The sequence below is a fragment of the Beta vulgaris genome, chromosome 8, assembly GCF_026745355.1.
Source record: "Beta vulgaris subsp. vulgaris cultivar EL10 chromosome 8, EL10.2, whole genome shotgun sequence".
Taxonomy (NCBI): Eukaryota; Viridiplantae; Streptophyta; class Magnoliopsida; order Caryophyllales; family Amaranthaceae; genus Beta; species Beta vulgaris.
The window spans coordinates 21,893,634-21,965,722 of record NC_079209.1 but is presented as its reverse complement, the minus strand read 5'-3'; the positions used below and the strand labels follow the sequence as shown (position 1 = coordinate 21,965,722).

The window sequence follows — 72,089 nt, the reverse complement described above, 5'->3', positions numbered from 1 at the left end:
TATGCACTTACCCAATCCACGACACATGTCTTTTAAGAAATGTATTGGCTCCTGCGATTTTATACGGATGATGGCTCCCAAGGATCGAAACTGACTAATTTTATAGGTACCCTTTGGGCAATTTGGAAATTACGTAATGCGCAAGTGTTTTGCCAGAAACGACCAACGACTGATTCGATCACTTTTCAGTTGCAAGATAGCATGCGCTATCATGCCATATTTGTGCAAGACTTGCATGATCCAACTAGAAACCCTCTGGATCCCTCCACCCCCCCCGGTTTCGAAATTGCTAACATCGGCCAACAGACTGGACACCTTCCTTCCATAACCATCCTTATTGCAGGCACACGCCCTATTATAAAGGGTTTGGGAGGATTAGCCTGGATAACGAGGTCTGCGAACTGTCTACCTAGTATCAAGCAGGGTTCGTTTTGCTATTCACCATCTGCTGTTTTCACGGAAGTTATGGCATGCTTACATGCAATCACATGGGCAGCATCTCACCAGTATATGCGGATACATATTTACACCAACTCGCGTGGTTTAATCAAACTTTTGCAACTAGGATAATACAGGGATATCACTCTCGACTGGACTATTCAGAAGATACTTGCACAAGCTAGTACTTTTCTAACATGTCAGATAATGCTGGTTTCCAAATAACAAGTTGAAGAGGCTACCAGGCTTGCTAATTGGTGGCAACAATTCAGTATGGGTCGTATATAGTTCGTTGTGTGTCTCTTTATTTTAGTCTTGCTCAAATTTAATCTTTGTCTCTCACTATTGTACGTTACTTTGATGTCCAAAAAAAAATAATAAGTCAAGCATTGTTCTTGTACCCAAGTATATTATCGTACATATAATAAGTACTAGCTTTTTATTTTTTACAAAAAGTACAACTGTACAAGTAATAGTTGTAACCATGTTAGAGATATAATAGTTCTAGATCAATCGAATGAACTGGAACTTACTCTCATTGAAGTCGATACACCAATCTGGTGTTGTCGTCTTCAATATTTTTGTTTCTCTTGAGGAAATCGGGAAACGTCATTCTTTTCGAATCCTCCAATTTGCAGTATAATCGGTACAAAACAAAACATCTTAATTTATTACTCTTTGTTGGCTTTTTCAACGAAACTTCCTCATATTAAACAGGGCAATAGTTAGGGACGTTCGATGTACTTGTATAGTAGTATATATACATTAGCATATTTAGTGGTGTCAGAAACATATCTGACGCTAGGTCAACCTGATTTTGACCTTAGTTGAACCTGGTTCGATCTGTGCGAGTCAGTCCCCAGATCTGACTGAAATAAACCTGACCTGGGGTTTTCCCAAACCTAACTGGCACCTGGCAATATTATATGTTGACCTGACCAGATAGACCTTCATTCAAACTCGAACCCGACCGTACTCAACCAATTATTAAAATCCATTTATTTTTTTAATATCTACAAAATCATTTAAATATATTAACTTATAAAATTTCTTACATTTAATAAATAAATAAACAAATTACATTTAATTTAAGGATTAAACTATGAATATCATGTACATGTTTATATTTTACTTTAACTACCCAATGTTCCCATTTTCAAATAATATTTAAAAATATCTGGTTAAACTATACTCCAAATTTATAATCTTATTTTAATATTCTACCAAATTTTCCCATTTTTTATACCATTTTTTCTACCAAATATTCTACCAAATTATCCTAGTTTAATATTCCACCAATTTTTCTACCAAATAATACCTCAAATTCTCGTAACATTATACTACCTCCGTTTCCTAAAGATCTTCCTTGTTACTGTTCCTACAGATACCAAGGAGGATCCATTTGTGTGGGGTATGGGGTGAGTAAAGTATGAGACGGGTAAAGATAAATAAACAAATAAAAGGGGTTAAGTATGAGAGAGAAAGGGAATAAAATTGAATTAATAATGTGATGATGAACCATATGATAGGGACATGAGAGGGTAAAAAGGGAATTTTTTTCCAAATAAGGAATAAAGTAAAGAGGGAAGATCTTTTGGAAACGCACTTAAACGAAAATAGGGAAGATCTTTAGGAAACGGAGGGAGTACTAAACAACAACATATGAGATCATAATTATATATGAAATTCATTCTCCTCGAAATAATCGAAAACATATTGAAGAAGAAATCGGTGGAATAAAAAATCTGCAATTATAATAAATTACACAAAAAAGACAAGATTTAGTGATATTACATAAAAATTACTCAAAAAGAAATAAATATGGAATTATATGAAACTACACAAATATCAATAAAACTAGAGGACGAAATTGAACGATATTACACAAAAATAAAATTAATAACACAAAAATTAACAAATTAAACTAAAAAATGGAAATAAAATCTTGAACGAACTCTAGATCTGGCCGGAATCGAGGGACATCGTCTGAGAAGAGAATCAAAAAGAAATTGTTGTTGATGTTCGTGAGTGAGAATCCCAAGCGAGTGAGAAGCGAACGACCACTACTACAAAAAAGGGCAAAGATAACTGTTAAATAAGGCTTTACATAACAGTTTGGAGGTGTTATCCAAGTCAATGTAATGTAAAGTAAACATAACACCTGACAACAGTGTTATGTTTGCCAGAGAAAACATAATAGTCATTTATAATACACGTTATACCGCTAGATAACGTATTTTGTAAATAAATGTTATGTTTACTATTTATATGAAAAATTGAAAGAAGAAAAATTTAACACTTATCTTGAATAACTGTTATGTTTTCCTATAATATATATAACATATATTACTTATAGCTGTTATCTATGACATTTTTTTTTTAATTACCATATTCTCACCTGTGAGCATGCGTTAATTACAGTTGCTCAACAATTTCGTACTGTACCTGTTGTATAATACTCAACCCATAGGATCTTACAACCAACAAATTGAATCTCAAGAATTTTTATTTCACAAAATAATTCAACCAATATTCATAATTTTAGACTTCCAATAACTACTATATATACATATCAATATTAAACAATCATAAACAATCAAATCTAGAATAGCCACACCCACATGATATTAATATCCAAATAAAAAAAATATAATCTACGTCCAAAGATGGATTAAGGTAAAAAAAAAATAGGCAGGAAGTTACTATTTATTCATCATTTGTGCTTCTTGTTGATCTCCGACATATGTGATCCACTTGAGTTCATCAATTTTCTCTTGAGAATAGGTTCGACCAATACCGTGATAGTACTGCAATAAAGATAATTACATAATAAGTATTCATAAAACAATTATGCATTGTATGCATCTGCCACAAATTGTCAAATATCTGCAACAAAATCTTTAAAACTCAAACATACGTAATTTAGCTTCAATATATTTATGCATTTAGGTTCAACTCAATCCAACCATAAATTTGTAAATTACCACAACTCATAAACATTTAAATATGATCAATACCAACAACATCAACAATTGACTTCTCAGTTAGAGTAAAGTAATGAATGCTAGTTATGCACAATTCATACTCTTTCATCCAAATAGTTACACCATTAGCTAAATTCTAGTCATAGGTTGACATATAAAACTCACATAACTCAATGTACTAGATTTAGAGTGCGAGTTTACAATAACATCATACATCGTAAATGTAAGTTTTCTAAACTAACTCAATTGACATTCCCTAAATAAATATACTCAAATCAGAGACCAAATTATTTATCATAGTCAAACACTAGTGTAAAAAACAGCTTTTGCTACTTATCAAATGCTTTGGTTGATTAATCAACCCGAGCATTTGTATCACAAATGCTTGGGTTGATTAGTCAACCGGATCATTTGATGACAAATGCTCCGGTTGACTAATCAACCCAAGCATTTGTGATACAAATGCTCGGGTTGATCAACGGAGCACTATTGAATTGTTAGGCGCGAGTTTTTTTTTTTTTATCCGAATATATGCAAATATTATATTTTGATAAGCCATTTGCGTATATTCTGATCAATAAATCTAAGGAGACTGATTTTTTGATCACTAATAACCCCGTTATTTTTAGGGCACATTTCAAAATCAAAGAATATATGCAAATATTGTATTTCGTGATTAGGGTATAAGAAAAAGACTCAAATTTTAAGCTCTTTTTATATTGAGCTAGTGTTTTTAAATTAAAGTGTGACTTTTATTTAACTGTAAAAGAAGAAGAAATCAAAAGAAGGGAGAAAAATAACGAAATTAGAGGGTCTTACAACGATAGAGATTAGATAGTTTTGTCGTACAACATTGAAAAAAAAATCCTACCTCTCTAAAAATCAAATCTAATTCTAAAAAATAAGGGAACAAAATAACTTAAAAGTGTACTTTATATAAGAAAATAAAGAAGTGAGATAAAAGAAGAGTGTTGTAAAAAAAAAAACGTTGTCAAAAAGATAAAAGAAGAGAGATCATAGTAATTAATAATAACCGCAAGAACAATATTGCAGAAGTTGCAAGGGAACAGCTTGACATCTCTCTTATTATCAGTTATCACCTCTCCCTCCCAAGTCCTTGCGCATCCTCCATCGTCCCTCCCACACTCAGTCGTCCCTGGCCATCGTTTGATTGGAATTGCCGCAATATTGCCGGATTTTGATTGGAATTGCGCATCCTACCTCCCACACTTGCCGGAATATTGCCGGAGTTCAATTGGAATTCGCTTCGCATCCTCCCACACTCAATCGTCCTTAGCCGTCGTTTGAAGTGTTCGAAGTCCCTGGTTGTAGTTCAATCGAGTTTAGACAATTCCGATGAAAAATTGTTTGATCAGGTTCATAATCGGTGCTACTTCCGCCGTTCACCGCAGCTCAATCCAACATTTGATCCCTCAGGTTTCTTTCTTTCTCTCTCCAAAAATTTATTTTCAGTGTGCTTCTAATTATTCAAATTGCGCCTAGACACTACTCAAGATTAAACCAAGACATTAACGACATCAACACGTACAGTATTCAATAACAAAAAGAGCTTGAACAATCAGGTTCTACCCTAATTTAGGCCCCCTCAAAAAAGAAAATAATGCAATTAGACTATTACATCACAAAGAACTTAAACCTTCCAAAACGTTATAATTAATTTTCCATCACATAGGAAGTTCATTCGGCAGAACAGTTGTGGCACTCAAATGATAACTTGATATAGATGTTATGTTACAGAAAGTAATAGTTGATAAGTCAATGAGAAGCACAAACCAGAGATGGTGTTATGAACTTTTTTTCTGAATGTAATGACATCTCCCATCTAAATGTCGACAGTCACTTTACCAGTTCATTAACTAACTCATACGACATTTATCAAGGTTGTCCGGATTAGGATCCTAATTTAGATTGGTGAACTACTCATGATTCGATTTCAAGGTCAGAGTCACCAGTTCAATCCTAAAAGTACCTTTTAAGACACAGATTTGAACATAATTAAACCAAAATCTCTGAAAACAAATATGTTATAAAAAATCTCAGAGATGAAATTTCAAAAAGAAAAATGGAATTTTATTAGTAGGGGATGAATGCCTACTTCTTTTGTTTGCTAAAGTCGTTGCTAATATCAATCCTCTCCTTTTGGTTATAATGCTCAGAGTGCCTACATATCTTACACCACGTCTGTGTCTACTTGCTTCTGTGCGCTCTCTCTCTCGGTCTCCCATAGGTTAGTTGTGCTCCCCCTTACTCTTATGTAAAATTAGTTAGCATCCTTGTTTAAGTGATTTACTTGTATGTTAATTTTGAATCATTAAGAATGCTTTAAGAATCAAGGACTGGACTTTATTCAAAAGTTTGTTTTTATTATGCACAATTAAAGTATCATCATAATCATATGCCTAGATACCCATCCAAGATTACTCATTAGGAGTAAGTCTTGGATAGTCCCCGTTTGGGACTTTCTGGACGTTTGATCTCACATAGGTGGTAGATGTATGTTTTCTTTTCGTTTCTGTGGAAAATCACGGCTACTCATTTCCCTAATTTGTTCTCTAGATGCATGTGTAGATAAGTAATTACCTACATTGTGTACTTGGAGAACTGTAGGGAAATGCTGCCAGATTTTCCATAGAATCAAGAAGATGACGTACATTTACTAGTGGGATTAGACGTCAAAGGATGGGTTAGGTTGGAGTGATAAGGATCTTTGAAAGACATGCATATATTCATGCTATAAATCTTCTTTTGAATTTGCATCTTCATATTGTTTAAAGCTTAGATGATTGACAATGTGTTATTATATGTGTTTAATTAGTCGTTAAAGGTCTGTTTGAATGGCGAAAGATCGTTCATGGATGTATGGTAACATTGATTCGTCGAAATTTGTGGATGGGGTACAGGAATTTTGTGATTCCACCTTAAAACATCAAGCTAGGACGGGGGCTTTGGAATTTTATTGTCCTTGTGTTAAGTGTAGTAATGTGTTCAAAGTCAATGGTATCGAGGTTCTTAGGGAGCATGTACTTCGTAATGGGTTTAGGCCTGAATACCATGCGTTGATTTAGCATGGTGAGGAGGGAGTGTATGAAGGGAATTCTTGTGCAAATCATGTCCATGAGCAAGAAACACGTCTGAGGAAATGGATATGATACTGAGGACAAGATTGATGATGATGACAATGATCATGTGGATGAGATGATGGATGGTGTCGAGGATGATTTAGGACAACATTCTCGTGTTTTTTAGTCTTTGACACAAGCAGCACAAAAGCCACTTTATCCTGGTTGTAAAAAATTTACCAAACTTTCTGCCGTGTTGACACTTTTTCAACATTAAGTCAAAGGGGAATTGGACCGATATTAGTTTCACTTCCCTGTTGGAAGTGCTAAGTGAGATGTTTCCCGATGGCAATGAACTTCCAAAGTCGACTTATTATGCTAGAAAGCTATGTGTCCCTTTGGCTTAGAGTACAAGAAGATACATGCTTGTCCAAATGACTGCGTGTTATATAGGAATGAATATGACAATTTCGATGAGTGTCCACGGTGCGGGAAGTCACGTTACAAGCGTAAAGGGGCTGGAGGTTCGAAAGGACCCCCAGCTAAGGTGTTGTGGTATCTTCCAATAATACCTAGATTCAAGCGGTTGTTTTCCATAAAAAAAGATGCAAAAAATCTGAGGTGGCATGCAGACGGAAGGAAGAAAGATAGTTTGTTGAAGCATCCAGCAGATTCTCCTGAGTGGAAGAGTATTAATAGATTGCATAAGCCATTTGGGAATGAAGATCGTAATTTGAGGCTTGGACTATGTACAGATGGGATGAATCCATTCGGAAGTATGAGCTCTTTGCATAGTACATGGCCTGTGCTTTTAGTTATATATAACTTGCCTCCTTGGTTGTGTATGAAACGCAAGTACATGATGTTGTCGCTACTAATCTCGGGTCCTAAACAGCCCGGAAATGACATAGATGTCTATCTTGCACCACTTATCGATGATCTCAAAAACCTATGGGATGAAGGGGTTTCTGTGTTTGATGCTCATGCTAATGAGATGTTCACCTTGCGTGCAATGCTTTTCTGCACCATTAACGATTTCCCGGCGTACGGTAACTTATCTGGGTATAAGAATAAAGGTAAGAAAGCATGTCCGATATGTATGGATGACATGGAATCCACATTCATTCCTAATTGCAAACATGTCTACATGCCCCACGAAAGTTCTTACGACCGACCACCCTTTTCGTAAGAAGAAGAAGGCATTTTATGGGTCTGTTGAAGAGGGTGTAGCTCGTAGACCATTGACTGGTAAAGAGGTTTATGAGCAACTAAAGGGTGTTGAAACGATCTTTGGTAAAACAATGAAAGAGAAGAAAGGATTATGGAAAAAGGAGTCTATCTTTTGGACACTCCCTACTGGAAAGACCTAAAGGTTAGACATTGTCTCGACGTCATGCATATAGAAAAAAATGTATGCGATGCTATTCTTGCGACGCTTATGAATATTCCCAATAAGACAAAGGATAACAAGGCCTCACGATTGTACTTGGAAGAAAAACGTTCGGCCAGAATTGTGGCCCAGGACAAGAAAGGTAAGAAGAGGAAGAAATCTGAAAAAGAAACAAATATTGAGGAAGACAAGAAGGGGAAAGAATCAGAAGAAAACAGAAATCTCGAGAAAGTTAAGGTTAAAAAGAACAAAAAAAAGTCGACAATAGAAATTATTTGCCTCCAGCTTGTTATACGTTGTCCAAGGAAGAGAAGCGGATTTTTTGTGAGTCTTTGTATGGCATTAAGGTTCCTTCGGGGTACTCATCTAATATGAAAAGATTTGTATCTTTGAATGGCGAGTTAAAATTAGGGTTTATGAAATCTCATGATTGCCATGTTATGATGCAAGTATTTTTACCGATTGCTATTCGTGGGATACTACCAAAACATGTGAGGTATGCTATTACTGAACTATGCTCATTTTTCAACACGATATGTAGCAAAGTGCTTGATCCGACAAGACTTGATGCTCTTCAAGCTGATGTGGTAGAGACTCTTTGCAAGTTTGAAATGTATTTCCCATGCATTCTTTGACATAATGTTTCATCTTATCGTCCATCTAGTTCGTGAAATAAAGCTTTGTGGTCCAGTGTTTTTGAGGTGGTGTTATCCTTTTGAAAGACGAATGGGTACTTTACAAGATAAAGTGAGGAATCCTGCACAACCTGAAGCTAGTATCATTCAAGGCACCGTGGGCGATGAAGTTGGTAATTTTGTAGCCGAGTATTTGGCTAGTGCTGAACCTATCGGACTTCCTACATCTCGACATGATGGAAGACTTGGAGGCCACGGTACGATTGGCTCAAAATTAGTCACACCTCCAAGGGATAGGCGCCTACAAGCACACTTATATGTGTTGCATCACGTTGCAGCAGTGCATCCGTATTTGGCTGAGCATATGGAGGTGCTACGGGCTGAAAATCCTTCCAAAGGGGATAGGCATTGATGCAGTTGCACAATAAGACGTTTATTGATTGGTTTCATGATCGAGTAATATGTCAACAACAAGATGATGTATCTGAAACTATTAAGTGGTTAGCATTTGGTCCTCGTGAAGCTGTCAACAAATATGAGGGGTATGATATCAACGGATTTACATTTTGGAGTGAAGGTCAAGATGAAAAGTCATCATCACTACAAAATAGTGGTGTTTTTTTTTGGCGTCATCTACATTTTATGCGAGCGCTAAGGATCGGAATCCGTGGATGCCAAATGTTATACTATGGGCGAATTCAAGAAATAAGGGAGCTTAACTACTCTAGTTTCAAGGTTGGTCTGTTCTGTTGCAAATGGATAGGTAATAATCGGCGTTTTGTAAGAAAGGATGACCCTTGTGGATTCACTCTTGTAGACTTGGGTCATTTGCGTGAAAGTGACGAGCCATTTATACTTGCAACACATGCTAAGCAAGTATTCTATGTAAGAGACCCTGCTGATCATAAGTGGTGTATTGTTGTACCGGGAAAAAGAAGTATCCTTGGCATTGGCGATGTTGATGATGAGGAAGAATATGATGCTTTTGAGGATAGCCCGCCTTTCATCAATCCCAAAATCGATGTAACACGCGATGCAGATGTCGACACAAATTATATGCGTGTAGATCACACGGAAGGGATACTTGTCGACTTCTGAGAATGATATATTCACGAGGTATTATATGTACAAGTTTATGAATGTCTTTTATTATTTGGGAGATATGAAACATATTTTTGTGGTTCCTATTCTCATATTCTATATTTTCTATCTTTGAATCTCTGTACGTTACTTTGAAGTTTTCATATGATACTTTATATGATGAGTTTGTTTGAGTTTTTGACGTTGACACCTTTGATCCTTTAAAGAACCTCTTCTGTTTCCTAGTAAAGCATATGTACATCATGTATAAACAAGTGATAACAAGCTATCTAATGACTGCAGGTCATGTGTAGCTGCTTGGCGTTTTTTGTTTGATGCCCTACCATATTTGGTCTTCTAGCTGTCACAAATCTAATTAGCTTACAATCACTCTAGCGTTCTAGCATCCAATTCGCATGTTACACATTATTACTCATTGAAACTGCTTTTTTTTATTATTGTTGATTTATAATGATATTTTGGTTTTCCTGATTTAAACCATTATTGTTATTATTAATTAAAGTTGAACATAATTGGCCTAAGAGATATAGCCTTCAGCTAAAGAAATTTGTTAACCTTTTATTCTAGAAGGATTCCTATCCATTCAAAACTGAGGCTCTGACAGAATTGTGAAGATACGGAGCCATATACTTCATTCGTCTTCTTTTGTTACTCTTTCCACAGTTTGTAGTACAGGTTCATGCAAGTTCCTTAAGCTGGGTGAATTTTTCTTGTTCAATGGCCTTGGATAACATCAATAGTATATTGCCAGTGTAATATTTCGGTAGTGATGAACCGGGTGGTGATGGGGTACACTTTTGACTGTGAAATTTACTTGTATGTTTTCGCAAGGTTAAGTACATACTTGCTGACGTACATAGCTGAGTTTGAGGCCATATAATCCAGGTTTTGGAGGATCTAGGAGCAAATGGTATCCTTAAGTAGTACAATATGGTTTTGGATATTTTGTGGGTCCTCCGGTTTAAGAGATGATGACATCTTTCTAAATAGAGGGACTGATTAAGCTCCTTTGTGAGACATGCTTGTCTTCTTAACTGCTCTAAAGGCGCATACTTTAGGAGCCATATCAGATTTTGCTCTAAATGATATTAGATTCCTGTTAGCCACTCTTCTATGCCTCTAGCGTCTGCTATATTGACTTCTGATCTGCTTACACACTTTCCGCTTATAGTTTCTGGTTGAGAACTTGTTCTTATTGAAAAGAATGAACATCTTATTAGGTATATCAAGATAGACTTCGCACAACTGGACAAGTGGTTGCGGTGAAGGTCCAGAGACGACCTGGCGTCAAAGCTGCTATTGCCTTGGACATATTTATCTTGCGTTTTGTTGCAGGCATAGTACGGAGAGCAAGAAAAATTAATACATACCTTCAGGTAATGCTGCAATATGCTGTTTTACAAAAATTATAGACTTGTAAATGTTGTAGCTGATGCTGGATGATAATTGTCATGACACACCATGTGTTACCTTGTACGTGACTAAAATATAATAGACCATGCTAAATTAACAATGAGAACAACTTAGAGATATAGCCTTCAGCTAAAGAAATTTGAGATGCCAAGTGAGGGCATTTTTTCTCATATGTCAGCATTAGTAAACATAATGGCCTATGATCAATATAGGCGAATATAGGAGATGCAGATGATAAGTAATGGATACAGTGACCATGTTCAATAAGATAGAGGGTGCAATCGCCCCATTCTGCTACAAGTGAAAGAGGTGTATATGAAGCCCCATTATTGTAATTTCTAGTTTTATAAACTTGCCAATGTATGAATTATAGTGATCTTTGCTTAAAGCTTAGAGACTAAAATTTTCTGCTATTAAAACCATTTACTTTTCCAGTCATGTATACAAAACAAAAATGGGGTGGTCAATTCTTTTGTTCTACGTGCCCAAAAAAACATAAGGCCACCTTTCCTTTCTCTTCCTATACTAAACATTTTCCCATATTATCAGCATCACATATCACTGTACTTTTGTGCATGCTAATTTGCTAAATGTAAACTCCAAAAACCTGCATATCATTTTTCACCACCACCAGCAGCACCCATGAGCACGGTTTATGTCGTGACGCCCGATTCTGAGACAAAATTAGGTATCTCCACTTCCTCCCAGATCAACTTAGACGACAATTCATCGATCTCGGGGACATATTCCTACAGAATTATTTGAAGTAATTAGCAAGATTGATAACTTCGATAATTCTACGGACAGACGAATTAATTAATTAATCATAGCCTTAAGTAAAATATAATCCAAAATACTAGTATATGTTTGATACAATTCTTCCCTCATAGTATTTTATATGTAGCATACTTTCCTGCATCCCCACTACCAGACAGTTGCAAGTTTATATCAGTTTCTAAATAATCATTCCTATGTTTTAGGTCTGAAAGGGAAAGAAAATCATCGACACGGATGATACACGCTGTTCAGGTTTGCCAGCATCAGACTCAATCGCATCAAGCTCTAAATTCAATAATCACGGTATGATTCCTGAAGGCTCAGCAACAGCTCACTCATGCCACTCCCTACACTTACTCACTGATTCCCCCTCCCTCAAACACCCTCACTCACCCACTGCCCAGCACAGTAATCCCCTCACTGCCCCACTGCCCCACTGCCACTCCCTGCACTCACTGCCTCCCCCTCCCTCAAACACCCTCACTCACCCATCTGCACTCCTTCCCATTGCCCACTGCCACTCCCTGCACTCACTGCCTCCTTCTCCCTCAAACACCCTCACTCACCCAACTGCACTCCCTGCATTCCCTCCCACTGCCTGCACTCACTGCCTCCCCACCCTCACACACCCTCACTCACCCACCTGCACTCACTCCCACAGCCCCACTGCCCTGCACAGTCCCCCCCACCCCTATGCACAAATCCCCCACCAAGTATCATTTAAGGCACTGTTTCTTCTCAATCAAACGAAGTCGCTAAATAGTTTAATGAGCAACAATGAATTAGTCATGTATTTTATGTCTTAGTTAAAATTGACATGAACAATAAATTGACATAATTTTTTTACTTGTATTTTTAATAGTCTATTGTTGTATGTAGTATACTGGAACCATAACTCTCTGTCTTTTTTAAAAAACTGAATGTCTATGACCTCTTTGTGCAGAAGCTAATCTCACATTAGACATTCAAGATGACAGATTATGAGAAATATAGAGAAAAGAGGATATCGGAAAATAAATTGAAAATGCAAGAAATGGGGATTTATTCTGCCGTATATGAAACTCAATCAAAAAAGGGCACAAAACGCAAATTAAATGCAGGAGTAAGGAGGATGATATTGAGAATGATGACATGGAGCGTGATGATGATGTCGAGTATGATCCAGAGATGGAGGAGGATAAAGGTGAGATGGAAGAGGATAAAGGTGAGGAGGAGACCGATACTACAACCCTTATACAAGAGGAGGATGAGACGGTGTCAGCTCCTCAAGCTCAAGGCTGCTCACAAGTGCGTACAGCAAGTGAAATTGTGAGTCACAATCCAAAAAAGAAAAGAGGGCGAGGTCCCACAAAAGGACTTAAAAACAAGGAACCCATGCTCCTTGAATACGATAAATTTGGTCAACCATGTGGTAAGTGGCGTCATATGTATGGGCAACAAGTTCGCCTTTGCATGCGCAAACTTCCCATTTTGACAACATGGAAAGAGGTGTCAGAGGGTATGAAGAAGGCATTGTGGAAAGATACAGTGGTAAGTGTATAAGACTTCACAATTATTTGGCTGCATTTTGTAACATACTTTTTATGCAACTTTATTGTTTTTCTTTTTGTAGAATTTATTTCATATTGAACCTAATGAAGCCAAGAAGGAAGTATTTTTATCAGCTGTTGCAGAGAGATTTAGAGATTTCAAGACAAAGCTAGTGAGTGGATGGATCACTTTAAGAAGAAAAAGAACCAAGTCTAAGAAGTTGACAGAAGGAAAGGAAAAGGGGAATAAGGAAGGAGAGGAAAAGGACAAGGAGAATGAGGAAGGAGAGGAAAAGGAAAATGAGGAGGGAGGGGAAAATAAAAAGGCACTGGAAAAGAAGCAAGGACCGGTGGAGTTGCCTTATGAGATATGGGATCACATCACAAAAGAGGATTGGGAAGCATTTGTTGCCCAAAAAACTACTCCGAAAGCAGTTGTAAGTTTTTATCTCATATTTTCCTCCAAACCAACTGCATACCTTCCTCCTAGTTTATGATGTTGTTGGACTTGTTGCTACTGTGCTTATTATCTAAAAGTTTTCATTTTATTTATTTTTCTGTTTTCTTAATTTAGACCTTACATAATAGTCATCTCAATTTATATTTCTGCTATTTGGTAATTACTTTCCATTTATTCTATCCTATTTTAGATTCAGATTTGTTTTAGGTTTGTGAACTTTTTAGCAACTCTATGCTGTTATCTGCATTTAATCCCCTCTAGAAACTAGTATATGATGATGGTATGCTGATATAAGCATTAGTAGTTTCTAGTGAACTTCATTAGGACATATTCAATAACGCAAGTCAAGGCACCTGATTCGTTACTTTCAGAAATTTTATAGTTCGTGCAGATGAAACTATTGATTGTTTGAACCTAAAAATAGTATGATAGTCTTTATTATCTATAGAAATTGACAATGATGTATCAACCTTTTGGAAACGATGTTGATATTTCCTGTTCAGCGGCTTTCTTTTCATTGTCCAGTTTAGAAAAATCATTTTCCGCCTTTGAAAGTGCATCTTCAAGGGATTTTACATAAAAATTGACAATGATTGTGCTTCTAAAACGTTGGTAGTCAAAGTTTCAACTTCATGCAATGCATTCTCCAGCTGTTGCTACACCTGTTCTTTGATAGCTTCACACTGACTTAAGTACCCAGCAAGCTATTTTAATTTGTCAACAGACTCTTCAAAACTTGATTCTGCAGGTAGTGTAATGCTACTAATTGACTCTGTCAGAGAATTCAACAACTTGTTGCTGATATATGAGTTCAAAAGTTCAATTATCTGACTCGGCTATTTTATAAAATAGAAGACCAATGCTGATATATGAGTTCAAAAGTTCAATTAGCTTCACACTCACTTAAGTACCCACCCTCCTTTTACCCCCCCGCCACCCCCCGTGCCACCCCTGTCAGCCCCCCTTCCACCCCACTGCCACCCTCCTGCTAGCCCCCCTGCCAGCCCTCTGCCACCTCCTTTTACCCCCTGCCACCCCTCTTCCACCCCCTATGTACATTTATGAAAATTGTGTTTTGTCATGAGCCAACTAGTCAAATTTTTGTATATTATATGCCTTTATTGACTATAGTTACCTTTAACTTATATATTTTATATTGATTCTACAGGAAAAGCGCGCTAAAGCTTATATAAGTTCAAGCAAGAAGAAGTTTTATCATCATATAGGGGTCCTAAAACTTATGAGCAGAGTATAAAGGAGTGGCTTGAAGTAGATGGTTTTTACACGAGCATTACCTCATCGTCGGGGGGAACTTCTAGCTCTACAATTATGACAAATAAGATTGATCGAGTTGCCGATTGGTATTGTTCACTTCATAGTCGAGATGCAAATGGGAGAAGAACCATTTCTGATCTGGGAACGAAGAAGATAGCCGATGATGTGGTTAGTATTTAGTGTCACTTCATTTGAATTTAGTTTTCAGTTTCCAACTAACCGTTTTCTTATGTGTTCCTTCTTTCACTAGCTTGGATGGAAGCACAAAGAGGTTACAGGCGAGTTCATTCCCAAAGCGAACAAGGATGCCTTGTATATGGTACAGGTAAGGATCATGATGGACGCGTGAAAGGGAAAGGAGGGGTACGACTAGGCTTGAAAAAAGTTTATGGTGAAGAGTACTCCGCAACAAGATCAAGCTCAATTTCTAATGCATCACAAGATATGGAACGCAAAATGAAATCTGCAATAGAGGAGCTTGAGAAGAGGATGAAGAATCAATTCAGTGCCATCTTGGAGCACATGGGATTACCTAGCTTTGACGAGCTCAATATCACTCCTGGGGACAAATTAAGCCAGTAAGATCCTGAGACACTTAGAGAGACACTCAGAGAAGTACCTGGTTCGATACCTAATCCTCCACTACTTGATCCCCCGATACCTGATTTAGAGGTAAATAAAGAATTACTTTTTCAGTTTCTTTTCTAACAAAATATATTATATCGTTTGATGTAGCCAATTATGTTTTAAATAGGAGGAGACACATTGTGATCTTTTACTTCCCAAATCAAAAGATGGTGAGTTGGTTGTGGTAGATTATGGTTGGGCACAACCATTGAGAGTGGGCCAAACATCGCATTTGCTGCTAGTAGCAGATTTTTATTTTAATGTGTCCGTAGACACCATTATATGTGGATTTGAAGATTTCTCACTGTCGGTCCCTAGGGCGGATTGGAGCCTCTTTGTTCTCAATGACGCATAGGGTAGTTTTGTGATATGGCCACGTGCTTGGGTGCGATTTACAGATGAGGCATATGAAAAGACATTATGAAAAGACATTATCAATTAGGTACTAAAACATACTCTTCAATGTATGGAGCAATAATATACTTATCTTCCGAGCGAACACATTGTCTAATACTCCGTTCAATGTACTCATTCGCTTCTGCATGGTTGTGCAATATAATTAATAGCAATACGACCTAATAACGGATAAATTTTGACATATATATTATTGTCTTTGTTCTTATTAGATTTACAACACGCCAAAGGAGGAGTCGTTCACTATTGAGGAAATCAATGAAGTTCGAGACAAGTTTGCTTATGTAAACACATACTTTGAATTTAGACTAGTATTTTGTAATTCAATTTTACACTTCATATAATAGAATTTTAATTTGAAAGTTAATTTGTTGGATTATTGAATTTTTGTGTGTGCAATTTTTTGGATATACCTTGGATGAATGTTTTATAGCAATGAGGAGGGCACGAGGTGGAATATTGTAACAGAGCTGTGCGTGCGCAATATATTTGTAACAGCTCTAGAAATAATATTTGTAAACGGTGCTGATTTTTTTTAAAAAAAAAATAAAAGAACAAATGCTTCGGTTACTCTCAAAAAACGGAGCCTTTGATACGCAAATGCTCCGGTTATTATCCGAAAAACCGGAGCATTTGACGAATTTTGAAGACAAAAAACGCGCAAATGCTCCGCTTTTTAATACAATCGGAGCATTTGACCCATTAAATGCTCCGGTTGAGAACCAGAGCATTTGTTATTTGTCCAATTGCTCGTATGACGTCTAATTAAACTTTCAGACCACATATTTATAACCAGAAATTGGATAAACTTTTGCAACTTAACTAATTAAACATCTTAAAATCCAATTCTTGGATGTCTACCCAAAATATTATCATTAGCATTAATTTTGTTTACTAACTTATAAAGGAAATCAATTTGAAAACTATAATGGCAGCCATGTACCAAAACAACTCCTGCAATAGCGACTACAACTAAACACAACACCAACGACAATAAAGAACAACCACAACAACCAAGTGGAGCAACCACAGTAATAACAACAACCAACAACAACATCCAGCAGCAACCACCAACAGCAACAACCAACAATATAACACAGCAACGATTGAATTAATGCTAATGATAGCATGCAAGAAGAAACTTTGATCAAACTTTTCTTTTATTTTATATTAGCATAAAGATTTTAAAGGTGAAAATATTCAAAATTGGACCATAAAAGTTAAAAGAAAAAAGAAGCAGCATGGTAACAAGATCAATATAAAAAAATAGATGATCTGAAAAAAAGAAGAAGGTAGAAATAAGGACATACAACAAGCTCAACAAGATCAATGGCAGAATGAATAGATCGAAGAGCAGAAATGGCAAGGTTTAGACAGCGCGTAAGGAGTTGTTTGGCTTCCTCTTGCCTTTGCAATGGAAGATTCGGTTCCACGCCTGCGCCGCCGTGCAATGCTATAGCCCACCTTCCCATATATGCTACGAAACAAGATATCAAACTAATTTTCTTCCCTTTTTTTTGCTTCAACCAACTACTCGACAAGGTGTAGTAGTAAATTGTATTGATAAAGCGCAGCAATAAAAACAAGAGAACAAAACTGACAACAACCAAGAACAACTCTCAACACAAGGGAAAAGTACCGATAAGGGGAGAAGAAGAATGGCAGTAGCACCAAAACATTACAACGACAGCATCACACAACGGCGGCACCACCACCAGCAAGGGCGCAACAACAGCAGCGGTAAAAACCAGAGCCACGGCAGCGCATAGCGGCAGCAGCAATGAGAGGAGAGACAGGGGACGCAAGCGGGGGAGGAAAGTTGCAGCAGAGATAACAACAACTCCGACAACAACAACGCCAAGACAACGCGCATCACCGGCGAGGAAACAACTGAATTCTAGCGAGGTAGATTGCAGCGGACGAGATAGAGAGATAAGGGATTTGGGGTTTTCTCTTTGCGGTTTCTTCACGGGGAGAGAGAGTGAAATGAGGTTTAGGGATTTATGGGTTTAGAAGACGAGAAAGAAATTGAAGGTATGAGTTTTCCATCTAACCGTCAAAAAGGAAAATGGGCGGGGTTTTTGTTTTGAGATTTGCCATAAAAGAATAAAATAAAATACCATAAATTAATTTCATAGCAAAGATAACACATATTAAGATAAGTATTAAGTGAAATAATATCAATACAAGCTAAGATAATAGTTCTTTTGTTGAAACATTAAATTTATACTTTACATAACAATTGATAAAATAAGAGTTGATTTAGAGGTGTTATCTTTGCCCTTTTTTGTAGTAGTGGACTTCGGTGAGAGAGAAGAAGGAAGATTATTCCTGGGTGGTGGCATTGGTGTTTGTGCGTGAGGAGGTGAGAGAAATTGCTTTCGGCGGTGGTGAGAAGGTGACGAACAAGATATATGAGTCTTCGACGGAGATGTTGGTTGAGTCTTCGATGAGCAACGAGCGTCGATCGAGGATGATAGATTGTGGATAGTCTTCTAGGCGCGACGATCGAGGATGAGAGGGTGGTTGAATCTTCGATGAGCGATGGAGTGGGATGGGGTAGTGCAGTGTTTGACGACCAATGTCGTGGGTGGTTAAGAATGTGGCGAGAGAGGGGTGGGTGGTTGAGGGGATGGTAGGCTGAGGAGAGAGAATGACAAAAGGAAGAGGAGGTATAATGGGCGGATGAGAGAGGGATGGGGATTAGGGTTTTTGAGAGGAGAGATGGAAGAGACAAGGGAAATGGGAGATGGGTTTGAGTCTTTGAAAGATTGATGGTTAGATTTTGACCCTTCTCAAGTAAATCAAGGGTTCAAATTCATGATCCGTGATATTAAGCTTTCGCCAATAGGAAAAGAGAATGATCTAACACATGGCTTGATGAGTTATCACAGGATCAACAATCTTATATTTTTTATAATCTTACTAATTCTTGTCTTGGTTTGATAACTTCTAACTATAATAATTACTCAATTATTTTATTAATTTGAAATTTTGGTTATTTTTATTGAAATTATTATGATTAGTGTTTAAGTATTATTTAATTAGAGTTATGAATTGAGTTTCTAAATTTTAATTAGACTCTTTATATCATTACTTATACAACTATCTGTCTATTACTCAATTAAGTAATGTTATAATTATATTTACTTAAGTAAACTTGTATGTAGTGTTACATTGACATAGATCACTAGTACAGAAAAGGCCATTTGCGTCCCCGGATTTGCGTCACACAGACACGGAAGTGACGCAAAAAAAATATTTGCGTCGCAGGCCAAAGAGCATTCGACGCAAAACATTAATATTAATATCAGCATACGAGCAATATGCGTCGCACCCTATGTAAGTGCGACGCAGATTACCTTTGTGCGTCGCACCTGCTCCTTGTGCGACGCATATTGTGCGTCTCAGTTGGGGGGAATTTGAGCCCAATGTGCGTCGCACTAGGGGTTCGGTGCGACGCATATTGTGCGTCTCAGTTTGGGGGAAATTGAGCGCAATGTGCGTCACACTAGGGGCTGGGTGCGACGCACAAAGGTAATCTGCGTCGGACCCTCAGACCTGTCCGACGCAAATTACTTGGCCCACCTTTTAGTAATTCTCAACGGCTTTATTGTTTTTAGAGCCCTAAATCAATACAAACTCTCTCTCTCTCTTATGCGACACATCCTTACTCTCGCTCACACCCTTCGGCGCTCCATAACTTCGCCGACGCACCCTTACTCTCGCCGGCGCACCCTTACTCTCGCCGGCGACTTCCGCTTCTGGCACACCCCCCACTCTCTCACACACTCTCTCCCCCCCCCCATCTCTTTCATTCTTGGTCGTTACTCTCGACGGTGCCGACTCGCTGCACCGGTTCTCTCTCTCTCATTCTCGCCGTCGGTGCCGACTCGTTGCACCGGTTCTCTCTATCTGATTCTCGCCACCTGTGCTCCACCGGTTCTCGGCGCTCACTTCACATCAATCCAAGCCCACGGATTACGCGAGGATCCAATAGTTAGGGACTTGGTTTGCTGGAAGGACGGATCAAAGGGTAACTTCACGTCACCGGTGCTTTCCCTCATTCACGCCGCCGGTGTCGACTCGCCGCACACTCGCCGGTGCACTCTCACATTCTTGCCGGCAATGTATGTATTTTTTTTTGTTTTTTATTTTTAATTTTTATGTATTATCTACATTAATAATCATGCATTCTCTCACTTTGCCACTCGTTTACATTGTATGAAATCAGTTGCGGTTTGACTTTTCTCCAACCTCACATCAGAGTGCTTGTCTTCGCTGCTCCTTGAGAGCAGAGGTATGTTTTTTTTTTATTTACGTTAATTTAGTGAATAATTATTGTTTGGTTATATGATTAGGAATGTATATATGTGAATTGTTTGGTTATTATGTGATTGGGAAATATATGATGTGAATCATAACCAAACCTATATGGACATACCTTAATGGGGTGGGGAGGGAAATCTAAGGAATGGATTGGTTTGTGTTGTTTTATTGCAATGTGCATCATTTCCCTAGATACCCGTTCGAGGCTTACTCATTAGGAGTAAGTCTTGAATAGTCCCCGGTTTGGGACTGTCTTTGAGTTTCTTATCTCACTTAGGATGCGAATGAATGTTTGGTTTTTGATTCTAAGAAAGATTCGGCTCATTTCCCTAAGCGTTCTCTAGGAACATATGTTGATAGTTTAACTACTATCTTCATCGTGTACTTGGAAAACAAAATGTTCATTCACGAGTGGGATGAGAAACTCAAGGATGGGTTAGGTTGGAGTGATAAGGACCCAAATGGTCATGACTGCATTTGATAAACTACTTTGAATGATGTGATCGATTGTATTCTTGTTTGGTGTCTCTAGTGTATGAATATGGATCGAAACTGGATGTATGGTAATCGAATTTCGCGACATTTCTACAAGGGGTTAATGAATTTATCAGAGTTGCGTTAGAACATCAATCGGAGAATGGGTCAAAGTTAGTCTTGTGTCCTTGTTGTGATTGCAATAATCAAGGGGGTATCGTGATATGGATCAAATTAAAGATCATTTGATTCGTCGTGGGTTTAAGAGTAACTATACTAGGTGGACATGGCATGGAGAGTTTTATGATGTGGGTATGAGCTCCACTAGCTTGTGTGATGATTTGCATGTTGAGATTGAGGTTGAGGTTGAGATTGAAGGAGATGGTGATAATGAGAATGATAGGGTAGATGATGAAAATGATATGGTAGATGATGAAATGATAGAGTAGATGAGATGTTGCACAATTTGGAGGATGAAAGAACCGATCGTCCGCATATGTATGATAGTATTTTAAGTGCAGCGGAAAAACCTATGTATCCGGGGTGTAAGAATTTCACTAAACTTTCTGGAATCCTCACATTGTTCAATATGAAATCGAAGCATAGTTGGACAGATAAAAGTCTAAGTGACTTGCTTGTTCACTTTTTTACAAGAATTGCTACCTGAAGGGAATGAAATGCCCAACTCTACCTACGAGGCAAAGAAATTGTTGTGTCCATTAGGTATGGAATATGAGAAGATACATGCATGTCAAAATGATTGTGTGTTGTATCGAAACGAGTACCAGGATTTGCGTGAGTGTCCTAGGTGTGGAAAGTCTCGATACAAGGTAAAAGAGAATAATGATGGGGGATGAGAAAGAAAGAAACTCCGGCGAAGGTTCTTTGGTATCTACCAATCATTCCGAGATTTAGGCGTTTATTTTCGGATGAAAATAATGCTAGATTACTAAGATGGCATGCGGACGAGAGGAAGAAAGATGGGATGCTTAGACATCCGGCCGATTCTCCGCAATGGAGAAATATCGACCGAAAGTTTCCCGTTTTGGTAAAGAACCTCGAAATCTTAGGCTTGGACTTTGTACAGATGGGATGAACCCATTTGGCACACTAGGTACCCAACATAGCACTTGGCCGGTTCTACTGACAATTTATAATCTCCCTCCCTGGTTATGTATGAAGCGTAAATTTATTATGCTATCGCTTCTTATTTCGGGTCCTAAGCAACCCGGAAACGACATAGATGTGTATCTTGACCCGCTCCTTCAAGATCTGAAATTGTTGTGGGTGAAGGTGTTTCCATGTTCGATGCGTATGCGAAAACTGACTTCACATTGCGTGCCATGATATTTTGCACGATTAATGATTTCCCGGCTTATGGGAATTTGTCAGGGTATACGGTTAAAGGAGCAAAGGCATGCCCTATTTGTGATGAGAATATGATTGACAAGCGGTTACATCATTGTGGGAAGAATGTGTACCTGCATTATCGTACATGGCTTCCTTTAGATCATCCATTCCGTAAGAAGAAAAGTGGAGATGAGAGAAGCCCCTGTACCTTTACGTGGAAAAGAGGTTTCTAATAGGGTAAAGGATATTGAAACAATTTTTGGCAAGCCCTTCAAAAGTGTCTCAAAGAACTTATACAAGAAAAGATCTAAGTTTTGGGACCTTCCGTATTGGGAATGTTTGGAAGTCAGACATTGTCTTGATTTAATGCACATTGAGAAAAATGTTTGTGATGCCATTGTCGGAACATTGTTGAATATGCCCGGGAAGACAAAGGATGGAGTTAAAGCTAGGAAAGACATGGCTGAAATGGGAGAACAGAACAAGCACCTCAGGAGCGGGGACAACGCTATTATCTTCCACCGGCTTGTTACACTTTGTCTAAGAAGGAGAAAACTAGTTTTTGTGAGTCCCTGCATAGGGATACTCGTCAAATTTCCGAAACCTTGTTTCACTGAAGGACTTGAAACTTAGCTTGTTCGTTTGAAATCTCATGATTGTCATATCTTGATGCAGCATATATTACCTGTTGCAATACGAGGAATTTTGCCTTCCCAAGTAAGATATACAATCACAAAATTGTGTTTCTTCTTCAGAACTATCTCTACAAGGTGATTGATCCTAACATTCTAGATAACTTGCAAGCCGATGTAATAGAGACGATGTGCCGATTTGAAATGTACTTTCCACCATCATTCTTTGACATCATGCCTCATTTGATAATCCATCTTGTCAGAGAAATTAAACTTTGTGGGCCCGTTTGTATGAGGTATATGTGGCCTTTTGAAAGACATATGGGTACTCTGAAGGGTAAAGTGATGAATCCAGCTAGACCAGAAGCAAGTATTGTCCAAAGAACAGTTGCTGAGGAAGTATCTGAATATGCAAGTCAGTATTTAGCACGTGCACAAGCAATTGGTTTGCCAAAATCTAGACATGAAGGAAGCTGTGAAGGTTGTGGTACCATTGGGAGAAAAAGATTGTGTCTTGATGGAGAGTTGAAAAGAAAAGCAGAATTGATTGTGTTACAAAATCTGAAACAAGTTCATCCTTACTTAGATGAGCACATGACTGTGCTTAGTGTTCAGTATCCATTGTTTAATGAACGTGACTTGATGATTGAGCATAATCGCGTTCGTTGATTGGTTTAAAGAACGAGTTATGAACCAATTATCTGATACTCCTAACGATGTATCGGAATATTGAAATGGTTGGCATATGGGTCAAAGACGCAAGTTCTTTCCTATGAGGGGTATGACATCAATGGTTATACATTTTATACTAAACGGCAAGATGACAAATCCACGATGCAAAACAGTGGTGTTACGATGGGGCTTTGTCATCAGAGTATAAAAGTAAAACAGATAGAACGATTTTGAGACAATGAAGTCTTACTATGGGTTCATTGAAGAGATATTAGAACTTGACTATGTTGACTTCAAGATTCCGCTGTTCCAATGCAAGTGGGTTGATATTCGTCGTGGTGTGAAGAAAGATGAACATGACTTTTTTACATTAGTCAATTTCAGCGGTTAGGACATCATGAAGATAACTTAATATTGGCATCACAAGCAAAACAAGTATTCTACATGGTTGACCCTGCCGATTCAAAATGGTTTGTTGTCATGGAAGGAAAAAGGAGAATACTTGGAATTGATGATGTACACGATGAAGAAGATTACGATGCACAATTCAATGAAGTCATTGCTTCGTCAGTAGTCATTCCAAGTACATTAGGGGAAGATCTAGACACAAATTACATTCGTCGAGACCACAATGAGGGATTTTACGTTGGCAAAGAAATAGCTGATTAATAGGTAAATTATGTAATATTAACACAACTACTAATGTTTATAATCTTTAATTATTTATTTTGTGTTTTGCATGTTCAAATAATTGTGTATTAATTTATTGATTAATCTAACATGTACATGGTTTCAGGTGTAGTGATGGAAGATGAGATAATGCGTGATGCATCTGATGAGCCCCAGATTACTGATGAGCTGTTACGAAGAAGAAAAGTAGGCCAAGAGGTCCTACAAAAGGGATACGTTCCAAACCGCATTCAGAGAGTTCTTGCTTGGGATGAGTGGATACGTCCGATTGGGCGAGCTAGCTGGTGAGTACAAGATATATTGTGGGGATCAGTAGAAGCAAAGTGTCTATCTTGTACGGCACTTGGGATGATGTTCCAGAAGGCACACAAAACACTTTGTGGGAAGATGCTAAAGTAAGTAACCTTATTCTTTTAATAAACTAATTGAGATTATGTTTTATTATTCTAATCGTTATTATTAATTGGTTTATTTTTGTATATTGAAGAGAGAGTTTGGAATAGAAGAGATGTTTTGAAGAAACGAGATGTCTTGACTACATGTGATAAACGGTGGATTTCAAGTCAAGATTGGTGACAGATGGATCACGAAAACGAGGAAGGGGCCAACAATGATAGGCGACACATCGTGATGTATCCTTTCATCACGCGAGAGATCTGGGACCAGTTTGTAGAAAAATGTAGCTCTAAGGAGTTCCAGGTATGTAATATAATATGAAATTATATATTCATTACGTTCTTTAATATTGACTAGTTACTAAATCCTATATTAGGCTAAAAGTGAAAAGCAAGAATCTCTCAGGCTGCTAACAAGCATCCTCATTTTTTGGGCAAAAATCATATGCGGAGATGATTCCCATTTGGCAAAGCAGAGGGTATATCCCTTCCGCTACAGCATCATCTGTTGACTCATCTACATCATCATTGATTTCCTCCTTGCCGGATCGGACATTGCCTTGGCTTCTCGAGATCGAAAAAAATAAGGATGGAAATTTCTTCTTTCCTAATGAAGAAACACAAAAGTAAAAGAGTCCATAGTAAGCATTGTAGAAAATTTATAACGTTTTTCTTGTCTACTTACTCGTCTTCTACTAATCATATGATTTTTTTAACTTGAACGCAGGATGATTGGAAAAAGAAAGAAGCTGAAGGAGAGTTTGTTCCAAGTCGGATGGATGATGCTCTTTCACGTGCTCTGCAGAGGAAACCGACCTGGGCGTGTGTTACAGCTGGGCGTAGCATTGGGATTACATCTGTTTGGGGAGATCCTGATCGGAGCAGTACTGCTCGCAAGGGTAAGGGCATGGATGATGAGGAGATTCATGCATTGGAAGCTAGAGTGAGTCAAAGAGTTAGAGAACAAACACTAGTAGAAAAAAGGCTACTTGCTGCAGTTAAAAAGTGCCCTATTGCTGCGGAATAGGGCGCGCAACAATTAAGGGCGCAGCAATAGGTATTAATAATATTGCTGCGATTTTAAACCGCAACAATATAACGTAATATTGCTGCGGTTTTAATGACCAAACCGCAGCAATATTAGGAATTGTGGTGAAATAAGGTGGCCCGGAAAGGTAATATTGTTGCGGTTCCTGGCCCAGAACCGCATCAATATTACTTTTTTATTTATAAAAAAGTAATATTGATGCGGTTCTGGGCCAGAAACCGCAGCAATATTACTTTTTTTATCAGATTTATAAGGGATATTGCTGCGGTTTTACCCGTAAAACCGCAGCAATATGTAGTAGTACAGGTAAAAAAAAAATTTTTTTTTTTTTGGTATTTTGTCATCAGATTTGAAAGACAAAAAGGCTAAAAGAAAGAAAAACATATTGATTATAACTAATGAAATAAAAATTATATAACATTCAAAATATAAACAATACACAAATGAAAATATATTATTAAATATAGGTAAGGTATAGTATAAAAATCAAAAGTATAAAAAATTACAAAAAACTAAGCAACAAATTAACTAAACATAAAACTAAAAAAAATCAAAAAACAAATTAAAATTAAAATTAAAAAGTAAGAAACCAAAGAAAACAATAAACTGAATTGTACATACTAGATACCACAACGAAACAAAAATTCTCAACAAACGAAAATCATTCGTCAGCCTAACATATATTTATTCTTAACAAAATAAAATGAAAAAAAAATCAAAAAGAAAAAAAAGAAGTGCGTCGACAACTTTCCAGATCAAATCGTCAAAAAACACAACACCACAACGAACAAGTGAAATCCAGATGGCCGCCCGCCGCACGAACGACGAAGGATTGGACCGCACGAACGACGAACGACTGGACCGCACGAACGACGAAGGACTGGACCGCACGAACGACAAAGGATGACTGGAACGACGTATGACGACTGGAACGACGAACCAACTGGGACGACGAATGAACTGGAACGACAAACCAACTGGGACGACGAACGAACTGGAACGACGCAGATGTGGTTTCGCCGGAACGGAACAACGACGGAGGCGTGAAACAAGTGTATTGGGTGGTTAAATCTGAGAGGAGAAAGAGAGATGTGTGAGAGGAGAGAGAGATGCGTGAGTTTGAGAAGAGAGAGAGGAGAGAGGGAGCCGGGGAGGCGTGAGAGGAGAGTGAGAGATGTGAGCAGTTTCTTTAGGGTTTAGTGAGAGTGGTGCCATCTTAAATACTATTAAATAATATGGGGAGCTTAATATTGCTGCAGTTTTCATGGAGGACCGCAGCAATATATTAAAAAAAATATTTTTTTAATATATTGCTGCAGTCCTACGTGGAAACCGCAGCAATATTAACTGTTCAAGGCCCCACTTTATATTAAAAAGTATCAGTTAGACAATATTGCTGCGGTTTTTGGCGGGAACCGTAGCAATATTGTCAATTTCTTTTTTTCTTTTTCTTTTTTGCGTGTTATATTGCTGCGTATAGGTAAAACCGCAGCAATATCACCGCAGCAAATAGCATTTATTCTACTAGTGAAACAATGGAAGAGATGAACTCGAAGATAGATGCATTAGTTCAAGAAAGGTTAATGGCTTTTGCGACGCAGTTAGGTATTCAAGTACCAACTCCTTCCACTCCAGTCGTTCCTAGTAGTTGTCAATCGGGGGGCAATGATCCATTTGCGGACTTGCAGGTATATTGTCATTTTATATATATTCTAATTATTATATTATGCTTCTAAAACACTTAATTGATGTCATTCTTCTCTTATTGGATGTTAAGAGTCCAGTTCAATGTCGCTTGGCAATAGCGGATGTCACGGGACCGATCATTGTAGCCAAGGATACCGTTCATCCACGAGGATAGGAGTCATCGTCACACTCTACGACCGTCGTGAAAGTGAGTGTTGATGATTTTTATGCGGATTACGCAGATGCTCCAGTTCCACTCCCTACTCCATTCATCACGAAACTCAGTCAAGCTGAGGGTTCTTTCATACAATGGCCGAAAGAGTTGGTATTTCTAGTTTCAGATAATCAGGTAACTTATGTTTAGTATTATGATTTAGTATATAATAAGAAATCTAAATGTATATACTTAGAAATCTTGATTTATATAAACCAAATAATCCTTATTTCATATATAATATGAATTAAAGCGAAGTCGATTTGAATTAGGAACATATACCTAAAGAAGGTGCGAAGAAGAAGAAAAAGAAAACAGTTGCTAATGATCCTTGCACCGATGAGTCTGCACATAAACACATAGATCTGTTGATTATCTTGTCACTTGAGGATATGTCTGATGCGGTCAAAGAGATGCATCAATTGTTTTGCTAAAAACCCGCAGATGAGCCTTTTAGTATCGCAGTTAGTAGGAGTTCCTACTTTAGCTATACTACTGATCAGATGACCATTCTCTCCCGACAAGATGTTTTCCAACTTCTGACGGGAGAATGGCTCAATGTATCCATTCTGCAAGTATTTATGATGTGAGATTTCTCAAACTCTAAACTAATCAAAATTGATATTTATTATTATTATTGGCATCTAACTATAAATATTTGGAGTGTAGGTACTTGTCAGATGATAATGAGGTGAATGGAGATTCAAACATTGGTTTCATGTGTCCTAGCATGATTTCGGAGACCATGCTACGCCATGAACCAGATGCCGCGATCAACTACATGCAAAGGACAATGAAAGTCAATCGAGAGATGAAATACATCATGCTTCCGTACATTCAACGGTATGTTAGTTACACTAATTTTTACTTTGTTTTATCTTTATCTATGAACTTGTAGTTAAAGTATATGTTAACATCACATTTTGTTGCATGCTTTAGGCAACATTGGATTCTTCTCGTCCTTTCTCTATCCAAAAAAACCGTATATGTATTTGATTCACTTAGGAGAGAGAGAGACTTAGATATCAAGGAACCGATTCAGACGTAAGTTACTAATTCTTATAATTCTTATAATTCTTACATGTATTTTATGATATTTTAAATACTTTATAAATAGTAATTCTTTTATTGTACTTAGTGCATATACATCATTCCTGCGCCTTGAAGGTATCAAAAAAGCAACAAAATTGTCTTGGATATCTATGAAGGTAAAGCTCTTATGGTTTTGTATTTGATACGCATTTTAGATTCATAGGGGTAAATTATGTTTTTGTTCATCTTTCAATTACTACTTGAGTATTTGTACCTCTTTTTTCAAATACTTCTTCCGTTTTCTTTTACTTGTTGCAATTTCCTTAAATGAAATGGTGAAAATACATGTTACACTTTTTTTTCTTTCCCAAATTGGTAAGTTTTGGCCTATTGAATTACCAACTTACCCTTACTTATAAAAATTAACCAAAATTAAACCTATTTAATTTAACCTAAATTAATCATTTACAAATTAACCACTCCCCTATTCCACCCACCCTAGCAGCCCAACCCCCTCCCCACCACCCCAGCAGCCCCCTTCCCCTACCACCGTACCCTACACAACCTGCCAATAACACCACCCCACCTGTCGGTAACCCCACCCATTCGTCAGAAACCCCACCCCGCTGATATCCCCCTCCCTTTCCACCGTTGCATTATCCCCTCCCCAGCAATTTTCCCGTTAATTTTCCCCTTCCAACGACGACGATGGCTTGTGGGAGGAGAAAGAAAGTTGGGATTTAGGAAGGGTGATGCGCTACGCCTGTGAGGACGACGAGGATTGAGGGTCAGTCGACGACGAGGGTTGAGGGTGGACAGACGACGACGAGGGTTGAGGGATAGACGACAAGGGTTGAGAGTTGACAAACGATGGACGAGGGTTAAGGGTTGACAGACGACGACGAGGGATGAGGGTTGAGGGACAGACGTGGGACGAGGGTTGAGGGGTTGTGGTGGTGGAGTGGATGGGGTGGGGGAGGGGCTGCAGTGGTAGAGTGAAGGAGGTGGAGGAGGGGTTGCAGTGGTGGAGTAGAGAGGTGGAGGGGAGAGGGAAGGGGTGGGGAAAGGGTTGGGGCTGTTGGGGTGGGTGAGGAAGGGGTGGTCCCCACTCTCTTAATTTCCCATTCTTAATTTTACCTAATCTTCAATTTTGCTTAGGTAACCGAATTTTTCAAAAGGATAACATGTAAAAAGCGGAGAAAGTATATTTTTGTTTTTGTAAGTTTCTAACATTATAAACTTATATCTTGACATTAGCACAGATGTAGACTAGTTCGCTTTAGATATTACTACCTCCGTTTCCTAAAGATCTTCCTTGTTACTATGACTACAGATACCAATGAGAATTAATTTGTGTGGGGTATGGGGTGTGTAAAGTATGAGAGAGAAAGGGGTTAAGATAAATAAATACTCCTTCCGTCCCAAATTATTTGCTACATTTGCTTTATCACAAAGACCAAGGAGGGAGTGGGGACCATTGCCATAACAAGAATTAATAAAAAAGCAAATAGGTAAATTGTGGGACTTATGTACTATATATGGAAATATTTACAAAAACCAAGGAGAGAGTGATGGCAAATTTGTAAATAAAGTGTGGGACCTATGTACTATATATGGAAATAGTTGCAAATGTAGCAAATAAATTGAGACACACCTAAATGACAAAATGTAGCATATAAATTGGGACAGAGGGAGTAAATAAAGATAAGTTAAAGTAGGAGAGAGAAAGGGAATAAAATTGAATTAATAATGTAATGGTGGACCATATGATAGGGACATAAGAGGGTAAAAAGCGGAATAAAAATTTCAAATAAAGAATAAAGTAAAAGAGGGAAGATCTTTTGGAAACACACTTAAACAGAAAAGGAGAAAATATTTAAGAAACGGATGGAGTACTCTATGATAATATATGGTGTTTTTTTATTCCAAATCGGATAATTGTATCGTACTGAGAAATCATCTGCATGGCTTAAAGTCTTCTGCCGACCCCTCCTAACACAAGCAGCAATCTCATGAAGATGAAATAATAAATTCAAAATACAAACAAGTTGGCCCTTGTTCACGTGCTGTCGGTAACGTTTTTCAACTGTTGTGATTTGCAATGCTCATAATTACGATGATAGAAATCTGACGATTTAATAATTTTGGGATTATATTTTAAGATCTATAATTATGGTTATGGCTATCATAAAAAATTTATCTAATCTAGTGGTTAAAAAACACTCTGGTCATGTTGCATTTCTTTTAGAGGACTCTACTTCAGAAGTTGTTTAGATGCAGTAGAAACTTGTTAACCTTTACCATTTCCTTCGATCCATAATATAAGTCATAATTTTGTTTTTACACGGAAATAAGGTAAAGTATAATCTTGTTTTGTTTGAATAAAAAGAATTAATTTTATTGGGAATACTTATATTATTTTTTTTTATTTAAAAATAAAAATTGAACATTAATGTTACATGGTTTAATGTGTAGGAAAGTTCTGTGGGGAAAAAGTTTTATCTACCCAGTGGGTCAACAACCCACTACTAATAGAAATAAATAAATAGTGGGGTCCAACTCATCAGTTCTAATAGTTTTAATGCTCTATTTCTTGTGGGTTAACTACCCACCGGGTAGATGTAGCATTTCCCGTTCTGTGGGGTAAAAGATTTCATTTTGTCATTAATAATGGTGCATTGGAAGCTGAAATTATGAGGATATTTGGAGAATCATATTTTTTTCATGAGGGTATATTGGGCATAATTATTGATTGAAAATAGAAATAGGACTTATATTTTTGGACACCTTATAAGAAAACAAGACTTATATTATGGGACGGAGGGAGGGAGAAATAGATTAAAAGACTTTTCTAAGCAAAGAACGATGTCATCTGGCGCCTTCGCTTGGAGTGTTTTATGGTATGTAATCCACATACACTAAAAAAATAGAATAATTCATTAGGTAAGATTCGATTCAAGATCACATGCACATACTAATGTCTTAACCCCTAAACCAAGTGATACATGATGTTATTATTTCAAAGTAAAATATTAATAAATGAAAGATATAATTACCCGGGACGTAACTTGGACCTAAAAATTAGTTATTGATTTCCAGAAGTGTATGACTTGGAACTTTGCGGGAACTTTTATTCCTAAAAATAAACAAAGTTGCTTATTTAGGAAATCTAGGTCACTACAAGAATCTGTGTTTCTACCGACCGCCTTAATCGGTCGCTAAAATATGAAAAACAGTCGGTAAAAATATTACCGACCGCTGAACGATCGCTGATGATCGGTATAAGGCTGGTTGGTAATTTCAAATCACCAACTGAAAGTCGGACGGTAAATTTTTACCTACCGTTTTTTGGAGATTACCGGCCGTTCTTTGGTAGTAGGTAATTACCTACTGTTGTGCGGTTGGTAAATACGGTAGGTAATCACCTACAAGCAATGTGTTGGTATTTACCTACCGGTTATGTGGCGGTCGGTAATTTAAAGATAAGGGTAGGTAATTATCAACCGTTTTATAAAAAGTTTGATAACGGTCGGTTTTTAAATAATCACCAACCGTATTTTTGGACGGTCGGTAGAAATGGTCAGTAAAAGGCCGGATTATAGTAGTGGGTGAGTGTGAACCTAGATAGATGAGACTTCACATGAAAAGTTATATTCCTGGTTCAACTATAAAAAGTTTGCCATTCACATAGTTTTTAAATTCACAGGAAGTACTAATTCATAGGAATTTTGGCTTTCCATGAAGTTAAATATTTTTTATTACGTATTATTATAAATTGTAACAATTATATATTAATAAAGTATTTATTGGGACAAATTAAACAATGATTTTTTCACCAGGTATCCTTGAGATTTCATAATATTTACCTGGTATCCTCGTGTTTTTCAAAATTCACTAGGTACCCTTGTGGTTTAAAAAGAGTACAGAAATACCCTTAATGATTAATGGTGTTACCTTGCTGTTAGCCATTAATCCCTTTCTTACCCTTCTATAAGGTTTGACACTAGGAAACTTTAGGGGGAAAAAGTTCGAAGTTTACGGAAAAAAAAAACGCATCACCTTCCACTCTTCTCTTCCTCTATTCTTCCCTTTTAAGGTCTGGATTCTCAGACCCAAAATCAAAGGGTGATGTTTTCAAAAAACATCAAGGAAGATTGTCACTCACTTTGTTAGTGAAATTCCGACTCTTTGAAGCAAACTTGGTAGCAGAATTGTTCGTCTTTGAGTAGCATTAGAGAAAGGCTACAATTAAGCAAAAAACACAAGTGTTCTAGCGTGACTGTAGCTTGATCACCAGGTATTGTTTGCTTACTTACTTTCATGTTTTTTTTGAATTATTTTGTCAGTTATGTGAAGTTATGAGGGTTAGGGTTAGCAAAATTCTACAATTTTGTTCTTCTAACATTAATAGCTCTTGAATATCTGGTTTTAACTTTCTTGTTATCTATGCAAAATTGTATGTCTGTTTTGACTTAGGATGATGGATGGAATGTGGTTGTTATGTGACTACAAGGGGGCACAATTTGATGTTAGAGTTAATGATGTTGATGAAACAAGTTTGATGGATTTACTGAATGATATTCATAATGATTCCGTAAAGTGAGATGTACACTTGCCAGCATATTTTAGACCTTATTATGAGAAGGCTAAGACAAAGGAAAAAGTGGAATTGTTTGAAGATATGCCGTTGTCAAATATGTGGGGTGGTTTTAAGGGTAAGGATACTATAGAGATATTCATAGAAGAATCTAATCAACCCCCTAGGTTTGTTTTCAAATTGGTGTTGGAATTGAGGGAGCATAGAAGGATTGATGTTGCTGAAAATCTTAGAAAACTACATGAGCAAGCAGAAAAGGAGAGGGAGGAAGAGAGAAGAACACAAGAGGAAAAGAGGAAAAGGATAGAGGTAGAGGAGGAGTTAATACGAGAGTTGGAGGAGCAACAGCCTCATGTGGCAATTGAGATTCCAATGTATAGTGTAGATGATCTCACTATCATGGAATGGTATAGGGTTTATTAATAAGAAGAGGAAGTTCTGGGATATACCAACCCCAACCATAGGCCACACAACCTGAACACCCTTCATCCTGTCCTCCTTCTAACACTGTCACACAACCACATCACCCTTCATCCCCTCCTCCTTCTTCCCCTCTCACACACCCACATCACCCTCCATCCTCTTCTCCTTCTTCCCTTGCCACACAGCCACATCACCCTCCATCCCCTCCTTCTTCCCCTGTGACACATCCGCATCACCCTCCATCCCCTCCTCCTTCTTCCCCTCTCACACACCCACCTCAATATCCATCCTCCCCTCCTTCTTCCCATGTTACACAGCAACCTGACCACCCTTCACCCCTCCTCCTCCTCAACCTACAAAGAAAGGGTTCAGAGTGCCAAAAACCTGCAGGGCCAAAAGACAGGGTAGTTATGTACCAAAGAAGAGGAGGGGTGAGAGGAGTACTAGGAAGAATCCTAGGCAACCTGCTACAGAAGAGGTTGTAGGTTATGATGAAATGGAGACTGGTGAGCAAGATGAGCCTAGGGACTATGAGAGCAGTGAAGATCAAGACTTTACTGCCTTAACAGAAGCATGTGAAAGAAGAGTTGACTTGGAGGATTATGTGGATGAAGATGAGGATGAGGGTGTTTTAGAAGAAGATGCAAGTGAGAAGGGTTTTGAAGATTTCTTTGATGACCATAGTGCAGTGGATAAAATTTACTTGAATGGTAAAGTGGTTGGTCACATGAAGTTTGGGGATGTTAATCTGGAGGCTTGGATGATTTTCTCCAACAAAGAACATTTTTTTTGGAGTTTTGAAGAATTAATGTGTGTAGGAGGGCTTTGTTGTGTAAGCATGACAACAAGAGATACACTATTAGGTGCTACTATGAAGATTGTTCTTGGAGAATTCATGCATCTGTCCTCATAAATGGGAGAAGTTGGGCTATAATGTCCATTACAGGCGAGCATACAAGTTGTTAGAGGCTTAAGAAAACCCAATGGTGTCCTATGACTAGTTATGTAGGCACTTACAAGGCGATTTACAGGCAAATCTTGACTGTCTAGTTGAGTCTCTACATAAATTATGCTTGGATATATATAGGTTAAGGGTGAAGTTAAGGATAATGTACAAAGTCCGGGGGGTGGTAAAGGAGAGGATTTATGGGGGGGTTCAGTGACTCTTATGGCCTCTTACCAGGTTATGTGGAGATCATAAAGACCACCAGCGGTGAAAGTTATTCGGATAAAATTCAAAACCCAATCCAATCCGAATTAGTAAATCGGATCGGATTCGGATTGAGATTTTTTTCAAAATTGGATTTTTCGGATCGGATTGGATTGAGGGTAATTGGATCCAAAAATCCAATATAACCGAATAGCAATATGCCTTGTATTCTGTATCTGGATTGGTTTAAGGGCTTAACTGATTTTTTTTAATAAAAAAAATACCCACTCCATAGCCCAATATACAAAACACTTCTATCGTTTCCTCTAAAACACTAACTGCACTTAATTCTTCATTTCCTAAATCTACTAGACTGCTGTTGTGCTTAATTTATTCCATCGAAAAACTAGAGTTTTCAAAAAATTGAATTTTTGGATCGGGTCCAATCTCGGGTATGAAAATTCGGATTGGATTGGACCGGATTCTAACCCTGATTGGTTTGGTTCAGATTAAAAAATTGAAATTCAAGTTTTATTCGGATTTGACTGGATTAGGCTCTAATCCAAACCGCACACCGAACTTTCACCCCTAAAGACCACCAATCTTGGTAGCTATTGTCTTGTTACTTGGAGTGAAGTTGATGCTGGTGAAATCCCTCACTTCAAGGCTTGTTTTATTTCATTTGCTTGTATGGTTAGAGGTTTTCTAGGAGAGTGTAGGCCACTCATTGGTACTAAGCCCTTCAGGGACCAATTTTGTGGAATCATTCAATACTTATACTAAGCCCTTCAGGGATCTACATGTGATGTCTTTGTTAGAAGGTACATCCCCCTATCTGTTTGTATTCATATTTAGCCTACTAACTTTTTTCTTGTATTCATTTCATGCTAACAGAGGCTAGGAGTTGGTGTATGAAGAAGGTTAGGGTTAGATTTGACAAGGCACTTGAAATTGGTGCAGACCAACTCACAACATATGCTGCCAAGATCTTGGAAGAAAGAGGTCAAGAGTCTAGGTTTTATCAAGTGATCAATGCTAGAGGTAGAGAATTTGAAGTGAGGGATGGGAATGTGAAGTTCCTAATATGCCTTAGGACTAGGACCTATGCATGTGGGAAGTGGTAAGGCTCTAGTATATCATGTAATTAAGCATGCCCTAAGGGTTATTTACCATAAAAGGCTTGAGCTTACTTTTTTTGTCTCTTCCTACTTCAAAGGGGTGGCCTACAAATTGACCTACTCATGTCATATTCACCCCATGCCAGACCCCACCCAATGACCTTCATTTGATCTGCCAAATATTTTGCCCAACCCATTAAAAAAGCTGCTGGCAGAACCCCCGGAACTAAGGAGAAGAGGTAAAAATAATTCAAAGAAGGGGAAGAGGAATAACACTGTCAGATGCAGCAAGTGCAAGGAGGTGGGTCAAAATACAAGGAGTTGTAGGGGTGGATCTACAGCAAAGCAAAATCAGGCTTCCACTACTACTGCTGCTGGAGAAGGTGATTATAGTGATGGAACTAGTGCTAGCTCAAGTGGAAGAAAGAGGAAGAATGCATTAGGGTAAGCTCATCCAAAGGGGCAAAGAAAGGGAAGAAAAAGTGAAGCTACAGATTAATGCATGCTTCATAACTTTTTGTGTAAATATGACTGATGAAGCTAGGTTTTTTGGATATCAAAACATTACATCATTTTTTGTTAGCCACTTGGAATAGATTTTTTGTAAAGCTACAATTATATGTCTACTTATGTTTTGTCTAGGAAAGCTAATATTTTGAAAAGATACTGAACTCAAATGTAATTTCTGAACTTTCATTACATTAATCACTTCATCATGACATAATAAGCAACATAAACAAAGCTAGCTTAGGCCTATTTTGGTGGTTACTTTCTTTTGTTGTTTTAGCTTCTTCTTCATATGTTGGAACTCCTCCTTCAAACTTCTGTTCTTTGTAAACTGGTCAACCCACATGTTTCCCCTGGTCCTTTGAGAGTTGTTGTCAGTTTGTTGTAGCTGCTCAATAGTTCCCTTGCACCACTTGAAATTATCACATTCATCGCACTTGTAGGAGAGCCTTTGTGGATTTTGTGTGTTCTATGAAGTTTTTATTGCAAGCCTTTTTCCAAATTTGCATATTCTGTTTGGAACTCTTATATATGAGGATTCATATGAAGAAGATGAATTGTGATTGTAAACTCATGACGTGAAAAAAGGGTCAATAAGGTGTTAGATTGTGAAGACAAGAATCAAAGGTGAAGGAAATTAGAGTATAAGTATCACTTATATAAGAAAATGAGGAGAGAAACAAACGGTTTTTTTTTTTTTTAAAAGTATGCAAAAATATAAGCCTCAGGGGTAAACTGTGAATTAAGTTTGTAACGGACACTTGACGTCAGGGTTACGTCAGTAATTTTTTCAAACCATAGGGGCACGCACCTGGTGAATTTTGAAAAACAAGAGGGCACCAGGTGAATATTGTAAAACCTCGGGGGTACGTGGTGAAAAAATCGATCAAACAAGGCCTCACATGACTGTTAATTTTCTTATATATTAAGAATAATTTATAAGATTTGTTCTGATTGTGAATAGTGTCAAGATTCCAAGTGAGCATAATAAAAGAATATCGAACTTGACAAATCGATAACATCATGATTGATATTAATATCCTGTTATAGAAGTTCAATAACGGGTCCATAAAGCACATTCTCGGGAAGCAAATAGAGGACCATATTAGGTTGCTAACATAGGTTATCTTGTTACTTCTTTTTTTGAACTTATTCCTGGTAATAACTCTCACTATTGTAACTGACGGATACACATTGAGAATTCCCCTCGAGCGTAGGTTCTCCTAACGCTTTTTTTCGCACATAAACTCACACTTCTAATTGACTCGGTATTCGACCTCAATATTAAGGATGGAATGGATTGGGTTCAGGGTGGGTAAAGCTTCACCCGCATCCATTTGCTAGACCCGCATCCATCCATCACCCGCATAGTTATAAGCCCCCTCCAACATCCATCCATCCGTCATTCACCGGTTGAACGGGTGGGTCGGGTAATCAGCGAGTGAGGAGATATATTATAATTTTTACAAAAAAAAATGTCATATGATACATATTTATTAATATTTTCAACTAAAAAGTTTAATAAAGTAAGTAAGTAAACATGTGTAATTGATACCCCCTCATAGTCTGAACACTTTTCTTTTATGTTTGTTCCAAAGTAGTTTGAACACTTTCATTTTTGGCGTGGTCCCACTATTAATACATTACTTCTTTTCACTCCTTTTGGCACACACTTTACCTTTTTCAATAGAAAGTTACCCAACTTTCTCTCTCCTCTAATAAAATATACACCACCAACTCCTATCACATTTACTTTTTAAATAAAATAACATTTGATAACGTCACTACAACTTATCACCTTAAAGTACGTGTCCCAATAAGTGTTCAAATATTTCTGGGACGGATGAAATAATATGGATGATCGGTGGATATTAAGGCGGTGATGGATCAGGTGATTGATGAAAAAAATCTCACCCCTATCAGTGGCTTCATCCACCACCCGATTTTCATCTATTTATTTAGGGTTTTCACCCATTAACAAAATTGGATTGAACAGATGATGGATGATCTATCATCCATTTACATCTCTTCTCAATATACTGATAGAAACTAAAATCAAACTTGAATGATGTGAATCAACCCAATTTTACTTTCATCTATATTAGCATATCTTTTTGTAATCATATACGTACACCTTGCATTAATTATGATATAGGTTGATCTCAACCTGAAAATTGGTTTGAAATCAAACATGAATTCGACTGGTTCACCTTAAATGCTAGCCTTAATAATTATTACCTCTGTTTCATATTAATAGTTACACTTTCACTTTTAACACTATTCACAAATTTTCCTTTGACTATCATTAGTGAGTTATGGTTAAGAGAAAATATAGTCATGTGGGGTCTTGTTTGATTCGTCTCGATATGTAGTTTTAGAATATCGACTTTTTATATTTTTTACAAATACAAAGTTAAAGATATAAAGGCTCAAACTAGTGCATCGGCATGCGTGAAAAGTGTAACTATTAATATGAAACGGAGGTAGTAGTTCACTAGCCGAACAATGTTTTTGGTTTTTCATGTAAATTGAGATTTTAATACGTATATATATATATCTGGATTGAGATTGTAATTAGTTATATCTGGATTGAGATTAAAATTTTGGACTTAGAGTATGGGTCATACGGTATATGAAAATCAATATGATGATACTGAAATTATACCAAATAAGAGTGTTCAACCTATTTTGAGATGAAGGGAGTAACAAATTAGAACAATTAACTTATCTAACCCCCTTATTTAAATAAAACTTCTCTTATTAAACATATCCTAACTTCCCATAAATAAAAAATCATTGGTATTAGATTTCCTACTTCAATATGATACACTCTCTATCTTCAACCAAACGACAAATATACATAATCAAAATTTACACGAAAAGACCATTTTAGGGCTTGTTCTCTTTGGCATAAACACAAACCGAACCGAACTGAATTGAACTGAAATGAATAGTGATACGTGAGAGTAAAAGTATTGTCTAGAGCTGAACCAAACCGAACTGAAAATAAGCTGGTGAGAACAAACCCTTACATTATTACTAGAACTAAAATGATCACACCAATGTGATGACCTTACAACAAGACCATCTCATTTGAGAATATCTAGTCGTTGTTTGATACTCAATAAATTATGTAGGCAATAGAAATTTCCATGAATTTCTAAATTGGATAGTTGTTTCGTTGACATGAAGTGGGGAAGATGGGGCAATGAAAATTCTTGGGAAATTAAAATTATTACAAATGTGAAAACTTATTCACCTAGCCCCGATTGTCATTCAAAATTCACACATCAATTCATGATAATTACAAATTCTTAAATTTAAACCAAGCACATTAGTCAATTTCTTAAGAATTATAAATGAAACTTTCCATAAAAATTAAATTCCCTTATATACCAAACAACCACCTCATACATAAATTATTATTTCCATCCTAAAAAAAATCTAAAGCAAGATCTACCCTTTTTTTCCATCTCCTTTTCCCATGCTAAAAAGAAAAAACCGAGAATCTAATCACAGGAAAAGCTCCAAAACACAAATAAAAGATTCTCACCATCCAGGAAAAGAAGAGAAAAAAAAACACCAAAGAACTAAATATCAAAACCTTCATTCATTAATTTCCTCACTACTTCACTCTCTTCTCCCAACTACTACTTCACTGGTAGTACCTGGGAGTAAGAGCTTTTTGCCCCCACAATCTGAGCCAAACCAAATCAACAAAAATCTCACCAAAAATTCTTTTTTTCCAATGGCAATGTCATTCACAATGGGTCTAAATTTCCTCCTCTTAGTAGCGATGGTTGCAACCAACCTCCTATCACTTTACCACCTCTCTTCCACCACCTCATTTTTCAGCACAAAACTCCCTCAAACTCCCTCCTCCTCATCCACATCAGTTCCACCTTACCTCCTCCGCCAACTCCACACAATACGCGCCACAATAAACCATCTCACGCGCCTCCACCCGGTTTCGACACCGAACCCCGGTACCTTAACTTCCTCTAAAACACCCCCTTCTGATCTCCTAATCTACTCAAATCTCTCTCCCATTGCTTCCTCTTGTCATGATTACCCTGACCTTCTTCACAAGTACATGAACTACACCCCATATACTGTCTGTCCTAAAGATTCCCAACTTGCTGAGTCACTCATTCTTCGTGGTTGTCACCCTCTTCCTAGAAGAAGGTGTTTCTCACTCACCCCAGTTAACCCTAGACTCTCTGTTCCTGATTCCAATGTTATTTGGAGTGATTACCCTTCTGCTACTTGTAAGAGTTTTAAGTGTTTAAACCCAAAACTGGGTTTTGATGTAAAGGCGGATTCAGATATGTTTATGTCTTATAAGTCGGAGGTTGATCTCACCATTCCTCAGCTCTTAGATATAGCTAAGAGGGCGGGATCTGTGATTCGTTTAGGGGTTGATATTGGTGGTGGGACGGGGACTTTTGCAGCCAGGATGAAAGAAAGGAATGTAACTGTGCTCACTACTACTATGAATTTGGGTGCTCCTTATAGTGAGTTTAATGCAGTTAGGGGTCTATTGCCGTTGCACGCTCCATTACAGCAGCGGTTGCCGGTGTTCGATGGGGTTTTGGACTTGGTTCGATGTGGGCATGGTGTTAACCGGTGGATCCCGACCGCAATGCTGGAGTTTTTGTTGTTTGATGTGGATAGAGTGTTGAGAGGTGGTGGGTTTTTCTGGGTTGATCATTTCTTTAGTAAAGGGGGTGATTTAGATAAGGTTTATAAGCCTTTGATTAATAAGTTGGGGTATAAGATTGTGAAGTGGGCTACTGGGAGTAAGATGGATGCTAGTGGAGTCAAGAATGGGGAGGTTTATTTGACTGCTCTTTTGCAAAAGCCCAAGTCTAGATGATTACAGAAGATGTTTTTTTTTTTCTTTGTAAGAGGTAATTCTGTTTTCTTTCTTCTGAATTTATTTGGTTGGTTTTGGTAATTCTTCTTTATATGCACCTTTTTGTTAGGAGTGGAATATTGATACTCATGATTTTCTGTTTGAAATTTTGGTAGATTATTTGTGGTCATGTCTAATGATGAGTTTGTTAGCTAGAAATGAATGCCACTTTTAGTATGGATATTGACTCAAGTGATGTTTATTGCTTTATATGATGATGATGACAGCAATTTTGGTATAATGCTTTGTGGTTAACTCTGGTTATGTGTTTGTTAGCTACACTACCGCTTTTAGAGTGTAAAAACATTGACTCAAGTGATCTTATTGCTTAATACGCTGATGATGGCAACGAAAACCATCTAGTATGAGTCTGTTGTATTTGCTTTTACAATCTTGATGCGGCTAGAGGTTGTTTCCGACGATTGTATACACTTGTTCCAAGATTGATGTAAGATCTAAAGGTGCATTTTACTATTCACATGCAATTTAGCAAAAAATAAGGTTTCAATGACTCTGGAGTTGTGTATTTTTTTTTCTTTCTACCAATGTATCAAAGAGCCTCAGTTTTATTTAACATGTCGGATGACTTTCTTTATACCAATCCATTTGATACCCCCCTTTTTCTGTAACGATTTGGCCATTTTTGCTCAATATATGTTGTGATTGACCTCATATGTGGAATGTTAAGTGTTTGGCATCATTCAAAACTTGAAGTCTTTGGCTCTATGCTTGAACTTTATAAAGCGTTATGCTACTCTTTGGAAAAATCCTCCACGTCAGTTACTTGTACTAGATATTGGGGCTAGGTGAGGGTTGAAAAATAGTTTGCCAAGTGTGCACTGTATGTGGGATTTTGTGGTGGATAATGCAAGGAATGTAGAAAGGTGCTGCTTGTTATAGGCTTCAGAATTGAGCTTGGAAAAGATAAGGAGGAACATGATTTCCTTTGGATTTTCTCAATTAAAACATGAAGATAAAGTAAATTTAGGATCTTTTGCTCACTGATGTTGCTGCTTCCTTAGTTTATGCTGTAGAAACCAAAGATACTTACATTTTCGTCACTATATTGGTAAGTATGCATGATTGTTTATTGATCATTGTTGTCTGGTTGAAATTATCTTTTTTGTTAACAGAAATAAAGGACTCTTGATGTCTAGATTTGATTCTTTAAATAGATAGGCAACCTATATGCTTCAAATTTAGCAGATACAACTGTATCTTGCAGTTACTTATGCTTAATTTTTGACAGGCTCATCTAAGTAGTTATTTTTTTTATTTTCCTTTTATGTTGTGCTTTTGCCTCGTATTTTATTGGTATGCCTTGCTAATAGGTTTGAGTTCCTTAATTAAGCAACTGAGATGTTACAACAATCTTCTGCAAACATAGTGTTATCGTACTGCAGACATATACAGCTCTGTATTGTGTTAGAAGCTTTATTCACCTTTCAAATGCCATAGGAAAGAAATCCTAAATATTCATTTTGAAAGAGCAAATGTCTGAACCTCCCTAGACCCTGCCTTAGCTGGATAAATACTAGGTGGTTGCTGTTCCAAGTTGCAATTCTCTCTTTCTAGCTACATACTTCTTGTAAAACAACTTTTCGACCAATTATGCTTACGTGGGACAAGTCATCTACTTCATTTGATGTTGTGATTACGTGCGTTTATTTCATTTTTGCACTCGTGTTCCATGTGTCTTAGTGATCAATTAGCTTGTGCTGTTGTGATTGGCTCATATGCTTTGTGGCAGATCATCTTGTCCTCGAGAGTTATACACGGGGGAGCCAACCAAAAGGCCCCTTATATGGTTGTTTTCATAACTGGCACTATTTGCTCTTATTTTTGGGATGGTGATTGTGTTTGAAACTGTTTAAAGAGATTCAGTCCAAATAGCGAGAAATAGGTGATTTAATTATGGCTGTTTTGATAAATGCTTGGTTTGTAGAATGTTGGAGTTTAGAAAAGTTAACCATTGGACTCTAGAAAGCCTCCTGTTTGGCCTAAGGTGGAGTTGTCTGAATGGACTGCCTGTATGGCTGTATCTCAGTCGAGCAATAAAAATATGTGACTTTTTACTCTCATGGTCATCTCTTTGCCTCTGCCCGTGCTGCCCCAAAGAAAAGAAAAAGGTAACACTAATTGTTATGTAAAAAGGTGGCAGACGTAATAAGCATTGAGCCTCTGCTTACTATGCTTTATACAGTATGTAATTATACCAAATCTGTAATAGAGCTATTGTCTAAATGTTTTGACTATCTGCACTGTTCAGAATCTTCAGATAATGGAGGTGTTTGGGTTTATGACTGTTGGTGCTATTTGATTGGCTTTTGGATTTTTTTTCGTGTGTTTGAATTAAACAACCAAAATAAGTGTGGTATTTGAATTTTGGGTAGCTCATAAGGCAGCTTTTTCAGCCACAAGTAAAAACGTAATTATACTAGTTTTTTTCATATTGGCTTTTTTGCTTTTCTTTTCAATTTGCTTAGAACAGCCAATTGCCAGCAACAATTTTTACCAAACTCATTTACGTTCCGTCAATAGTCAAACAACCAAGATAAACCGTCAAATCAAACTCACTGGTGAGACAAACCAAGTAAAACAGCTAAAACATAACCATGGAGATTCCATGATTTCTGAAGAGTTCTATGTTCTATGTTCTAATCTTCTTGGTATACTTACTGACGTTCTGTAAACTATTGTCATAAACTTCGATTTCAACTACCTTGTTGCCCGTTCCTAACTTGAGATGATGTTTTTGATAGGTGTATCAAATGTAGAGTTACTAGAGTATTCAATCTATTACACGAGTCCTCGGAGAAGTGTTGCAGCTCAAGTTCAGATCCTGAGTCAACTTTGGACATCAACTGTTGAAACTCCAATCATATGTTATGTAAACTTAGAAATATGCCCCAGAAAGGAGAATCGCAGGAAGGAAAATGCTGGTCCAAAATGTATGTCCAACTGGACAAAGCAATGTTTATTCTTTTCACTTTTCTTATGGCTCAGGACTAGTTTAAGGCATTCCTGTTAAACTTAGAAATAAATAGTTTTCCTTAGTAATCATTATTTATTGATAGTTTTATGTTTATTAAAAGTGGGATGACAAGCCTTAAAGAGACATAGTGCCGTTGGCCGATCGACCAGAAAATGGCAGTTCTCTATATCAGAGGACCAAGCAAATGAAGGGGACATATACTTGTAGTTCTATGATTTTTATGGTGATTTGCATCATCATATTTTTCTAGTGTTGTTCCCTTATACTTCCTCCATTTTTTTAGATGCACATTAGACTTTCACGCACAACAAGGCATTACTTTGACCATAAATATCTATACTTACATATAGGTAAAAAGTATAAAAATTACATATTACAAAAGTGGGTCACAAGATTAATCTAACAAGATTTGTCTTGACTATATTTTTCAATATGTATAAATCACAAATTTTAGTCAAAGTGATAAGTGTGACTACTGGAAAAGCCAATTGTTGCATTAAAAGAAACGGAGGAAGTATATTTTAGTTCTTTGAAAATAAGTTGGACAGTTTCTAATGTGTTTGAGGGAGGTCCAAATTATCTGTAGAATATTGTGCACCTTCTACTTTTTATTTTGTGATATTTCACTTGATATTAGCTGGATGTACTGAGTGTATAGAGAATGATTTGTTAGTCCTTTTTTGTCCTTTTGTAAAGGTGTACATTGTGAGGTGTCCTAGGTTAGATTTCTAGGACATTGCTTGCATTATATATATGAGAATACATAATCGTTTTTGGGTTCAGAGCCTCAAATAATCAGCCTCCATTTCTGTTAACTTGCAATATACTTGCTGCAAATATTTCTGTGCTGGGATTCTTCATGGTATCAGAGCACCAGCAGAATCACACCTGAAACTTTCATAAACCCTTCTTCACTCCTTTCTGGTCGTTTTTATCTTTCTTAAGAAAGTTTGAATCTTTCTTTCTTCTTTGAGTAGTCAAGAAGAAAACTTGCAATGGCAGAAAAGGGTGAGAAATCAGCCATGCTTCCATATGCTGAGCCCTATTATATGGGAAGCTCATACCAGTCTAATGCTTCTCTGGGTTCTATTCTTTTTAATGGAACCAACTATAACAACTGGAGCAAGAGCGTAAGGATGGCCCTAGGAGCCAAAAATAAGTTGGGATTCATTGATGGAACCCTTAAAAAACATTCAACTTCTTCCTCTGATCATAATAAATGGGTAAGGAATGACTGCTTAATCAGATGCTGGCTATCTGCTAGTGTTACTCCTAGAATAGCTGAGCAGATGCTGGTTGTTGACTCTGCTAAAGAGTTTTGGGATGAACTCACTGAAAGGTATAGGCAGTCTAATGCTGCACAACTATACATGCTGAAGAAAGAATTGAATAGGTTACAACAGAACAATATCTCTTTAACTGAGTATTTTACGAGTCTTAAGAACTATTGGGATGAGCTCAATAGTGTTGAAGGATTTCCTGAATGTGTTTGTGGTGGGCTAGGAAAGTGCACTTGCAACATAATGAAGAAATTGACAGACAGAGAAGCTAAAAATAGAGTCATAGACTTTCTCATGGGTCTCAATGGAGGGTATGACAACATGAAAGAAAACATATTAGGTATGGAGCCATTACCTAATGTGAACAAGGCTTACCATATGGTGATGCAGGTTGAGAAGCAGAAGGAGATTTTTGGATCTCAAGAGGTAGGAGTGGAGTGCAGTGCCTTGGCAGCATCTAAGCAAAATTTCATTCATTCTAAGCAGATTGGAGTCCAGCTTAGTCAAGGAAACAACTACTACAAGAGAGAGACCAAGGAGGAAATAATGAAGAAGAAATGTGAGCATTGTCAGATAAGGGGACACACCAAGGATCAATGCTTCAAGATTCTTGGATATACAGAGTGGTATAAAACCAATCCTGAAACCAAGCCTGGGAACAAATTTGTTGCACATGTAGGTCATTCTACAAGTGAAGGAGCCCAAGAAACACCTTTAGATGTAGTTCTACAAAGAGAAGGAGGAAGGGATGATGCTGGAATGGTGAGCACAGTTGTGCAAGAGGTCTTGAAGATTGTAAAGCAACAACAACCTTCCACTTCTTCAGGTACAAACATGAACATGAGCAATGTTGCAGGTAAAATATCCACTTCCAATGCATATTTCTTACTACGAAGTTTTTGATAAGAAATCTTGGACCATAGATACTGGGGCATAGGATCTTTTTAGTGATCTTGGAAAATTTAAGCAAGGAATTACTGTTGGGATGCTTGATGGAAGTATAAAAGGTGTGAAAGAAGTTGGGACCGTTAACCTGAATGGGAATATTATATTGAGGGATGTTCTTTATGTTCTTGATTTTAAGCACAACTTACTATATGTGAGTAAGTTGTTGTAGACAGGAACTTTGAAAGCAATATTCACTGAAGTGAGTGTCTCTTTCAGGACCATTCTAGTGGAAGGGTATGTGCAAGAGGAAGGCAATGTGGAGGTCTGTATAAGCTGGAAGAAAATGGCTAAAAAATAAGCTTTGAAGTTGAGGAAGAGAAGAATGATGAGAAACTTAGAGTAAATGTTTTAAGTTGTAAAGTTAAGAATAGCTTAAACTTGATTCATGAAAGATCAGGACATACATCTCTTTTTAAAATGAAACATATTGCTATTTGTGACTGTAAACATTTAATCGAGTATTTTTGTGACACTTGTTGTTTGGGAAAGCATCACAAGCTTCCTTTTAAGCCTAGTACTTCTATTGCAAGCCAAATTTTTGACATGTTGCATGTTGATCTGTGGGGGCCATATAAGACTCAAGCAATTACAGGGGGAAATTATTTTTTGACTATGGTTGATGATCACTCCAAGGTGACATGGACACACTTACTTTCTAATAAAGAGCAAGTGAGGGATGTTTTGAAAATGTTCTTTGTACTCATAGAAAATCACTTTAAAACCACTGTAAAGGTGGTGAGAAGTGACAATGGGACTAAAAAATCTGTCAGATTGCAGTACTATAATGGCAGAGAGGGCTTACACATCAAAGGAGTGTGGCAGGGGTGCCACAACAAAATGGAAGAGTAGAGAGGAAGCACATGCACTTAATTGACACAGCAAGGTCGATTAAGATACATGCTGGTTTTCCAGGCAAATTTTGGGGAGAATGTGTATTAGCTGTCATACACATTATAAACTTGCTTCCTTCAACAGTAATAGGGTGGGAGACGCCCTATGAGAGGCTCATGAAAAAGAAGCCTAGTTATGAGCACCTAAGGGTCATAGGGTGCTTGTGTTATGCAACTAACACAATAAGAAGATGAGCCAAGTTTGCTCCAAAAGGAAGAAGGTGTATCTTAGTAGGATATCCTAGTGGTAAAAAAGCATATAGGCTTTATGATATGGAGTCTAATAAGGTTTTTGTATCCAGATATGTTGTATTTAAGGAAACTATATTTCCTTTTAAACAAATAACATTAGAGTTTGCCCAAAATCCTGTGAGCATAACACTGGATAGACAAGAAAATGATGGTGATGATCATACACCTGTTTCTGTTAACAATCATATTTTGCAGGAAAACACTGATGAAATTATGGAGGATGATCTAGGATCATTGGAAACAGGAGCAGCCAGGGAAGTAGGGATTGCAGGAGAAGATCAGGCAACTCATATTCATGTTGAACCTGATGTTGTCCAAGAGGGTCCAAGGAAAAGTGATAGAGAAAGGAGAGTTCCTCTGAAGCTGCAGGACTATGATAGTCCTACTTTGCATGAGAAAGTTAATCCAGTAGGGAATCTTCAAGCAAGAAGCAATCTTGTGCATACAGACCTAGACAACTTGGATTACTACACACCTGAATATCTAGTGTCTCTTAGCAAAGTTCTCACTGTTCATGAACCTTCCTGTTATAGTGAAGCAGTAACTGATCCTGATTATTGGGTACAAGCAATGCAGGAAGAGTTGACAGCAATAGAGAAGAATGAAACCTGGGTTGTAACAAACTTGCCATTGAGAGAGAAAGTCATTGATAGTAAGTGGGTTTACAAAGTGAAGTTTAGGCCAAATGGAGAAGTCGAGAGATTGAAAGCAAGGCTAGTAGTGAGGGGTGATAAACAGATTGAAGGAAAGGATTATAAGGCAACATTCTCACTTGTAGCAAAATTTGCAACAGTGAGAATATTAATAGCATTGGCTACATGGAGAGGTTGGAACATGTACCAATTAGACATAAACAATGCTTTCCTTCATGGAAAGCTAGAAGAAGATTTTTATTTGAAAATTCCAGATGGATACAAGGAAGGAGGTGAAGGCAAAGTATGTAAATTGCAAAAAAGCCTATATGGGCTTAAACAAGCTTCCAAGCAATGGAACTTGGAATTGAAGACTTTCGTGTTAGGGCATGAATTTACTCAGTGCCAGAGAGATCAATCTTTATTTATCAAGTATACTGCAGGAAAGTGTTGTATCATCCTAGTTTATGTAGATGATTTGCTAGTGAGTGGAGATGATGAAACAACAATTTCAGCAATGAAGGCTCACTTACACAAGGCCTTTACTATCAAGGATATAGGAAAGTTGAGGTATTTTCTTGGAATTGAAATTGGCGGAGGAGTCAAAGGTACTTTGATTAAATTGACATCATCAAGGATGCTGGCATGGAACACTGCTCTCCGGTAGGATTCCCTTTTCTAAAGGGAATAAAATTATGCAAAGATGAAGGAGATGCATTGGATGATCCAGAGTGTTATAGAAGACTGGTGGGAAGGCTTCTGTATCTCAACCTTTCAAGACATGATCTTTTATTCTATGTTCAACAACTTAGCAAATACCTAAGTAACCCTAGAAAGCCACACATGCTTGCAGCACTTCACATCATCAGGTACCTGAAAGGTACGACAGATTTGGGGTTGTTTTATCCTAGCAGCAATGCAGAGCAATTATGTGGTTACAGTGATGCTGATTGGGGAAGTTGTATGTTTAGTGGGAGATCTCTCACAGGGTATTGTGTATTTCTTGGATCATCCTTGGTTTCTTGGAAAACCAAAAAGCAAAAGGTGGTTTCTAAGTCTTCATGTGAAGCTGAGCTTCGAAGTATGTCACAGACTACCAGTGAATTAGTTTGGGTAGCTGGAGTTTTCGAAGATCTCTTCTTACCTAAAGATCAACCAATCACTTTGTTTTGTGATAACAAAGCCGCGCAATATATAGCACACAATGCAGTATTTCATGAAAGGACCAAACACCTAAAGTTGGATTGTTAGTACATCAGGGAGAACATTGCTTCTGGGTTTATCAGCACTGCTTATGTCAGAACAACTCTTCAACTTGCAGACTTGCTAACTAAATCTTTATCAGTAGCTCAGCGCCAATTCTTGTCTTGCAAGTTAGGACTTGTTCATCTTTCCCAAGTCCAACTTGAAGGAGGGGGGGGGGGTGTAGAATATTGTGCACCCTCTACTTATTATTTTGTGATATTTCACTTGATATTAGCTCGATGTACTGAGTGTATAGAGAATGAGATATTTGTCGTTTTTTTGTCCTTTTGTAAAGGTGTACATTGTGAGGTGTCCTAGGTTAGATTTCTAGGACACTGCTTGCATTATATATATGAGAATACATAATTGTTTTTGGGTTGAGAGCCGTTAAATAATCAGCCTCCATTTCTGTTAACCTACAATATACTTGCTGCAAATATTTATGTGTTGGGATTCTTCATTATCAAATTGGTAGGAAACCATAATTTGCTAGTGATAGAAGTTTTAGAAAAATAGTTTAGTGATACAATTTCACAACTAAAGACTATCTAATCGTATCAGCAGGTTCACCAAACATCAATGACATGATAGGATTGGACTTTCACCATGCTCATCGAGAAAATTTCGTTTCTGAACAAAATGTAATTCTAAGCATATCTAGTCACCCAAGTGCAAAGAAAAGTAAATCATCTCATATTTCCTTTAACTCCACAATTCAAGATGATCTGCCGCAAAGCATATGAGCCAATCACAATAGCACAAGCTAATTGATCATTTAGACACATGGAACATGAGTACAAAAATGAAATAAACGCACATAATGACAACATAAAATGAAGTAGATGACTAGTCCCACGAAAGCATAATTTGTCAAAAAGTTGTTTTACAAGAAGTATGTAGCTAGAAAGAGAGAATTGCAACTTGGAACAGCAACCACCTAGTATTTATCCAGCTAAGGCAGGGTCTAGGGAGGTTCAGACATTTGCTCTTTCAAAATGAATATTTATGATTTCTTTCCTATGGCATTTGAAAGGTTAACAAAGCTTCTAACACATTACAGAGCTGTATATGTCTGCAGTACGATAACACTATGTTTGTAGAAGATAGTCGTAACATCTCAGTTACTTAATCAAGGAACTCATGTTGGGTATATTGCATGATATGAAGATCATGGAGGTGTATGGGTGTGGAGATGAGGTTGCGTAGAAGGAAAACGTCATTTGGGACATAGGCTGACTTTGAATGCACATATCTTTCAATCTATAAATGATTTTGAGATGATTCAAATTGGAGGTGATAGCTTGTTCCGAGAGCTTTCCAACGATAGGTCATATGTCCAATTCCGGTGAGAAACGAGAAAGTTATGACTATTTTACGAAGAATTGACGAAGCTGACGGCAGAAGACTCAGGTGCGCCCGCACCTGAGGCCTGGTGCGCCCGCACCAAGGGCTGGTGCGCCCGCACCAAGGGATGGTGTGCCCGCACCTATCGGGAACGCGTTTTTTTTCCGGTTTTGTTTAATGAGGGTATAAATAGGTGCCCTAATTACGATTATTGTATTATTCATCATTATTCACAGATTAGAGAGACAAAAAGCTACAGAGGGAGTTCTTGAGTGCTTTTTTGTAATCTTTCTTGAATATTCATCAATTCGTAGTGCAGATTCGTGGTTTTTCTCCCAGTTCTTGGGTTTCTACGTATAAGTTCTGGTGTGTTCTTTCCTGCTTTATTATTTGATATTCTATTATTGTTTGCTATTATTTCTAGATTGATAGTCAATAGAACTTACAAGTGGTATCAGAGCTAGGTTTGATTATTGTCTAGATCTAGAATAATTAACAATGGAGGATTCAAAGATTAGAATTGAGAAGTTTGATGGGACAGATTTTGGATATTGGAAAATGCAAATAGAGGACATCTTATATCAGAAAAATATGTATCAACCTTTGTCTGAAAAGCCTGCTGAGATGGAGGAGGCTAAATGGAAAGTACTGGACAGACAGGCACTAGCGGTGGTGCGTTTGACATTGGCTCGGACTGTGGCGTTCAATGTCAAGGATATCAAAACAACGGTTGGATTGATCAAAGCACTGTCAGATATGTATGAAAAGCCCTCAGCAATGAATAAGGTATATCTGATGCGTCGTTTGTTTGATTTAGAGATGAATAATGGTAGTTCTGCTGCTGAACATATTAATGAATTTAATTCATTAATAAGTCAGTTATCTTCGGTTAATATTGTCTTTGAGGATGAAGTGAAAGCCCTAATTTTGTTGTCCTCTTCATACTGCTGGGAAAGTTGTAACTGCTGTTAGTAATTCCTCTGTAAAGAGAAATTGGTTTATGATGTTGTCCGTGATCTGATTTTGAGTGAGAGCATTCGAAGGAAGGAGAGTGGAGAATCATCTGGAGCATACAGTGCAGAAGGTAGAGGGAGGGGAAAAGGGAGGAACTTTAGGGAAAGTCGGAGTCAAAGGGGGACCGGAGTAAGTCAAAAGGCAGGGCTAGTGTTACTTGCTGGGGGTGTGGTAATGAAGGACATTTAAAGAGAGATTGTCCTAAGAAAGTGAATGGGAAAGGGAAGAAGAAGGTTCAAGAAAGTGATGATGAAGAAGATGCATCAACTAACTTGATTTCTGAGTACGATTCCGATGCTTTGATGGTAAGCATGGATGATCAGGAAGAGTTGGTTGGGTGCTCGGGATCATGGGTCTTGGATTCAGGTTCTTCTCATCATTCCTCACCATGCAAGGAGTTGTTTCGGAATTTCAAACCGGAAAACTTGAAAAGGTCTACCTTGCGGATGGCAAGGTAGTGGAAGTCATGGGGAAAGGTGATGTGAGTGTGAAACTCACTCATGGTGGCTCGTTGGAGTTGAAGAATGTCAAGTTTATCCCAAGGTTGAAGAAAAGCTTGATATCAGTAGCCCAACTTGCTACATCGGGTTACAAGGTTGTGTTTGATGGTGGTTCTTGGAAGATTGTCAAGGGAGCTATGATCATAGCTCGTGGGACAAGGACTGGAACACTTTACACCATAGGGAGCACAATGAAGGGGCCGGGATTGGGGTGAGAACTTCACGGAAGGTGTCGTTCGGTCGAAAACTATCGATAGTGGGCCAAGGGATGAGAACCGTGGTGAAGCGGTATCCCGGTGGCAAATTGACCGGTAAGCGCACAAGGTGAAGGACGGCACACAAGCATGATGTGCCGGAAATCCTAAGTGGAACAAAGGGTGTATTGTTCGAGTGGGAGCAATGTGAGTTTGTTTTCGAACAATGAGAACTTCTTTGGCTTAGGTGGTAATTGGTTTTATTGAAGTTTGATGAGACTTCAATGTGCTTCTTTGGTTGGAGAGGAAGTGATTATCTTCTTTAGTTGTAGAGGAAGGGATCTTCATTTGGTTGTGCTTGTCTCTAAGGTGATCCGACCTCCGGGGTAGGAGGGTGTGTAGGTTCATGGAGTGATGGTGCAATGATTTGGAGGTTAGTGATTAAGAATCAAAATCGGTGTAGATTTTGATGTCTTTTGTATTGGAGTTGGTGCAAACTTCAACGTTATTTTCCTTGGTGTAGAGGAGATGTGTTGTCATGGGATGTTTTAGGTATGTCATGGTTTGGACACGACTAGAGATTGCTTTTGCAGTGGGAGTTGTGTGTAGGATGATGAATGAGAGGATGATGAAGGTATGAAGTTTTCTTCACTTACACCTATCTCCAAGTGGGAGATTGTTGGGTATATGGCATGATATGAAGCTCATGGAGGTGTATGGGTGTGGAGATGAGGTTGCGTAGAAGGAAAACGTCATTTGGGACATAGGCTGACTTTGAATGCACATATCTTTCAATCTATAAATGATTTTGAGGTGATTCAAATGTGGAGGTGATATCTTGTTCCGAGAGCTTTCCAACGATAGGTCATATGTCCAATTCCGGTGAGAAACGAGAAAGTTATGACTGTTTTACGAAGAACTGACGAAGCTGACGGCAGAAGACTCAGGTGCGCCCGCACCTGAGGCCTGGTGCGCCCGCACCAAGGGCTGGTGCGCCCGCACCAAGGGATGGTGTGCCCGCACCTATCGGGAACGCGTTTTTTTTCCGGTTTTGTTTAATGAGGGTATAAATAGGTGCCCTAATTACGATTATTGTATTATTCATCATTATTCACAGATTAGAGAGACAAAAAGCTACAGAGGGAGTTCTTGAGTGCTTTTTTGTAATCTTTCTTGAATAATCATCGATTCCTAGTGCAGATTCGTGGTTTTTCTCCCAGTTCTTGGGTTTCCACGTAAAAGATCTGGTGTGTTCTTTCCTGCTTTATTATTTGATATTCTATTATTGTTTGCTATTATTTCTAGATTGATAGTCAATAGAACTTACAGCTCAAACCTATTAGCAAGCCATATCAATAAAATACGAGGCGAAAGCATAACATAGAAAGGAAAATAAAAAATAACTACTAAGATGAGCCTGTCAAAAATTAAACATAAGTAACTGCAAGATACAGTTATAACTGCTAAATTTTAAGCATATAGGTTGCCTTCCTATTTAAAGAATCAAATCTAGACATCAAGAGTCCTCTATTTCTGTTTACAAAAAACATAATTTCAACCACACAACAATCATCAATAAACAATAAGGCATACTTACCAATATAGTGACAAAAATGTAAGTATCTTTGGTTTCTACAGCATAAACTAAGGAAGCAGCAACATCGGTGAGCAAAAGATCCTAAATTTACTTTATCTTCATGTTTTAATCGAGAAAATCCAAAGGAAATCATGTTCCTCATCTTTTCCAAGCTCAATTCTGAACCTTTCTACATTCCTTGCATATACCAACAAAAACAAAATAATGTACATTATGGCCCTTCGATCCACATGACAACATCACATACATTTTCTTAATCTAGGTCGATCTTAATATCTTGACTTACTTTTTCTACTTGTGAAATAATTAGGTCAACTCAACAATACTCCCATATATACATATTACTACTATAGCTTAGGAATTCCTAGTCTTCCATCAAAGATTTGGAGGTCAACTAACAAAGAAAGACACCAACCATCAAAGCGTTGGTAAGAAGAACACTTAAGAATGTTATCAATAACATAACCCTGACAATGTGGATCAACCTTCATATCTTCTAGCCACCCTTCTATCTTATTCCATGTACGTGAAACCACCGCCCGGTATTCCTCCTTCCCCTCTCGGATGTCGGGAAAGAACCCTCTAGCGCTTTCGACGAACGTCCTCACCTTCGACTCAGAGTCTGCGTCTATGCGTACATCATAAGCATGGATGGTTATGGTTATGGTTTCTTTACCGAAGTCGCCGTAAGTTTTTCCTATATCGCAATACGCTAGAAAGGGATTGTCGATCTTCGTCATGTTGTTGTTGCTAGGTTGAAGTTCTCTACAAGTTTTTCTATTAGGTTAAAGATTGATTTCACAAGTTTTTGAGGTTTCAAGCTGGAAGAATAAGGCAAGACTCAAGAGAGAGGGTGTGTATTGTTATAACGGATGTGAGGAAGAACAAATAATGAATGCAAAAAACAATAAAATCAGACACCAGAATTACGTGGTTCACCAAATTGGCTACGTCCACGGCAGAGAGATAGAGAATATTTTATTATGAGAAGAAACCAGATTACAGAGAGAACAGAGTGTTTTTCGTAGTGTAAAAGATAGGTTAAAATAACCTATTTATACAAAACCGCTCAAAACGCGTTTTCCGCGTTATTTCCCGATCCGCCCGGCGCCCGGGCGAAATCCGCCCGACCGGACGGTCCCCATTTCTCCCAGATACGTTTGCGCGCCCGACCGGGCGAAACAAACGTTTCCCCAGATTGCTCCCGCGCCCGACCGGGCGAGGTTCGCCCGACCGCCCGGGCGAGACGCAGTTTTGCGTCTCTCGTGCATTTCGTCGAACACTTCTTGAGCACCACAATTCAAGGCATATTCTTACAAATCTCCACCTTGACTTGAATTCTCTCATAATCACCAGAAAACCAGATGCTTGATCACAACGCCCAGAATCTCCCAAACACCAGATTTGTCCCAAAAGACAACCAGACCAGATTAGTCCCTAAGGACTCCAGAATTGCCCCAAGAGGGCAACTAAAATCACGAATATTAAGTAAGTCCAAGCAATGTTGGAACTTACTCTGCGGAACCGGCTTGGTGAACATATCAGCAGGATTATCAGCAGTTCCTACTTCTTCACCTTAATCCTTGTCTCACTCCTCAGAAAATGATATCTGACATCAATATGTTTAGTCCTCTCATGATGGACTTGATCCTTTGCTAGACATATTGCACTTAAACTGTCACAGAACACAGTTGCTTGATCATGATGTAGACCCAAATCACTGATTAACCCCTTTAACCAGATCCCCTCCTTAGCTGCTTCTGTCAAGGCCATGTACTCTGCCTCAGTAGTAGACAAAGTTACAGTAGGTTGTAAAGTTGCTTTCCAACTCACCACAGAACCACCAAGAGTAAACACATATCCAGTCATAGACCTTCTACCATCTACATCTCCAGCATAATCAGAATCAGAATATCCTGCAACTAAGCAAGCCATATCACCTCCATAAATGAGACCAATATCTGACGTACCTCTAAGGTACCGAAAATCCTCTTGACTGCCTGCCAATGCTCCTTACCAGGATCACCCATGAACCTACTAACCACACTGACTGCATGTGCAAGATCCGGCCTAGTGCAAACCATAGCATACATCAGACTCCCTACTGCACTAGCATACGGAACCCGACTCATGTACTCCTTCTCCTCAGCCGACTTAGGTGCAAAAGCCACAGACAAATGACTATTCGAAGCACTTGGAGTATCTATAGGTTTTGCTGTTGACATGCCAAACCTTGACAATATCTTCTCAATATAACCTTTCTGTGACAAGAAAAGTTTCTTCTGAGTCCTATCCCTATAAATTTCCATCCCCAAAATCTTCCTTGCTGCACCCAAATCCTTCATTTCAAATTCAGCACTGAGAAGTTCCTTCAATTTCTGAACATCTGACTTGTTCCTGGCAGCTATCAACATATCATCCACATATAGCACTAAGTAGATGAAAGACCCATCTGTCAGCTTGTTATGATACACACAACAATCATATGAGCTCCTGTTGTAGCCTAGCTTCATCATATAGCTATCAAACTTCTTGTACCATTGCCTTGGAGACTGCTTTAGCCCATATAAGGACTTCTTCAACTTGCAAACACTGTTTTCTTTTCCTGGAACCTGAAACCCATCTGGTTGAGCCATATATATTTCCTCCTCCAACTCTCCATGTAAGAAAGCTGTTTTTACATCTAGCTGCTCAAGCTCAAAATCCTGATGTGCAACTATCGCTAGTAGCACCCTGATGGAAGTATGTCTGACTACAGGCGAAAAAATCTCATTATAGTCTACACCCTCCCTTTGTGTGAACCCTCTTGCAACCAGTCGAGCCTTATACTTGACCCCTTCTTCAGATGTCATCCCCTCCTTTTTCTTGAAAACCCATTTACAAGTAACAATTTTTCTCCCTGAAGGCTTAGACACAAGCTCCCAAGTCTCGTTCTTATGAAGTGACTCCATCTCTTCCCCCATTGCAGCAAGCCAATGGGTAGACTCCGTACATGTAACTGCCTCCCTATAGGTTGATGGCTCATAGACATCCACCTCTTCAGCAACCTGCAGTGCATAAGCTACCATATCTTCAAACCCATATCTATTTGGAGGTTTACCAAAATTTGTCCTTATAGGACGTTCCCGTGCCAGGCTAGGCGCCTCCTCACTAGGCGTCGAAGATGATGGTTCTTCAGAACCAATGTGTTGATCATCACTCTCATCATGAGTGCTTGCTGCTCCACCTGTTTATCAACACTACTACTATCTGACACTTAATGGACATCACATAGGATTAAACATAGAATTTTCATCAAAGACTACATTTCTACTAAGTATAACCCTTTTTCAGACGGAGACCAGATTCTATAACCCTTAACTCCATCCCATAACCCACAAACACTCCCTTTTAGCCCTTGGTTCTAGTTTTCCTTCATTCACATGATAGTAGACATTACAACCAAAAACTCGCAAATCTGAGTAATCTGCAGGCTTACCTGACCACATCTCATATGGTGTTTTGAGATTGATCCCAGAATGAGGTCCACGATTTATCAAATAACATGCTGTATTGACAGCTTCTCCCAGAACTTCTATCATACCAGCATTAGAGAGCATGCACCGAGCTCTCTCCAGAAGTGTCTGATTCATCCTTTCTGCTACACCATTCTGCTGTGGTGTATTCTGACAGTGTGATGCCTAGCAATCCCTTCAATTTTCAGAACTCATTGAACTCAGACAAACAAAATTCCAGACCATTATCAGTTCGTAGCCTTTTGATCTTCTTCCCAGTTTGATTTTCCACTAATGCCTTCCACTGCTTAAAATTCTTGAAAGCTTCACCTTTTGACTTCATGATAATCAACCAAGTCATTCTTGAATAATCATCTATGAAAGAAACAAAATACCTGTGACCTCTTAAAGACTCCACGCGTGAAGGACCCCAACAATCAGAGTGGATATAATCCAGAGTACCTTTTGTTCTATGAATGCCCTTAGGAAACTTGCTACGATGTAATTTCCAAAAACACAATGCTCACAAAACTCCAGGTTTGTGACCTTATGGCCACACAGAAGATCTGCCTTGGAGAGGATTTGCATTCCTCTCTCACTCATATGACCAAGTCTCATGTGCCATAGCTTGGTCATATCCTCCTTCTGAACCTCAGACGATGCATAAGAAGCTGAACCTGAGATAGTAGAACCCTGCAGAACATACAAAGTACCACGCTTGACCCCTTCAAAACCTCCTTTGAACCCTTGCAACATACACAATTCCACCACTCCTCTGAAACTGAAACCCTTACTGTCTAGTAGACTAAGTGAAATCAGATTGTTGGTCATCTGTGGAACATGCTTAACATTTTTCAAAGTATAAATAATATCATCATGAGTCCGGATCTTGATAGAGCCTATTCCAACTATCTTACAGACTGCACTGTTAGCCATCGAAATATTTCCCCCATCTACCTGCTCATAAGTAGTAAACCACTCCCTATGAGGACTCATATGATATGACGCTCCAGAATCAAGAACCCACACATCACTATATGTTTTCTCATTTGCCACTAGAGCAAGGTCATCCTCAGAATTCGAATTTTCTGCTGCAACAGCAGCAGAACAGAACCAGACCCAGATTTGTTCTCCTGATGCTTCTTTTTAGGAATTCCTTCTTCCAATGCCCCTTTTCCTTACAGTAGTTACAGATATCATTAGGTTTAGGACCCCTTTAGAATTTCCAGATTTCTTAAAATTCTTTTTACCATGTCCTTTACCACACTACTATGGCACTAACAGCGCTTACATACAGACAGAAGACTTTCTGTACTACTACCAGATGCCTTATGGCGCAATTCCCTAGTATGCAAAGATGATCTAACTTCTTCTAGGGACACAGAATCTTTACCAACAATGAATGATTGCACAAAATTTTCATACGATATAGGTAAAGAAACAAGCAGAATTAAAGCGGCATCCTCATCCTCCACCTTCACATCAATATTACGCAATTCTAATAAAGTTGTATTTAATTGATCAAGATGATCTCTAAGAGGCATACCTTCCTGCATTCGCAGACTGAACATACGTTAATTTGTGGACAAAAGTGCAAGTAATTTATTCATTAATAAGTTGAACTACATGATAAATACAAGAAAGTATAGTTCATAAGTAATTTTGAATATTAGCAATTACAAATGAAGTGTTATAGGCGTTTTATAGTGAGATGTCAAAATGACATCTCACAAAAATTTGGTACCAATATTAAGTCAAAGTCGTACCAATATAGAGTTATTTGGTACCAAAATATAACCTTGATACTAAACTGAAATTTGGCACAAAAATAGTGCTGGTACCAAAGTACTGTATTTGAGTTGCCATACTTTCTCATTATAAATCACTATAGGAAAAAGGGCCAAGGATTGCGGCCAAAAGTGACTTAGGGGTTGCGTTTTTCGACCGTTGCCCTTGGCATAACAACCCTTAACAATTTTGAAGGGTTGCGGTTATTGATAACATTCCTTAACTAATAAGAGATGTGCTTTTTGGTAAAAATCGCAACCCTTTATCAACTAAGGGTTCCGATTATTGGTAAAAAACACATCCTTTTTTTTCATTTGTTTGGTCAACTTGATATACATGATTAGATTCAATAATTTTCGTGTGCTCATAAAAAATAGGATTACTGACAATATGCAATATATGTAGATTGACTAAACAAAAATAGAACATTAACTATACTTCCTCCGCTCTTTTGTAATCGCAACATTTTGATTTTTACACTATTTATAATCTAACTTTGACCATCGTTTTTTATTTTTGCTAATATTAACTTCTAAAAAGCAAATGTTATAATTTATAATGTTGTTGGATTAGTTTCAAATATTAACCTTTTTCTATAATATTTACTATAAACTGAAATTAAATATATTAATTGTTTGAGGTTATATATGGGCGAAAGTAAAAGTTCAACTATTGCAATTTAAATTAAAAGAATGAAGAACATATTATATTCCCATTAAATTTACCTCCAAATATTAATCTAACTCTCTATAGTCTTTTAAGCATTTAATTCTAATTTTCAATGGTTTAGTGTGTTCACCCCCTAAAGCCTAGCTCCCAAGTCCTACCACACCTCCTCTTCACTTCCTCTCTCCATCCACTGCACCGTCCACGTCTGCAGCGTCTACGTTTGCACGAGTGCCTAAAAAGAAGCTGTAATATACAAATGGAAAATGTTTGAGTAACCCTTAGGGTTGCCAACCCTCTTACACATTAGAATAAAATATTAATATGTATGTAGTAAATGAGGAGAGAAGAGATATAAAAATAATGTTATGATGTATTCCCAACCAATGAAAATTCAATAATAAGAGGGTTGACAACCCTTAGGGTCACACAATCAATGTCCTATACAAATTTCGGTGAGGAATTTTTATGAGTACACCATCCACACATTTCTTCCACTTGAATTCCGACGAGGCATATAATTAGAAGCATTTCTTTTCGTATTTTGAATTTTTGTTGTACGACAAGGAGTTGTAAATTTGGCAATGGATTCAACTCAGGGGCGGATCCAGCGTGGGTTCAGTGGGTTCAACTGAACCCATGTGGATCCGTGGGAAAAACTGCATTTTACTGAAAAGAAAAAATTGGTTATATCTTTAAGCGCTGAATAATATCCACTATATATATGTAGTATGGTTCAGTGGTGATGATGTCCACGTGAAGCCGTGAAGCATATATATGCTTGGTCGCGGGATCAAATCCCAGCAAAAGCATGTTTTTTTCCTTTCTTTTTATCTCTTTGTTTTTTATTACTTTCTTGGTTCTATTTTCCCAATATCTTCTAATCCTCTAGCTTTCTTTCATTAGAAATGTTTCCCATTCACCCAGTACTAATACATTAACTAGTTTGTAGGCTTTAAGACTTTAGTATTAAACTGAAAGTTAGGGGATCAAATCATGTATATTGTTGTATATGGATATAGTAAAACAATCTAAGTGAAAAGCGCCACGTGGCGTCGTTCCTTGGTTAAGAACACCTTTTAATATATTAGTACAGATAGAAAATGAATCTCGTCTAATTTCACCTTTCTTCCAATTTCCTTGCTTAAGCAATCAATTATCAATAACATTTATTTATTTGCCAAACTATATTACAAAGACTTTATTGTTGTTGAATTCTTAATTGTTTTTATTTTAGATTTCATTTTTTGTTGATTTATAGTGCTAATTTTTTTCTTCGTTTCACGAGTGAGTTTTAAGAGTTTATTAGACTTGTTTACCTCAAGATAACTTATCAAAAATTATCAATATGAGTTAAAACAAAAAGAGTTGTAATTCATTGGTTGATTATGAAGATTAATATATGCAGTGAGATTATGTCCTTTTTAATACTTAATTTTAAATTAATAGTTGCAAATACATATTTTTTCATCTCATTGAAAGATTAAAATTGAAAAATAATGTCGACTCAGAATACAATCAACCAGTATAAGTGTCTTTAGCGCCTTTGAATATAATTATTAATATTAAAATTTCGCCGCACGCTTCACATGCAAGTACGGCTAGTTTTGGCTCTATGTTTGAACAAATTCGAACCCACGTGGTTCAATTCCTGGATCCACCACTGATTCAACTAATAATTAACTTTAGAAGCCATATTTAATTCAAGTTCCAAGTTTCTTCGTCAGATTCCTATCAAACATAAAGTATTTATAAATTTCGTCTATCACAGATGTAACAGTTTAATTAATTAAACTTAGATTTTCCCATTTGGTGATATGTATTTCATCTCTTCACTTTCGATTTCCTCACTTGTTGTTCTTATACAATAGTTATTGATCTAATATTCTATGTGAAGTTTGACATAGCTTGCTTGACTTGGCTCTTCTCCAATCTCATGACTTATAAATTACTATGTTCACCTTCTCGTACAACTACAAGTATATTCTAACAGTTGGCATTGATGACCGGAGTGCATGTGTTCCACTCGCATTTTTTGATAAGGAAGCTGAAAGAATTATTGAGAGCCTAGCGAACAAGTTGTGATATTGCAGAAAAGGTAATAATGAATAATTAGGGAATATCTCAGTAATCCCTCACACCCAGGTGACACTTTAAAATTACTGACATAGAAAATACATTGTAGGAAAATTAGCAACGAGAAGGTGATATATAGACCGACTGCAAATTTAATTTGTATTGAAAAACAATTTGCGCTTAGGGTCAAGCACAACACAAGGAGTGATACAACTGAACTTATTTGCCAAACGACATTTGAAACAAACTACCAACTAGAAAAATCATGCGAGGAGCAGCAACACAAAATTTTGGTTAAGATTATCCAATGCATAGTGCAACTTACAAAATACATGGCATTACAAATAATGATAAAAAAGGAAATAACATGATTTCTATAAACAATAAACACAAGAGTTAAACCATACCAAAATGCTAACAGTAACACCTGGAGCACCGCCGGGGTCACACACTAGTTTTTTTATTAAAGAAAGGACAATAGCCATTCGGTAATAAGAAAAAATGCAGTATTAACTTCTTCTAACGTAACTTCTCGAGAAAAATTAGAAGTGTATTATCTTCATCTAAAATACTAGTATCTAGTAATACAAAATTCGTCTGTACTTCAAACGAGCAATTAGGATTGGAAGTGAATCGTTGAATAAAAGCTTCAGTAGTGATACATTTTTCAAATCAATTACAGATGCATGATAGTAGTATTCTGAGGATCTTGTTTAGACTTAATCAAGTTTCTATATTTCTTATTGAAGCATATCCATGGTAAAATGTAGTATATATGAGCATCTGCTAATTTTAAATGATTGGATTTGGCTTTAATCTTCCAATATGAGTCTAGAAACTCTAACATCTTCACTTGCTTCATAAAAATTTTGTCTGAGATGCAATTAAGTGCGAACATTCCTGATTAATAAGAAGTTCTTCTTGAATATTTTTAAGTTTATATTCAACTTCTCGTAGTTGCTTGAAAATATTACTGAATCTCGTAGTTGCCCATATCTTTACTTTTTTATTTTAAGAGCTTACTTTTGCTTGTTAAACAATACATATATATAAGATTCTTGAAACTGAGTACACCAAGTCTTTTTTCACTAGAATGTCAAAATCTTTTCCAGTTGTCCACAATTTATCAAATTTAAATGGAGGAGTTGTTTTACTCTTAGTGCTCCATCAAATTTAATGAGTGAGGACAATGTTATGAAGAGGAAAAAATATGGTGATGAATTTTAACATTTGAAAATATATTTAAGCAATTCATACTAAACACACCCTTGTCTAACCTCTCATAAATATTATTGGAACCACTTGGTTTTTACACCAAGTATAACGTTGACCATCAAAAGGGACTTCAAGATATTTAATAGTAGAAAACAAATCATTTGTGATGTTTAATTTTGAGAACCTAAACTCGGCACCCCCATTTATCAATTTGTGAACTTCGTTCATTAAAATCACCTAATAGCATAAAAGGACTTTGTAACGACTTTGCAAATTTCATAATCTCTTCCCAAAAAGCATACTTATGAATGTAGTTAGGAGGGGTATATAGAAATATAATACAAAGCTAATATTAGAAGATAATATAGTAACATTACGAGCTATGAATCTACTAGCTTTCTTAATAATAGATAAGTAATGGATCAAAAAAAAAAATAGATAAGTTGAAGGATTACAATAATTTTCCATCCAAAACAACCACATGCCACCAGCTCTGCCTAAGGATGGAGAATAGTCATTTGAAACCACAATGCCTAGAGCAGCACTCAGAGGGAGGAGAATGTACTTTGTTTTCACATAACATTAAGATCCCAGTTTTATTAAGTATATAAAAGTCTTTTAGTTCTTCCATAACTAGAGGTCTTTTACACCCTCTAACATTTCAAAAACCTTGTCAAAAGATTACATGTTTGTGGACAAACCTTGTCATCCTAAATATGAGAAAAATAAGAAAGTCTTGGGTGGACTAGGTTTATATTAATTTAATTGTTGAACTCAAATCGTGCATTATCCCAAAAAAATTGATTTATCATACAAAAACTGGTTATATTAAATAAAAACCAACTATATCAGATAAAAATTATAGTAAAATTTCTATATTTTTTTGTTTCTTAAAATTTTCATGATATGTGCAATAAGAAACTTTACATGACCAACATTTGATAACAAGTATATTATCGGTCAAACAAAAATAAACTAAACTTACGCTTTACGTGATCTATAGGCCCCTTCTTTGCAATCCATTGATCAACATTACTACTTTCAGAAAATTTAATTGATAATGATTGATGAACTAAATCGATGCTTAAAGGGGATATTGCAGGTGTGCTAGGTGATGATAGTGGTGGTGGGGATTATTGGAAGGTGGCTAGCGGTCTAACAGATAGTTGAAGTATTGTTGGAGCTAGTATGATAATCTAAAATGGTAACACATATAAATCTCATTAAGAAAGAGGTACTACACTACTACATAAAATCCAAAAACTTATTCTAATGGTACTGTTGGAAAAAAGCCAATAATATAAAGGTATCATATATATATATATATATATATATATATAATATATATATATATATATATATATATATATATATATATATATAGAACTTCCTCTTTTAATATCTACTTTGAACTTTATATTTTAGCTAGTATAGGGACTTACTTTTCCTACTTGTGAAGTAATTAGGTCATATTACACCTATTTGGCTCTTGGACGGATATGTACATTATTACATTGCATTATAAGAACTAGTATAAAAACAAAAAAAAACAACCAATCAAGATATTGGAAGGAATCCGAAAATTATATTGGATTGAGCATATATACTATACACCTTACATAAGTAGAAATAATAAGAAAATAAAAATGAAAGTAATAACAATCTAAGCTTATTACAATTCAAAGATGATTAAATCCACTCAATTAATGATGAACAATATTAAATAATACGAAATAAAAAAAATAAAACTGATGATCAAAAGTACTATTATCACTAATTCCACAGTCGTAATTGTAGTGTTCACAAAACTTAACATGTTTATAACTATTTCCATGTTTCTTTCTTGAGAGATACTCACATCATCCAAGAATGTGGCTTTTCTCGTTTTTGGAGTTCTATATGATTAATGGGAAAAGCTATATGCAGCCCTAAGGGCTGTGTATAAGAAACTTAAAATGGAAATAAGTTGCATTAATTGATTATTTATTACATCGGTTGATGCAAAATTTTTCCATAAATTCACAACTTAGTTCCATTTTAAGTAGTGTATTTATATCTTATATGCAACCCTAAGGGCTGCATATAGCATAACCCTTAATGATTATGCAAGTAAGTAACCACGAAGCTAGACTTAAGAATGCTACTACGTCTACTAGTCTGATTTTAGCTTAGGAATTCCTAGTCTTCCATCAAAGATTTGGAGGTTAACTAACAAAGAAAGACACCAACCATCAAAGCGTTGGTAAGAAGAACACTTAAGAATGTTATCAATAACATAACCCTGACAATGTGGATCAACCTTCATATCTTCTAGCCACCCTTCTATCTTATTCCATGTACGTGAAACCACCGCCCGGTATTCCTCCTTCCCCTCTCGGATGTCGGGAAAGAATCCTCTAGCGCTTTCGACGAACGTCCTCACCTTCGACTCAGAGTCTGCGTCTATGCGTACATCATAAGCATGGATGGTTATGGTTATGGTTTCTTTACCGAAGTCGCCGTAAGTTTTTCCTATATCGCAATACGCTAGAAAGGGATTGTCGATCTTCGTCATGTTACGTTGTTGTTGCTAGGTTGAAGTTCTCTACAAGTTTTTCTATCAAGTTAAAGATTGATTTCACAAGTTTTTGAGGTTTCAAGCTGGAAGAATAAGGCAAGACTCAAGAGAGAGGGTGTGTATATATAGAAAAAGAGATCGAGAGAAGCTTGATGTCTAAGAACTAAGAACTAGTTCTACTCTTACACGGTTTAGGAATGTAATTACTTTTATTTTATTTCTATTAACACTCTAATTGGATTTAACTTGATAAGCAAGACAAGAGTTTTATCATACAACACTAATACATGCATGCACGGTAGGTTAACCTTGCTATTTCTTTCTCCAAAATCCTCGATCGTTATATATTTTTGTAAAAAGGCATTTTAGCTGTTAAATTTTATATATATATATATGCAAGAAACCTTACATATAATAAACTATGTATATATTAATGACTAAACAAAAATTAAAATAATGTATACTTCTTCCGCTCTTTTATAATTGTAATATTTTTTTTTTTTTAGCTAGTATAGGGACTTACTTTTCCTACTTCTGAAGTAATTAGGTCATATTACACCTATTTGGATCTTGGACGGATATGTACATTATTACATTGTATTATAAGAACTAGTATAAAAACAAAAAAAAACAACCAATCAAGATATTGGAAGGAATCCGAAAATTATATTAGATTGAGAATATATACTACTCCCTCCGTTTTTTTTCGATGTAACATTGGACTTTTCACATTTGTCGAGGCACAACTTTGACCGATAATATCTCCAATTGTATAAAAGTAAAAATTATAAAAAATATATATTTGAAAAGTGTATACCGTGAGTCCGTAACGAATCAAACAGGATCCCACATGACTATATTTTTTCTTATGTATAAATAACAATTAGTAGTCAAAGTGTATTGGATGAATAGTGCCCAAGTCAATATGTTACATCTAAAAAAAAAACGGAGGGAGTATACAACTTACATAAGTAGAAATAACAAGAAAATAAAAATGAAACTAATAACAATCTAAGCTTACGTCAATTCAAAGATGATTAAGTCCACTCAATTAATGATGAACAATATTAAATAATACGAAATAAAAAATAAAACTGATAATCAAAAGTAGTATTATCACTAATTCCACAACCGTAATTGTATTGTTCACAAAACTTAACATCTTTGTAACTATTTCCATGTTTCTTGAGAGATGCTCACATCATCCAAGAATGTGGCTTTTTCTCGTTTTTGGTGGTCTATATGATTATGCAACCACGAAGATTTAAAAATGCTACTTGTTTATGCTAAAATTTGTCTCTTACGACAGAATTAAAGTTAGAGACGATTAAACCAGATATTGAATGTTATGATGCAAGGAATGAATGCAAAGGGGATTCAAGGGATGAACACACAGAGATGATGACGCGGAAAACCCCAATGAAGGTGGGTAAAAACCGCGGGTGGAGATGGTTCCACCAATCTACTATCAGGGATTGTCGTTCCAGATGAACAACAATCGTTACATCTTAAGTTTTGATCTAAGTACAAATGTAGAATGTAAATCAGAATAAGGAATAACTCTCTCTTTTGTATGCTTTTTGTATCAATAATGCCATATCTTTCTTTATGGCTTTTTTGTGCTTAAATACTCTATTACTCAACTAAAGGTTTACAATGGTAATTCTCCTTGATTGTAGGAGATTCTCCTTGCTATGCTCAACCAACAAAATCCGTCTCCTAGCTTTACGTAACTGATTTTCCTTAGCGGCGTTGTTAGCTGAATCATGATAGGATCACCATCCTTCTTTCTCGGACCCTTAGTTATTGCTAAGCTGATTGACTTAGTCTTCGCGCTTTATCCTTACGGCTAGCATCACGTCTTAACGCAAAGTCGTTGCATCATTGCGTCGATGTCATCATGTAAAAATCAGCCATACCAGTTTGCCCCCAATTGTCGAAACGAGGTAACACAAAGTCCATGAGAATTGTTAAAAAATCAAAGGATCATGTTAGATAAGATAATTGTAGTTAGCAAACATACTTAGCTAAAAATATTAAACAACAGATAAGAAGGACTACACAATTGAATTAGATAAAAAATATCTCCTAGGTAACTCAAAGGTCACAGCACAAAAAGATAATAAAAATTAGCCGTTAACTTCTATCTGTTAACCAAAACAATGATTGCACTTGGGACTATAAATATCGCGCGTGATTGAATTCTCAGCCCACTTGACCTCTCTCTCTCTCCAAAGCGAAAAGATCTCTAAAACTCTCAGCTGTTTTTCTGCCGGAAAATCGATCTCCAACACTAGGTAAACCCTCACTGTTGCTATTTTTTTTTTCGCACTTTGCTTCTACTCCAATTGCATTCATGGCTCCCAGCAGGCGTAGCTTTAGGACTTTTGTAAAAAACCAAGAAAAATCGAAGGGAAAAGAAAAAATCGCAGAAAAGAGAGGTGAAAACGAAGATGAACAATCGACCATGTCAGAGGAAGACATGATGGGATTTTTAGAATTAGGGAACCTACCCGTCGACACAGTCATTAGGAACGCAGAACCGACCAAATAACCAGAGATGTGCCCCAGCACCTGGGTCGTGCTTTATGAATACCCTTTTAAGATAGGTGTAAGAGTCCCTTTTTCTCCCCTAGCTAGGGACCTGATGCAGATATACCAAATCAGTCCAGGGCAGATAATGCCCCAAGTCTGGCGAATCCTAAGCGTCATCGATAGAGTCACGGCATCTTGGGAAGAAGCCTTTACCCTCCACGACCTTCATCTTTACTACGAAATTAGGGTTAAAACAAAAAATAGGATAGCTCTCCATGCCAAGGCAAGATTAGAACCATTAGTCGGGGGAGTACAATCGAACGACAGAGGATGGAAAAACAGATATGTTTTTGTGAAGAAATCGTCTTTGGGAGAAGCTGGAAAGGCCTTGATTGGTGGATGGAACACAGAAGGTTTGTTTGATTTCAATCATATTTTTCTTTATGTCGCGTCGTTAACACTGTTCTTACAACGTTTCTTCTGCAGGCGTGAATTCAAAATTGCCGACGTATCGCGACAAATCTCAACGACTTTGTGACAAATTTCCGGAAATGTCGGAGGAGGACAGACAGTTCAGAAGGATTTTATTTGCTAATCAAGACAACTGCGCGCTCACCTATGGCTTCAGGTAAGTTTGCTTTTATTTTATCTACTGAATTATAATAATCTCAGAACAATCCGGACGACTAAGTAATCCTTGACAGGTTCTTCGCAATCACGTCCTAGGAGGAGTATGGATAGTCAGGCGTTAGCAGAGACGCTATGCAAGTGCAAGGGGGATAGGGAAACTTCAACCAGCACTGCGTATGCGTCCACGACGTCGACTAAAAACGATACGACTGTCATCGTTCAACTGGATGACGAACAAGAGATTGCGCCAATGACTTCATGTCACTGGAGAGGTCCATATGGCCTGAAACTGACAAATTTCTCTTTCCTAACGCTGAAGAAAGGATAAGGCAACATACCCTCCCTTGCATGATGTCAGATGGCTTAGAACTTCTTTTCCAGGTCTAGTCGCTTAATCTGACTATTGATTTTTCAACTTATAATCATTGACTAACATGTATTTCTTCTTTGCACAATCATCACAACATCTCATCCTAGCTAAGAGGGAGATGTCGACGCTGCTGAAGGGTCATCAGACCATGAAGCAAAGGGTTGACAAAGATGAATTGGACGTAAAGTCCAAAGAGACTGAGCTGAAGTTTTACCAGTCGACCATCAAGAACATGGAGGAGACTCTGAAGAAAAACGGAGACAAGCTGGAGCCAATAAGGGAAAAAGCTACCAAGCTAGAGGAATCGTCACGTCAAGAGATCAAGGATCTTCAGGCGACGATTGACGCACAGAAGAGCGAGTTGGACTTGCTCGAGGCTGAGGTGACTACCAGGTTTAGGGCTAAGCTCATGTATCAGTTTATGATGAAGAAGATGGCATCCTGCTGGATGCCACAAAAAGACATAGGCCTTTTCCTCAAATATGTATGAGAAATGAAGGATCTAATGGATGAGGATGAACTGGCTACGACGGCAGACTCTCCACCTAAAGTGGATGAAAGTGCATCGTCCTGTGCCGGTTTCATTGCATCAAACGTGCCGCCAAAACCGGAGACTGAGAAGAACGCCCCAGCCACCGTACCGCCACCTGCTGCGTCACCAGAGAAGGAGACTGACAAGAACTTAGACGGATGGTCTTTAATTTCTTTATGTTATGTCTCTTCGTTTTAATCTTTAGAATTTCATCGAACTCGACTTTGGGTCACTCAAGAGAGTGACTTTCACTTTTGTAATTTTGGGTCACTAGGGGAGTGACCATAACTTTGGACAACTTTATGTTTTTTGTAAGTTAATATATGGATATTACTTTTGTGTGAAACGCATGCTTTTCTTTGCCTGTCGTTATTCTGACGTTCTAAAGACATGATCGGGCGTTTAGTTAGCCTTCGTTGGTCGTTCAGACGTAACGTTTGGACTTAGCACTGTGGTAACTTAAAATATTCACAAAAAACATATAAATACTTACATGTAATCGTCGGAGGGAGCACGTAAAACATCGTAGATAATCATGGTACACAATGGCAAGACATCCGTCGTGACATACTTATTGAAGCAAGGAAAACTGAAAGACTGTAGATAGTGACAACATCACTTTACTCTTATTGTGCAATGAAATAAACGACTATTTGTCGCGTCTTTAGAACGTTGCAACATTATTGAAACATATAGGAATGAATATCCAGAAAGACAAAAAAACACAGTGAGACAACACTAAGGTCTCTAGCCGTTAGCAACGTTGACATGATAACGGTGTCATTTATTTCCTACATACTGTAAAGATAAATAGTAAATTACTTAACTAGAACAAGTATTGTTTAAGATGCGTAGCTTTCCAAGTACGTGGCACGAGGCTTCTGTCACGTCGGACCAGTTGGTAGGCTCCATTGCCTACTACTTTACTGATCTGGTATGGTCCCTCCCATTTGGGTCCTAACTTGCCAGCGTTAACTTCTTGTGTGTTTTGAAATACTTTCCTTAGGACCCAATCGCCTTCGATGAAGGATTTTGCTTGAACATTTTTGTTGAAACTTCTCGCGACTACGTGCTGCTGAGCCGTCATACGTGCCAATGCTGCGTCTCGCAACTACTCGATGGTATCCAAATCGTTGACAAGCTTGTTGCAGTTCTGCTGCTCCATCATTAAGCCATACCTGGCGGTCGAGATCTTCACTTCAGATGGTAGAACAACATCACATCCATAGACTAGGGAGAACGACGTTTGTCCTGTTGTAGTGCGTGGTGTCGTGCGATTGGCCCACAGGATGGAAGGTAATGCCTCTTCCCACTTGCCATTCTTGGCGGTGAGTCGTTTCTTCAGGGTGTCTATGACGACCTTGTTGCTAGACTCAGTCTGTCCGTTGGCTTGCGGATACTTTGGCTTTGACGTTAACGACGTTATGTTCCATTCGTCGCAAAAGTGTTTCGTCTTATCGCTAATAAACTGCGACCCATCGTCGCATATTATTTCAGATGGAACACCAAACCTGCAAATTATGTTAGTATATATAAAAGAAATAACTTCTATGTCGCGTACCTGTTGGAAAGAATCAACTTCTATCCATTTATAAAAGTAATTGGTTAGTGCCAACATAAAGACCTTCTGACCTGGGACTGGAGGTAATTTACCAACTATATTCATGCCCCATTTCATGAAAGGCCATGGTTTAAAGAAGGATGTAAAATCTCACAAGGTTTGTGCGTCATACCTGCGTGTCGTTGACAGGAGTCGCACTTGGTGACATACCTTATTGCGTCTTGCTTCATCGTGGGCCAATAGTAACCCATACGCAACGCTCTGTAGGACAAGCTGCGTCCTCTGTGATTCCCACATGTTCCGTCATGTAGATCTTCTAAGACTTTCCCCCACTGATCTTTTTCTAAGCAACGTAAGTATGGGCCTGCGACAGACTTTTTGAACAATACTCCTTGTATGATCACATGTCGTGACACTTT

At 37.5% G+C, this 72,089-nt stretch overlaps 2 protein-coding genes across 2 annotated transcripts; both read left to right on the top strand.

The window, feature by feature from the left end:
- The first annotated feature begins 39,923 nt into the window (after nucleotides 1-39,923).
- On the top strand, nucleotides 39,924-44,615 carry LOC104883647 (hypothetical protein). Its single transcript, XM_010668197.4, has 2 exons — nucleotides 39,924-41,350; nucleotides 44,118-44,615. The coding sequence occupies exon 1, from the start codon at nucleotides 39,925-39,927 to the stop codon at nucleotides 41,314-41,316; it is 1,392 nt and encodes a 463-aa protein (XP_010666499.2). The 5' UTR covers nucleotide 39,924; the 3' UTR covers nucleotides 41,317-41,350; nucleotides 44,118-44,615.
- Nucleotides 44,616-45,345: 730 nt separating this feature from the next.
- On the top strand, nucleotides 45,346-46,869 carry LOC104883666 (uncharacterized). The gene is made up of 3 exons (XM_010668214.1): nucleotides 45,346-46,486; nucleotides 46,602-46,729; nucleotides 46,795-46,869. The coding sequence occupies exons 1-3, from the start codon at nucleotides 45,346-45,348 to the stop codon at nucleotides 46,867-46,869; spliced, it is 1,344 nt and encodes a 447-aa protein (XP_010666516.1).
- The last annotated feature ends 25,220 nt before the right edge of the window (nucleotides 46,870-72,089 follow it).

Coding starts and splice junctions, on each gene's coding strand:
- LOC104883647 (XM_010668197.4), top strand. CDS start 39,925: ATGCTAAAAAGAAAAAACCGAGAATCTAATCACAGGAAAAGCTCCAAA.
- LOC104883666 (XM_010668214.1), top strand. CDS start 45,346: ATGGCAGAAAAGGGTGAGAAATCAGCCATGCTTCCATATGCTGAGCCC. Junction 46,487..46,601: donor GAACATGAGCAATGTTGCAG/GTAAAATATCCA, acceptor AATTTAAGCAAG/GAATTACTGTTGGGATGCTT. Junction 46,730..46,794: donor TTAAGCACAACTTACTATAT/GTGAGTAAGTTG, acceptor TGTCTCTTTCAG/GACCATTCTAGTGGAAGGGT.